Source organism: Tachypleus tridentatus, chromosome 7 (genome assembly GCF_004210375.1).
Source record: "Tachypleus tridentatus isolate NWPU-2018 chromosome 7, ASM421037v1, whole genome shotgun sequence".
NCBI lineage: Eukaryota > Metazoa > Arthropoda > Merostomata > Xiphosura > Limulidae > Tachypleus > Tachypleus tridentatus.
The window spans coordinates 163663877-163735965 of record NC_134831.1 but is presented as its reverse complement, the minus strand read 5'-3'; the positions used below and the strand labels follow the sequence as shown (position 1 = coordinate 163735965).

At 35.5% G+C, this 72089-nt stretch overlaps 1 protein-coding gene across 5 annotated transcripts; it reads left to right on the top strand.

Moving 5' to 3' along the window:
• The first annotated feature begins 16016 nt into the window (after nucleotides 1–16016).
• On the top strand, nucleotides 16017–70590 carry LOC143257080 (fatty-acid amide hydrolase 2-like). Of its 5 annotated transcripts, XM_076515264.1 has the most exons (9): nucleotides 17219–17337; nucleotides 17599–18147; nucleotides 23909–24109; nucleotides 32223–32442; nucleotides 40702–40911; nucleotides 54552–54671; nucleotides 58630–58784; nucleotides 65322–65420; nucleotides 66487–70590. In XM_076515264.1, exons 2-9 carry the CDS (start codon nucleotides 18064–18066, stop codon nucleotides 67078–67080), a joined length of 1683 nt encoding a protein of 560 aa, XP_076371379.1. In that variant the 5' UTR covers nucleotides 17219–17337; nucleotides 17599–18063; the 3' UTR covers nucleotides 67081–70590. The 5 variants fall into 5 exon arrangements, with proteins under 5 accessions (XP_076371382.1, XP_076371380.1, XP_076371379.1 ...); XM_076515267.1 differs by lacking the exons at nucleotides 17219–17337; nucleotides 17599–18147 and adding an exon at nucleotides 16017–16201; XM_076515265.1 differs by lacking the exon at nucleotides 17599–18147 and having other exon boundaries at nucleotides 17183–17337.
• The last annotated feature ends 1499 nt before the right edge of the window (nucleotides 70591–72089 follow it).

Genomic DNA, 72089 nt, shown 5'->3' with positions numbered 1-72089 from the left:
GCATGATAACCAAGAGCTATTCTTAAAGAATACTTCCTGTTAAGTGTACGAATAAATTAAACTCTGTTGTTAAAACAAAAGAACAACCGATTTCAATGCTTTGAGCATTTGGGTAGGAAAACACCCACTAATGTTCGTCGAGTTCATCATTTGCTTACATCAGCTATGTAAGCCCATAAACTTAGATCTTTCTCAGCGATAGACTCTTGTTTTATCGTTTCTGTCTTTAATTTATTCTTTAAAATGCAGTAATACATGGAATACCTGTTAACATTGTTTAGGAAGATAAACTTGTCGAAAACGAAGTTATCCATTTATAAAGTCGGTACTTAAAAATGATAATGTTAGTTTCAGTTTTGTTTTCTCATATTAGAGAAATATAAATGTTTCCTATGGAAGTTACACGAATTGATTTTGAAGAGTAAATGTCATTAGACTGATATTTTGGTAAATGTCCAATAAGAATCGAGAATTATATCTAGTGACCTTTACTGACCTGAAAGCGAAGAAGTACGAGTCTTTCCAGAAGGAAGATTTGATGTCTTAGCCCTACGTGAATATTCTGGATAAATAAGTCACCTTTTACTCTGTTTTATAGCAACTCCCTGTTGACTCCTTTAACAAAATGTCACTGTGCATATTTAGTCTATAAAGATGTAACGACCATTCATGATAGAAGCGGTAAAGACAAAGACTGGCGATTGGAGAACTGTTGTTGAACGTGGGAACAAACGCAAGTCAGCTGAAAACCGACTGTAGGAGCATGTGCAAAATGTTCATTCGCAATCCACATCGCATAATTGTATTCTAGTTACCGGTCTTTGGAGGCTACAGCCTGGTATGTTTTATGTTGAAGAATAAGTTGGACAGTGCGGTCACATGTTTAAACTGCCCAATAAACTTCTTCGACGTATTGTCTCACTGTGATAAATATTTCCACTGCTACATCAGTTATTTTGGTTTTAGTAAACTAGTTTATTCTTTCACTGCTAACGACAGTACTTTTTACCTTGTCTTCAGTAACCTTTTTTAAGTACAGTAAATGTATATAGGTGATTACAAGAGATCTTATAATGTTTCCTTTTGGTTGCTGGGATCAAAGGTCCAGTTGATGACTCACAGTGACCTCTAGGTGTCAGTCAAACTCCTCCCATCTCCTTGTCGCCTAACACTTACATATTAAGTTGTTTCAGAAGATCATTCACTGAAGATATGAACTGATTTCTCGTTCTGAGTGAAATAATAACTTTATATATGCCAGCTGAGATTTTCTGATTTAATCAAAAATTACATTCGATAGTAATTTTCTGGTATTGCTAAAGAAAACAAAGTCGTGTGTTCATGAAGTAATATCTCATATAAAAGCACAGTCGTGTGCTCAAGAAATAATATCACATATAAAAGCACAGTTGTGTGCTCATGAAGTAATATCACATATAAAAGCACAGTTGTGTGCTCATGAAGTAATATCACATAAAATAGCAAAATCATACGATCCTGAAATATCATTTCTCATACAAGTCCAGTTTAATCAGAGCGAAGTTTATTTCAGCTTAGAGTATATTTTTATAACTGTTTTTGAGTGTAAAGTCATGAAATATTTTTGTTTAATTTAGACTAAATAATATGTTTAAGACGTATAGGAGAAGTCTTTGAATTACATCTATTTCTCTTAGCTGTGGAAAACAACCTTTATAATATTTTGTCAAAATGTTGTCCTGCTACGAAAAAGACAAACTTAATGTCGTCTAAATTGTTTATGGTACTTTTGAACAAAATATAAAGGATTATATAATCTAATTCTCTGTTGGCTACTTCAAGCTTTAATGTGAAGAACGTATATACCATTAAGGACGGCAGTTCAGAAATTTAGGTAGTAATCTTGTTATATTGAGTGCTTTTTCAACAACATAAAAATACATTAAAAGATCTTGTTTTTATCTTGTTACACGTTATTACTTTACCCCAGCTATCACCTCTCCTACTGATGTGAAGGGCAGAGACAGACGTCAAACCGTTTCAACAAGGAACCTGGAAACTGAACGACTTTTTCTGAAAATTTTGATCAAAAACGTCAACTGTTAATGGCTGCTCTTGTCGAACCTTTCACAAACAGGGCTACCTGTGCTAGTCGTCTTTAATTCTCCTTTCAAGTTCTTCTTCACCTACCAACCCACCCGAAATCAGAGCATAATAATCTGAAATCGTTTTGAGTATATTTAATTATTGCAAACTACCTGAAAGACGCGTAATTTTCACGTTTTGTCTCTATATATATTTGTGGAAACATTTAAATATTTGTTGCTTAAGCAATAAGCTACATTACGAGTTGTCTGTACTGGGTCCACCGAGTATGAAAACCCAGTTTCTAATATCTAGAGACTTACCGCTGGGGAAACATTCAGACTGCAGTACGTGGTATAGTACCGGGCATGGTCTGATGGGTTAGCATGTCAGACTGTGAGTTCCGGAGGCTTATGATTCGTATCCCGAATCCGAAAAATTGCGCTCTGCAACATGGGACGTCGAGTGCTTTATAAGAGTGACGGTCAATTCTCACTATTTCATTTGAGAAAACTCAAAAGGTAGCAGTGAATACTGTTAACTAGCAGCCTTCCTTTTATTCTTTCAGGTAAATACTAGGTACGGTTAACACAGATAGCTCTCGTGTATTTCTGCGCGAATATTAAAACCAAATATAAATTTAAGTGACGTGATATATTTATAGTCTGAGTTTCAATAAACCAGTTGGCTTAAATAATATTTCAAACACAGACTGCTAATTCAAGGAGTTTTTGCTGGTGATGACACCTGGTGGCAACTGAAAGAATAATATAAAACAGAGTTCAGTTAGTGAATGCATTCGGTTCCCATGGCCTTTCGCAGCAACGAACTACTCGACTCTAAAAGCACGTATTTATTGGTTTGAAAATAATTTATGTGTCAAACTTCTCGTAAATTTTGACGAAGTATAAAGATATAACATATGTTTGTTCAACTTACTGAAGGTTGTTTATAGTATCTGTGTCCTTGATAATGTATTTAAGACGTAATTATATTCGAGTTTTTTTTATGCGAGTTTTTAGATAAAATCAACAAATAATGTACGGATAACAAGCGAACCTCAACAGAAATTAACAATTATTATCTTCGATATTGCTTTTAACGCTATCTTTTGGTGATTATACCTTTGAAGTATTCTAATAAGTTTAAAAACTAAAAAGTTCAGATTCAACGGTTTAGAAAATATGTAACTTTGGAAACAAGTAGTACTTTTACTGTCAAGCCATTAAAAAAAAATATATATAAACCTTTTGCCGATGTATAATAGTTTAATTTAAACTTGTAAGGAAGTTCGTTATAATGAGAAACAACTCGTCAAATGCTTTGATATTTTCGTAAGCTTTTGGTAAACAGTTTATGAGTTTAAAAAAATTATTTAGCAGGAACCAATTAGTTCTTGAGTCTCAAAAATCGCCTTAAAATATGACTATGCATCTTGGGATTTTTGGTTCGCGATCTTTTATCACAAGCACGCAAACTGTAGTAAAAATATTGACAAACACCTCTATTCGATAATAAAAGAACAGCTAAAGAGATGGCGGGGACTACTAAAAATTATTTGCCTTTCATATACTATATCAGCTCAAAATTAATATGACTAAATGACAATAACCTTTGTGTTGCTTTGAACGAAATTCTGAAACAAAATGAAATAATGATTTTATTTAACACCGTCTATTGAGTATTAATGATTTTATTTTTGTTTATTTCATTCTCTTTACGCAATGCCTATCATGGTCTCGTGGTTAGAGCGATCGACTTGCAACATGCGGATTACAGGCTCTAATCCCTTCACCGAACATACTCATTTTTTCAGCCCTGGAGGCGTGATGAACCTACAGTCAATCCCAATTTTTTTAAATTATAAAACAGTAGCCCAAGAGTTGGCGATGGGTAATATTAACTAGCTGCCTTCTCTCTAGTTTATCTCTTCCAAATTAGTACACATGTCCTACGAGCAGTTTTGTGCGAAATTCAACAAACATAATAAAAACTTTAAGAATTTGTCCGCCGTCTTCGTATTCGTCAGTACTGAACACATCGGGATCTAATGCTCTCGCAATAGTTATACTTGCATAGCGCTATGTATGAAATGTTGAGGATACCAGGGCATCGCTATTGGTGTCTGTAAATATGACACCTCTAAATATTTCTCTGCAACAAATGCCCCTTTTGTAGTGACTTTCCATCCATTTCCATCAGAGAATTGTGAAATAAGCGATCTTCGTCTTCTGTAGCCTTAATTTCTTTTAACTATTATGTTAACTTTTGATTGTTGGGTTTGAGTTCTCCTGAGGTAAATTTCCGGTTTCCACATTTTTGGTTTTGAAAAGTTTCCATCTTAACCTATTCACATTGTTAAAAAGTATGAAATAGAGTATACTGAACAAAGAAAAAACAAAAACTTTCGATTGGTTCCAAGTTGCCACCAGGATCAAATTCGTCTTTCTCAAACAGTTGAAAGATCCTGATAATTCTGGCGTTATCGGTTTCTTCTTTATTACTGCAAACAACTTTCCTTCTCCGTTAGCTCCATAAAACAAAACAACAACAACAAAAAACAAACAAACATAGAAGCCAATAAATCTACTGCATTTCTTCTTGCCACTCATAAAACAGAAATATTGGATTTTCCTCGTTCTTTGAAGGTTGCCCTCACCAGTAGCAATGCTAAGTTGTCGTTGAAGATGACTGATTGAAAATATGCCCATCACACAGATCAAAACACCAGTATCCGTAGAATGTACTTCAATGTCACAAACTTATCCATGAGAGTTCTAATTACCAATATTGAAGCTAAGTTGATCTTGAAATTAATTTATTGAAAAGATACACATCAGATGGTTGAAACTACAAATGTCCACAAAATGCACTTCAATCTCATGACCTTCTCCATGAGGGTTCCAATTACTAGTAACAAAGCTAAGTTGTCTTTGAAGACGGTTGTTTGGAAAGAAGCCCTTCAGGCAGATAAAAATACCAGTGTTCATAGAATGTAATTCAAACTCACAAATTTCTCCATGATGGTTCTAGTTACCAATATCAAAAGGACAATAAGTTGTCCTTGAAGATAAACGATTGAAAATTACACATCAAAAGCATGTAACCACCAATGTCCACAGAATGCACTTTAATCTCACGATTTTTTAAATTTTGCTGAAAGAGAAATTACAGAAAAGCCTTAATAGATTAATGTTAATTTTTGAAATAATACTGAAGCTTCTTGTCAATCATGTCGTAAATATTTTATTAAAAGAATATTTGATCTTCGATTTCCCATTTCCTTTTTTTTCCGAGAACGGTATATTCAATATTCAGTGTCTGCGACTCTAAGAGTTTGGTACATAGTGTGCCTCATGAAAATAACACTATGTAACACAAATTTTGTTCCTGGATAGTATGTGTTATTTCTTAATTGCTTATGTTGTAAAAGTACAGAAAATGGTCATTATTCCTTCAAACTTTGCTTTTGTGTCCTGAATAATGAAATTTAGAAATTAACCTATTTTCTATGTTTTTTTGTTTGTTTGTTTGTTTAGAATTAAGCACAAAGCTACTCAATGGGCTATCTGTGCTCTGCCCACCACGATTATCGAAACCCGGTTTTTAGTGTGTAAGTCCGCAGACATACCACTGTGCCACTGGGGGGCTATTTTCTATGTAAAAACGGACAAATTTACACATTTACATTTACATAAGGTCTGAATAAAACAACATATGAATCAAGAGTTACATGTATTTATACTAAAGTTATACAAAAATGTTTAGAAGTGAGTAGTTTTTGAGATTTGCGACTGTAATGTAAATCACTTTCACGTATCAGCCCCCAAATATAGTCTTCCATCATATTTTCGGTATACGCTCCCAGATCACAAAAGCAAAGTTTAAAGAGAAAAATAGGTCTTTTCCATTAACTTTAAACATAAGCAATTGGGATATAACACTTTCTGTCCAGGAACAAGAAAAAGTAAAAATTTTGTTACCTTGTGTAATTGTTACAGTTCAAGAGAATGGTCACCATTTTGAAAATAGGACTATAATCAGATTAAAAGCTTCACAATTTAAACTCTTTGACTAAGGACTGCTCCCCGCTGGTACAGCGATAAGTCTACGGATTTACGACGTTAAAATCAGGGGGTTCGATTCTCCTTGGTGGACTCAGCAGATAGTCTGATGTGGCTTTGCTATAAGAAAAACACACACACTACGGACGCTTACACGGAACAGCCCCAACTTGTGCAGCGGTAAGTTTATGGATTTACAACCCTAAAATCAGGGGTTCGATTCCCTTCGGTGGGCTCAGCAGATAGCTCGATGTGACTTTGCTATAAGAAAAACACATACACACTGTACACAGAACAGTTTTAATTTTGTTTGTATTTCCAGATATGAGATTAGAAATCATCTTATAGGTTAATATCTGAGAAAATACACATAATTAGTTTCTAATATATTAGCCAAATAGTTTTTTGCATTGGTCGCAATGAGTAAAAAAACGATATCACAAAATCAATTTCGATCCGAAAATTTTGTAGAATATGTATGTTACATAGCTAGCTATATGTATATCGTTCAGCATAATCTTACCGCACATTAAATTAAATTTTAAGTGTCATGTGACCAGAGTTACTCAATAACAACAACAGAAGGTCCTTGAAATATTAGAAGTTTACAAGACGTTCACTTCTAAAATAATTAATGAAATCTAAACATTTCTGTCGCTTAAAAATGCAACTGAACATCAAAATCTGTGATTAAAACTTGTATTATAATAGCATACATGCTGAATTCGTCTAACGTGTGGTACCAAAAGTATGTTAAAATATAAACAAGTTTATGAAAAGAAAAGTAAGGTAAGGTGTTACCAATATTTCGGTAACGCTACCAGTTAATTTGTAATCATTTATTTGGGTATTACCTTTACGTTGAAAAGAAATTACAAATACACAAAAGTTAAAAAAATTCGTGCAGGTAATATGTGTCAATAATGTTTACTCTTAACTGGTCATTTGTATATTTCGCTCAGTGACTTCTGGCTACTTAGATGGAGAGGTTTTCCAAAATAAAAAGAACTGAGAATGACAAAAGAGAAAGAGTTCTGTAGATAGTACTGGATACCCAAGTTGTAAAATCAGACAGAGGTCCAAGTGCAGTATCCCATAATCATTAGAATACCTATATCAAGAAACATTCCAAAACAAACGTATTCCAGGAAGATGAACCTTCATCTCTTACCAACTTCTACAGGTCACTGTATCACCTCTTACGATAGGTGACACGTCATTCTAGCGAAGCTTGATACAGTAATAGACCAACCTTTACCTAAGTATATGGATTGGTTAATCTTTACAAAATATTTACATCCAATTTAGTCAGATGACTTGCACCATGTGCAGAACACTTAAACAGAAAGTTAAGGGGAAAAAATCGTGATTTTTACATATATTTAGAACATGCATGTTTTATTTACAAATTTTATTTGTAGTACAAGTCATCGCAAAATATAAACAATACAATAAAATCCGAACAAGCATTAAAATATCTATAGCTTTGAATTTGCTTAAGAAAGCCTCCTAGTGGCACAACAGTACGTATGCGGACATATAACATTGTGGGCAGAGCATAGATAATTCATTGTGTAGCTTAGTTGTTTAACTTCAAGCAAACAAATGGTCAAGAGACCACCAATAAGATATTTAAATGTACTGCTTACTAAATGTTCGTCTAGTAGAAAATAATTTCTAACACCAGGCAATGGATAAACCATGTCAATAATTATTGTACGATTGGCAATATTTTATTTTTAGAAATAACAGATCTAAAAGTAGAAACAAAAGAGAGAAAGAAAGAAATTACAGTCATCTTGAAAAGGAACAATCCAGCGTAAGTGTATACCAACGATACATAAGCAGAGCCTCCTGGTGGGTCAGCGTTAAGCTTCGCTGCTTAATCTCTAACAATTAGGTTTCGATACCCGCTGTTGGAGAAGCTCAAATAGCCCATTGCGTAGTTTTATGTTTAACAATAAACAAACAAGTATGAGTAAAAACTACGCAATGGGCTGTTTTAGCTCTCCAACAGCGGGTATCGAAACCTAATTGTTAAAGATGTAAGCCGCTAAGCTTAACGCTGAGCCACCAAGAGGTTCTGTTTATGTATCGTTGGCATACATCGATGCTGGATTGTATAAAAACAAGTAACAGCTTTACGCGGATGTATAAGAGGACGTAATTTAATACAAATACTGTCCTGTTTGGCCCTGCATGGCCAGGTGATTAAGGCGTGCGACTCGTAATCTGAGGGTCGCGGGTTCGCATCCCCGTTGCGCCAAACATGCTCGCCCTTTCAGCCGTGGGGGGCGTTATAATGTGACGGTCAATCCCACTATTCGTTGGTAAAAGAGTAGCCCAAGAGTTGGCGATGGGTGGTGATGACTAGCTGCCTTCCCTCTAGTCTTACACTGCTAAATTAGGGACGGCGAGCACAGGTAGCTCTCGTGTAGCTTTGCGCGAAATTCAAAACAACAACACAACAACTATTCCGTTTTACTGATGATTTTACGAAGGACGAAACAGTTAGCAGTTTCAACCCACTCAGAGTATCGAGTGTGATATGAAGGCACATGTTGGACTCCTTACATTCATTTGTGACATGCAGTGAGTTGAAATTTTATTCATCGTGTATTTTCTGCACTGTCATGACGGTCACATGTGATCTATAAAAATAGGTGAACTGTTTCTAAACGTCTCATTTCACTGGTCTCGTCAAGAGAGATGTACAATGTTCCAACATAGAATCACACAACCAGAATAACTTGAACTGGGATCTCTTTCATTAGGCGACTATGATGTTGAATCTGGAGGGGAGGGGGAACAATTGACCAATTGTCCGAGAGGAGGATCACGAGGAAATACTGTTCCTTGAACAAAAAGTAATATTTATTCAAAAGCAAGCTTGCTTTGCAGCTTCCCCCCCATCCTACATACAAACACACACACACACACACACATTGACTCAACGATACATCTGTAAACTTATAGCGCGAAAAACTGGGTTTCGGTACACGTGGCAGGCACACAGCGCATTCTCTCTCTCTCTCTCGTTGTTTGGGTATATATGTGTGCATACCCAGGAGGGTCAGGTGCATTTTACCTCTTCCTCCTTCCTTTTCCTTGTTGGTGTGAACTGTTTAGTATATTAATAATTACTACACGAGGGCCAGAGTAACCCACATTTACTCGGGCACCTTTCAAGGACAATGTCCATGTATTTTACACCATCAGTTCCTTCACTAATGTCTAGCTCATAGGAAGCCTGTTTTTATTTTAGTACTTAATTATTATTATAATATATATATATAATTTTTATTTATTTTCCTTATTTTTTGAATTATTTAATAATTTTATCTTAATGATCTAATATATATGCAATACCTGTCTGGTTCGCATAATAGTTCATTTTTTCTCCAATTTTTATTAAAATATTTTATTGTACTATGTAGAAGTCTATCTGGTATTGTTTGTGTGTTTGAATATTTATATATAAACTTTGAAAAGGTGGTTTTTGGTACTCTATGTGCTGTCGTAAGTAGTGTGTTTTGTAATGACTGTAGTTAGGTTTTCAATTATTCTTTGCTTACATTAATCCATGCTGGAGTTGCATAGTCTATTACAGGTCTTATATACGTTTTGTGTATTTTGAGGATGTTTTCAGGTGTTGCTCCACTGTTTTTACCACTTAGACTCCTAGCATATATTTTATTCGTCAAATTTTAGTTTTTATGTTATTTACATGGTTTATCCATGTAAGTTTGGAATCATACGTTAATCCTAGAACCTTTGCAGATGTAGCAGTCTGGAGAAATGCTCCATTCATCTAAATCTGTGATTGTGCTTTTTGATGTTTCGTTGACTTTGTAAACATCATTAGGTGAGTTTTTGCTATGTTTATTTTGATTCTATGTTTTGGCAGTATTCACATATTGTTTAATTGGTGTTAGGACACTTTTCCAGATTGCCATATCATCATCGAACTGTGACGAATATTCATGATTTGGATCTTTAAGTGGCATATTGTTTACATACATTATGAAGAGAATAGTGCTAACCACCCTTCCTTGAGGGATACCGGTGTAACGAGTTCAAGTTACCCCCCGGTAATATGAAATCGATTTCAAATTACCCCCTCTTCTAACGCCAAAATGACAAACATAATGATTGCTTTTAATATTTGTAGTGCTTTTCGAGTACGTATCTAAGTACATGATAATAGGCAAAAGGGTTATGATTTCTTTTATTAAAATTGATGATTTATATAAGATAAAAGGTATTTTAAGGGCTCGTCCTCGCCAGACCACAAGGTCTACATACAGTCTTCATTCAATATATTGTAATTTATACATATTATTTTTTTTATATTTCTTTATGCGCACTGAAATAAAAATGAGTGATTGATAGCATAAGATATAGAACATGATAAATATTTGAATTTTTACATTGTTGTTAATATGTTAATTTCACTTACACGCACTGAGTGCGATATAAACGTCTAGCATCTTAAGAAACCGTTAAAACTAGTCTATCGGAAAGGGTGTAGTTTGAAATCAAGGGGGGGTAAGATGAAAACGAATTCAAATTACCGGGGGGTTACATTTACAAGGGGTAATTTGAAATCGTTACACCGGCTTCTGGAGTGAAAAACTCCGACAAAGTTCCCTCTACGTTGTCTGTTTAACAAAAAGTTAGAGAGCCAGCGAATAGCTCAGCGTGATAGCGCCATTTCATTCACAAGGAACCGGAGATCATTATGTCATACAATGTTGAATACCTTCTCGATACAGCGCATTGTGTAGTTTTGCGTTTGTTTTTGAATTTCGCGCAAAACTACACGAAGGCTATCTGCGCTAGTCGTCCCTAATTTAGCAGCGTAAGGCTAAAGGGAAGGCAGATAGTCATCACTACCTATCGCCAACTCTTGGGCTACTCTTTTATCAACAAATAGTGAGATTGACCGTCACGTTATAACGCCCCCACGGCTGAAAGAGCGAGCATGTTTGGTGCGACAGGGAGTTGAACCCCTGACTCTCGGCTTACAAGTCGAGTAGTTTTGTGCTTAATTACAAACAAACAACTATTTTAGGTTGAGTTTGTGTGTGTGTGTGTGTGTGAGAGAGAGAGAGAAAGTTTTTTTTTATTTCCCCTATGTATTCGAGAAAGAAGACATCTTTTCGAGATGCATACTGTATAGTCCATCAAAGATCTGTTTTGTGAAACCCCAAACTGCGGGATTAAACACTTACCACCAGAAGAAACAGTTCATGTGCTGTGGTAGACAAGCGCTATGCTTTCAGCGTTTTTGTATTTATATTACGTAAAGAATTTGTTCGTTTTATTGGAAGGGTCGGTAGCCTCCTTATCTAAACCTATATCACTGGGCCTAACTTGCTCTCATTCTCATGTGTTTGTCTCGGAAAATTTCTCAGAAAATGGGTTTGAACTGAAAATACCAGTCAGTTTCTCATAAAATATAATTAACTGAAGAAAATCTCGAGTAATCGTTATTCATAGACTGTCAGCTAAATAAAGAATGCACATAACATACATCTATCTAAAAATCTAGAAAGGTAACTATTCCACAAGCTTAACATAGATATTAAATATGTAAGTGTGGTATGATACATGTAAATTCCACCAATTATTTTCCAAAGAAGAATGTTAAACCGCGTGAAACATAACACACACCCGTAAGCAGAAAAACAAACAATTTATGAACACATAAACTATAAATTACAATAATGGTAATCTTTTTTTTTTTTTGTATTTTCATTGGCTCAAGATCGTCCCTTTTTTTTTTGCAAATTAAGAAAATTTACTACAAACCAAGACGAGATGAAGAGTTAAACTCGTTAAGGATTTAAAAAAAAAACAACCGAATTTCCTTTTCAACAACACAGTCAAGAAAGTAGTGTACGTTTCTCAGAAACTTCCACTAGTAAAGAAATCACAGAAATAAGTAGTACGTTGATACGTGTATAAACATTTGTATAAGAACAAAGTTAAAAACAGTAACTATTTACTGGTTTTAAGAGTTATCGCTGTGCTATTGGAAGAGAGGGCGGGACAGAGACAAGTAACTTAGGCGGCATGTATAAGAGGTTAGAAGAGATTAAGCCTACCAAAATAGTTATTCGAATTGTCATAAAAATAAACAAATTTTAAAATGGAGAGCTTGAACAATCTAATGACAGAATTCTTTACCGCAGTCTCTAAGCACACCTACACTTCTGATAGTGGTGACCTATTTCCCTTCGGTAAATTTCAGCAATCCAATTCTCCTACGCATGTACCGTCAGTGGAATAGCAGCCACACTGCATATGTACTGTGTTTGATAACTCTCACGATTCATGTTCCGTGTTTATTTGCTGTAAAGAGTAAGTTAATAATATGGATATTCGAAGTTTTTTAGCGGGAGATTTCTACACTCTAGTTCGAAAACTGCTGCTGGTGACAATAATGTTTGGTTCGGGAATAAATGTAGAAAGTGTGGGGAAGATATTCCAGTTAAGGAAATGGTGAGGAAAATTTCATGATCTTACATTAATAGCCTGCTGCAACGAAAGGTGTAGGCCTTTCATGGACAGGAAAAATGCTTCTCTAATTCACTCAATCAATTATGCCGTAAGTGACACATGCTTTTTTCTTTCTTTAATGTTGTAAAAATCACATAAACTACAGTGTTTAGTATATTTTTAGTCAAACTTCTCTTAATCTGCCCTTGGAAATGGACAAATTAAGAGAAATTAAAAAAAAAAAACAACTAAATATGCAGTGTACCTGATTTGTATCATACATTTTAGGCCTAGTGGTTTCTAATGCTTGGAAAGTATTGGTTAAAATTTTTATATATTTATTTTATTTTGTGTTATCATACTCTTGTTTTGTAAACTAGATTAATTGCTTCATGTTTTGTAAACTAGATTGATTGCTTCATATTTTTAGCTGAATACATGAATTTAGGAATTTACTAAATCTCCTCAGCTGTTCTAACTTCTGAGATGTTATTGGATTTATGGCCGAAATACCGTTAACTCTGAGGGTATCTAACTGAAGAAACGATGTATTGTACCTTTGACGAGAAAGAAGGTAACATAATTATATTTAATAACTATATACTATTTGCTGGATTGATTTCCAATTTTTATCTGAACAGGTTGCTTGTTCTGATAGGAAATTCACATTACTGTTAGGACTTAAAACCTGGACTTTAACCTTGCAGTCTGCGGACTAGATATACTAACAACTCTATACAACAAAATAAAGATTTTTTTAACATATTACAGAATAAATTCCGGAACTAGACAAAAACTGCAGTGTTAAAATTCTAGTAGGCCTAACCCCAATATCGTATGAAACGTATAATTTATTATTATGCTTCGCCAATTTGTCAAAAACAAAAGAGGCGGTTACACCATAACAGTTGTTTTAACTGTGTTTCTTAGTCTGTTGAATAAGTCTTACTAGAATGTTTGTTTCACATTATGAGTAATTTTAATACAATTAGTTTGTTGAAGATAGTTTTGGATCACGAAAAAACGATAGGAGGCTTTGGTTGTTTTTTTTTACCCCATTCGACTTCGCATCGCCTTGGGTTATTATGTTTGTGTACCTATACTGAGAGGCATTTAAAAACGTAACGACGTACAGACAGTTAAACAATTTTAATACGCTAGTTTTAAATGTACATGTCATGAAACCATCACATCGTTGCACCACACAATATTGAAATTTGATTAGAAACTGCACATAAACAATTTAATCAGGATTTCAACGTCCAGAATACTAATAACGGGTATGTCCTCTATTCGCTCCAGAAGAGCGTGGATCCTGCGTGGATAGATGTCACCAGATTGTCATATGCCTCTGGGGAATGATGTCCCACTCACCCAGAAGTGCTGCACGTAGTTCAGCGAGAGCGCGGGGGGGGGGTGGGGGGGGGCAGGATCCCGATGACTGATGCGCTGATCCAGAATGTTCCAGAGACGCTCAAGGGGATTCATGTCGGGCGAACATGAAGGCCAGTCCAGCACATTCTCATTCAAACAATTTGTACACACCCATGCCGTGTGCGGACGTGCATGAAGGTGCGCTACAAAGTGTGCCGCGACCCTGGCTGGTGTCTTCCCTGCATTAACCGCCTGATCTCTACTTTCTTGCGTCAGCCGTGACATCTTTCTTTGTGGTGAAATTAAACTTTAAAAACCAGGCATTTTATAGGCTGAAGGAACAGTATGTACTGCGCAACAAAAGTTTTTTTCCATGCCCTCACATTGTGTACAACAGCAAGGGACGGGTCAGTTTTGACCGGTTTAAATACTGACACATGATCACGCTGTCTAAAATGATCTGAACTATTGAATTGTTTTCATAAAACACTCATGATTGAAACCCAGGCGTGTTTGCACCGTTATTACTCAACCTGTATGAAACAACTCGTTGTATTACTTGTTGCGTTTTTAATGACGCTCAGTATATACAGGGTGGCCCGTAGGTCTTTACCCATCCATATATCTTATGCATCCAGTGTATCTGTGTGCTGTCCCTCATTCTCGCTGCATGATATCATGCACAATACACTCTTCAAGGGTAAATGGGCTTACATCGGCCATATTTCTCTGTAAAAAAGAAACAAATTTATAATACATGCGTAATTGAATATAACATAATAACATATGGATGGGTAGGGACTTACGGGCCACCCTGTATATAGCTAACTTTGTGATTTATTCTGCTCGTAATAAGGGATTATTGCGTGATGTAACATTTTCATTTTTTGTTTGTTTGTTACGACTCTTTTTCTGTGAATGTATTTCAAGTAATTATTCTTACGTTGTTTGTTTAACACTCCAGATAAGTACAGTCATTTTCAGTGATGTTATTAATGGCGAGTCGATTAGAACTTTTCAGATATTGTAATTGACTTGGATCAGGTACGATCGAAAGCGTGCTAGCATGCCCGAATTGTAACTGTTGCTGCAAAAACGTGTTCAACAATTTAAGTTGCGCTATAATAATGACAGTTGAATATTATTATTATTAAGTCAGATAAGTGTAGTTCGAGAACTGACGGTGGGTAGTGTTAAACAGCGCTCGCATCCGATGTGTGGGTCCAAAATTTAGGAATGGCCATTTGTGAATAGCCCTTTTTGTAGCTTGGTGCGAAGTTACGAGAATATGGCATAAATATGTCAGCCATTTTTGAGTTTTTACAATGAGAAATGGTTTCGTTGAATATGTGGCAAAAGAAACAGATACGAAAAATACCAGTCTATTGTGTACTATTGTCATTTAACGGCAAACAAAAACACTTTACTTGAGAAACTAAAATGTTTTGGTTCATATGAAAAAAAACAATATTTATTCCTGATTCTGTAATTCGTAATTTCCGAAAAAGCTTGTAAAATGTAGACGTTGAAGGAAGAAATTAATAAAGAGAACGTTAAAGGTGTTTATGTTAAACATTTTTTATAACCCGCCATCTATATTTAAAAGTGCATTCTCTCAACGTTTATTTTATATTTAAAATGGATATAAATATATTATCTTCAACCTTGTTGAAAATTATATACTGAGTAATTTGACAATTCATACATTGGTATAGAATTATGCAATTAAATAAACTTTTACAAGTTTAAGGAAATTTCTAAAATAAGATGTAATTTTGTAATCGATGTTATTTTCTATAATAAAGTTTATTATCGTTTCTTTGTTTTGTTAGATTTCGCTACAGCCGCTAATGCTATCTGTACTAGCTGTTTGTAATTCTGAAATGATAGACTAGGATCAATTCTCATGTTACACACTACCAGCGAAGTACTATTTGCTATCACTTTTTAATGTTTTCTCAGCACCTGAAGCTTTAGGCAACAGTGTTAGTTTATATAATACTATGTAGGTAATTAGGTGTAGTAGTAGTTGAACGAGATAAAACCAAAATGTTGAAGGTCAAACCACTTCAATTTGCACAACCATGCCCTTGACTGTTTCAAAATACTTGTTTTGAAGAACGCTACAAACAAATATAATAGCAAATTACAAGAACAGAAAATATTTTGACCTGTGAACCTTCCACCCCAATGAGGTAAATGAATTTTTTTCTTATAATATTTCTTGTTTTGTTTTACCAACACTTACCTAGTTTTATGCAGTGAATTACGTATCTATCTATGCGTGCGTGCATTAGATATATAATTTGTCATAAGCTTATGAAAGACAACCTGTCCTTCTAGAAATAAAGTAAGGGTGTGAAAAACGTGTGTGGATTACTCTTTACTCGGGTGTGTAAAAAGAAAAAAAAAGTGAATTATATTTTAACACCATGGTGTAATGAAGTTAGGCCGAACAACTGCGATGCACGAGCTCTGTCGTTTCATTACTTAAAATTTTCGACCGTACGAATAAAACAAAAAATATATTTTTCTCTACAAGTTGGTTTTCTCGCCATCACTGACAACTAAGATCCCCGCGCTCATGTTAATTGCGTTTAGGTCTAACCCCAACTGTATAAAGTTGTAGTTTCTCAAACTAGACAAGGTTTAGTACAATACGCACTACAAATTAGAGAGAAAATATATATATTTTAAGCTTAAAATGATATGTATTTACGCGGATATTCTTGATGATTGGCGGAGTCAAATTTTGAAGTTGATTACTCGTTTTTGTACTTAACGTAGTTGATCTTTCTTGTATGTTTGTTTGTTTGTTTGGGAATTTCGCACAAAGCTACTCGAGGGCTATCTGTGCTAGCCGTCCCTAATTTAGCAGTGTAAGACTAGAGGGAAGGCAGCTAGTCATCACCACCCACCGCCAACTCTTGGGCTACTCTTTTACCAACGACTAGTGGGATTGACCGTCACATTATACACCCCCACGGCTGGGAGGGCGAGCATGTTTAGCGCGACGCGGGCGCGAACCCGCGACCCTCGGATTGCGAGTTGCACGCCTTACGCGCTAGGCCATGCCGGGCCCTTTCTTGTATGACCCTAATGCTCTCATAAATATCACAAAAGGGGGGAAGGGGAGTAAAATCTTGATGAACTCGTCTGTTATCTAATCTTCACATTCAAGTGTTTTAAATCAAGTGGAAAGAACTTTGTGCTTGAGGGAGGTGGTGTGTGTTATACGGCTGATTCTTCGTGTAAAATTCTTTTAGGCTCTGTGTAGCTCATAACTACGTAGGACAACGTCTGGCGAACAATCGATAATTTTGTTTAAACGGTGAGAAAAGTATATATTATAATTCTGTAGATAAGTATTTGACTATATATACATATGTTAGAAATTTTGGATAAAAGGTATTTTTATTTAATATTTTTACGAAATAAAAATCTGATTTTTGTTTTCTTATATACGTAGCACTGAATTGTTCAATATTTATCTAACCTTGACTTGTATAGGATCATAACTTCCGTGTTTGTTTTTTCCTAAAATTTAGATAAAAGTATTTATGTACGAAATTATTTTTTAAAATATTTAAAGAATGAAGAAACAGTTTACTACCAGAAGCGTCAAGAGCCAGCATTTGATATGAAGAGGAACATTAACAAAGCCACCCTCAATACCCCGAGTAATAAGAGTCACCAGTGGCAGAACTCGAATTTAAAGGCGACATACCCTTTAACAATAATGATTGAACCGTCACAGAATCACGTAAAATACGTATGGGTATGGGATTAGCAATGTCATTTATCAAAGACGCAGAATCAACAGTCATAAAATGTCTGAATTCCTCTCTTACTGCATCAGCATTTTTATCAATGGCCAAACCAACAACATCGAGTGATCTGGTGAAACCACGTGGACACAAACGCACTAGGTGCTGCCTCTTTTCCTTTTTCAAACCCAAACAGCCGAACATAAAACAACTAGATTTTTAGAACAATCTTGAATTTTAGTGAATTCAATAAATACAGGTTTTTGTCGAAATGGTCAGAATTTCTTTTTATGAAAAGAAGTTTTATGTGTCAAAATGTAATCATCAGAAAGGGCAGCTGCTTCCTGTACTGTTTCAGCTTTTTTTTCATTCAAGTAAGTTTTGAAGTCATCACTTGTAAAGCGTTTAGATTCCTGAATTAAACATAATTGCCTTAGTCTGTCAAAACTGTTACCAACATGCATAGAATTACACCATCGATCAAAATAAACTTCGTTTTCGTAAACGAATTTCATATAAGTTTGGTTTTCTTGCTTGCGATAACCTCGAAACTTTTGGCGACAAGACTACAGGATTAACGTGTACGCTCTTAGGATAGCTGCTTTAACCTTATCATAATTGGTGCAGTCTTTTAGAGAGAGAGAGAGAGAGAGCAGCATCAGCGCCTTACCAGTCAAAACACTGTAATAATAATTACCATTTTTCGGTAGGCTATTTTCCATGGTTTGAGCAACTTTTTCAAAATGTTGGAAATATTTATCAACTTCCATTTTGTTAAATGGTGGAACCTTAATATATGTATTGAGTTCAAAGTTGTCTTTTTACCATGGTCGATCGAAGTTAGGTCTAATTTCCATTTCTTTCTCGGTTTCGATATAGTCTTGTTCTTTCTATTTTACAACTTTGATATGGGCTTTCTCTTTCTGGGTTTCAATGCAGGCTTGTTCGAGTTTTAATTGGATTTCTAACTTATCTTTATCACTCAACTCTAGTTGGTTAGTGAAGACACTAGTGTTCCCCTAATGCTTCCTCACACAACTCACCATTGACTAATATTTCAACAATACTTTTTAGTTCATTTTTTCTCGCTGATTTTTTAGCCTCTAATTCTAAGATTTTGGCAATTTCAAGAAATTCCCTATTGTTATATATTTTTAGTTGTTCGAGGGAAGGTGATTCTAAAAAAACCTTGATAATTAGACAAGATCAAATCTTGTTGGCAATGATAAATCTAAATTGAACTACAATTTTAATTTTGTCTCTGATTGAGATCTCGGACATGAACCCCAGTTTATAATGTTACGTATTATAATTTATATCGAACGAGTCCCTGATTTAATGTTACCTATATTAAGTATTAAGATTTCAAATAGCGGGGAATTTGAATTTAGAAGTTAATTGATTGTTAATACGTATCAACTTTGTGGTATTTGCCAGCAAGATTGATACACACAATTTTCTCTCACACAAATATATATTTAGTATAGAAGAAAAATATATTATGGTAACGGCTTTTACTAATGGTTATTGCATATGCTGGTCTATATACAAGAGTTTTACAACTAATGCTGAGTTTGTTATCTGGTGTATAACTGAATATGTTATCGACGATCCCAGATTCACGACGAGCAAATCAATTCTGAGTTTATTGCCACACTTCTCTTACGCCAGCTAGCTTGGTTTTTGTTTGACCTCGCACCCTTACGAGATGACTTTTTGCAATGGAGATATTTAACGTCCGAGGTAATTCACCGAAGTTGAATGGTTTGTAATGCTCGAAATCTATAAACGTTTCTCGTCCATTTTTGTAGTTTTTCTATTAATAGGCGTGAATCACAAGTACAGCTTCCGTGGCCTATAGCACACTAACTGTAGCTGTTTAATAATAATATGCTTCTCGACTAGCCAGTTTTTACACGAATCACGCAGTTTTGTAGAAATTTCAACAATGTTTTAGCGCAGGGGTGTGCAACATTTTTCGTCGGTGGGCCATATAACCAACTTCATCAATCAAGCGGGGCCACTTAAAAAACAAGCTTATTCGTGTACATGCACAATAAATTAAAAAAAATTCTCAAAATGCAAGCAATAATATTTTATATTTTTGCATGAGTGATCATTTTAGTGCGACACTTGAAATTTAGAGTCCTTGCAGAGCTTGTCAATATCAGCTTTGACAGAAGTTGTTGCCACTCTTAACTGACTGGTCAAATGTTCATCAGTCAGCTGACTTCTACATTTGGTTTTGATGAGCTTCATTTTGGAGAAAAATTGCTCACAGCAGTAAGTGCTACCAAAAAAGGGAGGCAATTCTTTGTGCATGACGGGACAAATTGGGAAACTTTTCACGTACACAGAGTTTGTAAAAGTCTAGCAAACTGTTTTCAGAGAATTTCCTTTTAGTGTCCATGTCAGCCTGCAGTTCAATGAGTTCCATTTGGCAATCATCAGGACTGTCTTCCACTGCCACATCAAAAGGTTGAGCGAACAATTTCAATCTAATTTCAGTTTGTCTGAAATCTGGAAATCTGTTTGCAAACTCATCACGCAGCTTTTGTACACTGGTTCCATATTTGGTGCAATCCAGATTAGGAAATTCCAGTTTCCTGGTTGCAAGACATGTAAAATGGGTCAATATGGCTCTTCTCAACTGAACCTGGAAAGGTTCCAATTTCTTCTCAAAAGCACAAATATGCTCAAACAACTTATTCACAAGTTGACTTTTCCCTTGTAGTTTTAAGTTTAAATCAGACAGATGCTGTGTAATGTCTGTGAGGAATGCTAAGTCATTCAGCCAGTTCTCATTGCTCAAGAAGTCCACATTCTGACGTTTGCTCTCCATGAAGAACTTAATCTCCTCTCGCAGATTCCAGAATCTCTTCAAAGTAGCAGCTCTACCAAGCCAACGTACAGCAGAGAAGTACAAAACATCTGAATACTCACTGTCCAGCTCATATAAAAAAGTTTTAAATTGTCGATGATTTAATCCTCGTGTTCGAATATAATTTACGCATTGGACGACATTTTTCATGACTTCTGCAAAATCCAGAACTTTGGTGCACAAGCTCTCTTGGTGAATAATGCAATGGCTTACAACTACGTCTTGTGCTCCAATTGCAGTTAGAAATTTCTTGGTGAATCCATTTGTCCTACCTGTCATGGAAGGAGCACCATCTGTTGTAACACCACATAATTTATAAGGATTCAGTTCAAACTTTTCTACAACCTTAAGCACAAATATCCTGTCCTGTGGTTGTGGAGGAAAGGCTTGCCATATCTAAAAAACTCTTCGAAAACATCAAAGCCTGCAGTAACAGCTCTGATGAAAATGACAAGTTGGGATGTGTCATTGATATCAGTGCTTTCATCCAAAGCCAGACTGAAAGCTTCACACGAATTCAATCTCTCTTTCAAAGTTTCTTTGATGTCCTCTGAAAGATCTTTTGTCCTGCGTGAGACAGTAAAGCGGGAAAGGCTAGTTTGCTCCACCAAATATTTTTTCTCTGGACATGCATATTCTGTGAATATTGTTAAACAATTTTTAATAAATTCTCCATCACTGAAAGGCTTTCCCTTTTCTGCCATACATTCACAAAGCTTAAAACTCAGTTTTGTCACCAGTTCTGAATTTTTCTTGAAAGTGGTAAAAACACCTTGTTGCTTTTCAATGGATGTTTTTTAAATGTTCAATTTTGTCCTTTCGTGCCTGACCAACAATTTCATCAAACTGGGAGGAGTGCTTAGTTGCGTAATGTCGCTTAATATTGTACTCTTTCATGACTGCAATTGTAGTTTGACAGACGAGGCAGACAACACCTTGATTATGTGGGACAACAAGATATTTTGTGCACCATTCACTGTTCAATAACCTTCCCTCATCATCAATTTTCGTTTCTTAACTGCTGACATTTTACTAGCCCTGAAATCAAAACAAAATTATTCTCACGAAAATAGCAAAGTAGAAAAAACATAGAATTTATTTACACATGGAACCTCCTATGGACAGAAACACATGTTTCTAAATTGGCATCCGATCATAGCCTTCCGGTACTTAAATTAATTGAGAATAGCAAAATACAGTGTGACCTCGCCTATTCGCGGTTCGCCATTCGCGGGTTATGCGCGAACTGCGTTTTGTAGGTCACAGAGACTGAAAGGGCTTTTCGAGGAGATTTCTGTTGTATTTACTCAATCAAGCCGTTTTATCAATTGTCGTCTTCACCAAACAAGATTGGACTGCTATTGGCTGACTGCCTCAGCTTCCCCAACAACGCAACCGGCAAAGCACAGCCCGGTAACGCACGGTACAATTTAGTGAAATACATAACAGTATGCAATATTGCTACATTATTACTGCATCAATGAGTATAAGTATCATTAGTGTTTGGGAAGCATTTCATATAGTATATAATCGCATACATATACGTTTTAAAACTGCATCAATATTCGCGGTTTTCGCTATTCGCGGGAGGGTAAAGAACGTAACCCCGCGAATAACGAGGTCACGCTATTACATAGAATCAGATGCATTTGAAAGCAAAAATTTTAATAAATTCAGTAAAGTCACAACAATATGCTAAATAATAATCAATTTACCTTCAATCTCTTGTTGTAACTGTAAAAGGTAATAAAATTTTCACCAATAATGAATGACGGACAGCAGAGGTTAGGGAAAATTGTCGCCAGCGGGCGAAGGCGAGGTTCAGGACATGACGTTGAGTCGTAGACAATAGTGCTAGTGCACGTCACCTATTCATGCCCAAAGGAGGCCGACCAATCGAATTCGGCCTGCTCCTCTCTAGCAAAGATAATTTTAGAAGTTTGTCGAGTCGAAGCCTGGGAATCCCGTAGGATCGATGCTTTTAAAAATATTTCATTTGCGTTGGATTACAGATCAGGCCACATGGTTAGATTACAACAACTAGGGCCACACTAAATGGCTTGGCGGGCCAGGTTGTGGCCCGCGGGCCGCCTGTTGCACACCCCTGTTTTAGCGCGTTTTTGTAAAACAAATATTGTTGATTCTTACTCTCAAGAATCTTGTATAAATTTTGAGAATAAGCGAGAATAGGTATTAAAATAAATGTATAACGGTAAATTGGTTACACTACATAGACATTAGCTTTATCTGTTTGTGCATAGTTACTTTAACCCGATACAGGTCAGCGATTTAATCATCTATAAAGCCTGTGTGTGTGTGTGTACGAGGGGGGGGCTATGCGCAAAAAAACAATTTTATATCAAATGGGATGCGCAAATAGTATTCCATGTATGACAACTATCTATTATATGGTATTATATCGCATATATCTAAACCTTATGCAAACCTATTTGTAAAGCGTAAGCCCAGTGTCTCTAACACTTACAAAACAGAGATAAGTAGCTATTCATCCTTAGTTTGGCTAGTGATATCCAATCAGGGAGGGCCTGAGGAGGCGCGGATCTCTGAACAGCCTAGGTATGTTGGTCACATTATTTTTCAGCTTTTATGTATGGCAAACTCGTTTTGTATCATTTGAGAAAAACAAAGCTTCTATGAGCACTATTACATATAATTTGTTTAACTGGCATGTTATTAAAAATGTAAACTTTTTTTAATTCTATAATTTATTGGTCCCCTTATTCGTATTTTAATATTTTTAACCGAAGAACCCAGGCAGAGTCGTACATACGAGTTAATAAATCACGTGCAAATTCTGAACGGTGTACATCCAGTTAGCAGGTAATAAATACACTGATAATCAAAGTTCCTTTTTGGGTTGTTTACTAATAATTAAAACACAAAGAACTGAATTTACCATAAAAACCATGTAGAAATGCATTGAAACTCGTTTATTTTTAGGTTGAATTCTGGGAATATAAAATACCTTTAAAATATAAGTTATTGGATTGTGTTATGAAAATTATAAGTGTTAATAAGCATAAGCCTAGCTTTACATAACGGTCTTAAAAAATAAGTTAGACTAAAGCATTAAGATAAGTTTTACGTTTTATTAATGCTTCATTTATCTAAACGACACAATGTGATTTTCTTTTTCATTGAACAAAGCGTAATAAGTAATGATGTGATGTTCAAAAGACTAACAAATTATTTTTTATTTTTTATTATGTTAATTAATCTTCCATGATCTTCAGGCCATAATGGTGGAATTTGGTATCTTATCAACGCATTTGAAGGACTGTTTCTTCAGGTTTCTGCGACAGTTGATAGACTTAGCTGTATGGATCTTATTTGGTGTCTTACTACGAGAGAAAAAGCACCCTATTCCTCCTATAAGAAATAAGTTACTTCTAGAAACAGCAACATCCTTAGCACTGAAAATAAGAACAAGGCAGGTAATGTTTCAGAGACCACAAATTGAGTTTCTGCTTGAAATTTAACGTGAATTTATGAACAAGATTTTTTTATACATGTATACTTAATAGGGTTAGCCTCATGACACCAGTCAAGACCCCACAAGTTTTCCTCAGTTTCTCACAAGTTTTAATAGTTGACAGTAGTGCCGTAGCAACATGGTTTTGTTACCAAAACCGAATGGTCATTGTTTGTTTTGAATTTTGCACAAAGCTCTGCAAGGAATATCTGAGTTAGCCATTCTTAATTTAGCAGTGTAAGATTAGAAGGAAGGCAACTAGTTGTCACTACCCACTACCAATTCTTTGGCTACTTTTCTACTAATGAATAGTGGGATTGAACATCATGTTATAATGCTCCCATGGATGAAAGAGTGAGCATGTTTGGTGTGTCACAGGGATTCGAACCCACAACCAGCAGATTAAAAGTTGAGTGCCTTAACCACCTGGCCATGCTGGGCTGAATAATTATTGTACAATGCTTTTATTTTCTCATTGTGTGCTTTAAGTTTCTTCTTTTTTGTTCTTTTCACACATTTTTCCATAACTTTCTGGTATTCCTGTATCTTTGCAACACTTTTTCTGAAAGATTATTTACTTTTAATAAATCCAAAATAAGTTAGTTGCAAAAAAAAGAAAAATCATTACAGTAATTTGCTGAATTTCAGAAGCAGGACTGAAAATGGCTTCATTCAAGTTCTGTTGTTTAAAACTTATAGGGTCTTGAATCTGTGTGAGGTATATTTGACTACTGCAATTAAGAAGTGTGAAAGGTCAAATCCATTAATAGTTGAAGTCACAAATTTGTAGTTTAGTTTATCTGATATGTTGGATGCTGTTACTGGTTTTTGACATCTGTTAGAAAAACATTGATTCAGTATATGAAAAGTATAGGTTTAGTTTTGATGCTCTGATTGGTTGGCTTGGGTATCATCTTGATCATACTTGTTCTTTTCTGTATGCACTCACTAATATGAAAGTGCTTTTAATACAGCTTTTGACTGCTTTAAATTGAGCTTATATTTACCTTTATGTTATGTAAGTTATGAAATTTATTGAAATACAAAGCATTTGATGCTAGAAGGCTGTTCCTATACATACACCTTTAATAAAAGCAATCATTTAAATCCAGCCTTTGTTGTTAGAAAAATGTCAGTTCCCCTCTTTAACTATTGTAAAATGCAGACTTCAAATATTATGCATGGCATCTCATTCCAAATTCTAGTCATCCTAATGGAAGAATAAAACTTTCATGTCTTCAGAATATAGCAAAAGTGAGTTGAGGGCTTTTGTAAGTTACCACATACTCTTACAAACTTCAGAAATAATTACCTCTTGCCTTTCTTTTGTCTCAAGGTAAAATACATTTCAAGCTTGTAAACTATTCCCGTAATGATCTTTTCATCCCTGGAATTAGTGTAGTGTATTGGTTCTAAGTTTATATTCAGTAGGCTTTCTTCAGGTGGCACGTGGGAGGGATACATAATTATGGAATATAAGTGTCAGCATAAAGTGTAGGTTCTGTTGTTGTCTTACAAGATTAGAAAAAAAACATTGCTGTATCTACAAGCAAAAGCAGTTGAGAGTCATTGTTGAAGTAGCTTTCCTCTAAATCCTTTTACACTACATTTTTCTTAACACAGCATTCCTTGTGTATACAGCTAAATAGATATAAACACCTAACATTAGACAATACAATGTGTACATTACTATTAAAGGGTCTGCCTGACCTGAATCATTCAATGTTTTGTCTAACCATGGTTTTTCCCCATAAGAAAGGGCAAATTTATGCATAGAATAAAATGCTATAAAGGTTGCATGAATTAAATTGGCTTGCCTTAACTGAGAATTATTTATCTGCCCCAGAGTATCAGCAGTTAGGATTTCGAGTAGTGTGAAATAGTGGTAACCTTAAATATTGGAGAGTGATAAAATGATTAGTAACAGAAGATCCAAACTTCAAAGACTTCAGAACAAAATTAAATATTCAACCTAACCATTTTTAAACACATTTTATTTGGGAGTAAGTAAGTTGAAAACGTACCTCCTTGAAGTCAGCATTCCAGCCCCTAATATGGTGGAAAAGCACTAACTGATAGCACAGAAGACAAATTATAGTAGTGTAAATCATCCTATCCAGTAAACTAAACAAACTAGTATAGCTCCCAACCACCACCCATTATTTTCACTTGAAATTTTTTTTTTGTTACTTTCGAAAGTAGTCACCTTAATTGTTTCCAGACAGCAAATGGTAATATAGATGTGGGAAGTTATGAGTTTGAGCATCTACATCTAACTCTCCTAATTTCAATTTCTACTGCTACTCTTCTATTTCTTTATGTGAGACTGGTGAATAGATGTTAAGACTGTTAGGTGGTGCATCCCCACCACAATGTGGGTCCTACTTTAGTCACCTCCAAAACTTAGGGCACATTTTTATAATTCCAAATTATAGTTTGTACCCTCAGATTTTTTCAATTAGTGCAGCATTTTTTGTTTTGGCTTGTTTTTAAGTTATAACAAACTAATATAACTAGTCAGAGGTTTGAATTTGCAGTTTTTAATGCAGTCCTTCCTTGTGATCTTGTTCACTCAACTTTATCAAAATGTATTAATTTTTGCTAAAATGTATATAATATAGTGCACTTTTTTTTTTTTTCACCTTAATCATAGCTAAATGGCTTTTATGCCTGTTTGTATCAATGTTTTCCACTTTTGGATTTTTAACATGCCATAATATTCATTGTTCATGAAACTGAGGATATATTTCATTCCTGCAGCATGATAAGACCTGGTATTGGTGATAGCTCACGTCAACATTATATATAACGGATGTAGCATGGTCGATATGTTATAGCATATGCTCCTTTGCTTTCACTTGTGGGTTCTGAGAATTACACTTTTCTCTCAATTACCATTGCTTTGATTATCTGCAGTTATTTTTTTTTCTGTTTTCTGAAATTTTCTTCAAATAATTGTCATTACATTTTTAGAAAATAATTTGCATGTTTTTCAGAAACTGTTACTTGGATATTAATTTTGGTTGCAAAGGTTCAGGTTTTACATGATATCCAGGGTTTCTGTGTGCAGGATCTGGTGTGTGTTTAAATCCTTAGTCAGCTGGTTCGAGCCTAGTCTCACTTCTCTTAATTTTAACTGTTAAAACAGGAATACAACATATTTGTAGTTTGTTAAACTTTGCATGATCATTAAATAAAACATAGTATACCAAAACACAAAATACACATTGAGATTTCATAAAGATTTCATTCAACTTGTCTTCCATTGTTTCTGTGCTGCATGAAGTGTCATTAACTACAGATACGTTTTCATGTTGTGTTGTGGTGTTGCTCATTTATGCTTTATTTTTTTTATTCCCTTCATATAAGTGTTAACTTCATTATTTTATCAATTAATTTTTCATAATAATTTCCAAGCATAGGTTTGTGCTAACCATTGACATATTTTCCACAAGTGTTGGTAGACTATGAATGCACTTCTGTGTCTATAGCAGGAAAAGTGCCAAAATTTAGGAGATGTTTATGCCTATGTTAGTGATTAAATTAAACTACATCAAGAACAGGCAATAAAAAGAGTGTATTAAGAGAAAAAGTAGAGTTGAATTTGTATAGAGCATGACAAACTGATGCTTAGCACTTGTGATTAGGTTTATGTTTCTCATGATAATGTGATTAAACAATAAAAAGAATATAATTTAAAATGAGGAATTTAATATATTAAAATTTTATTTAGATTAAACAATAACCAAGTAGTGAGATACACAAGTGTCTTGATTATCTGCTATTTCTGTTTGTGATTCTGCTTTTGTTTTTTCCAGACCAGTGCATATAATTTTGATACCAGTGTATATTTATTTTTACATGAATGAGTGCATGCTAACAATTGCATGATATCAACAACTTGATATTATTGCCTGAACTAACTGTCTTTGGTCCTGTATTAGTTTAATCATGCACACTAATTTGTTGAATTGAGAGAAAAAAGAAAAACACAATGGTGTGAAATTAGTAACATGTTGAGCAACCACAGCACATCATTCGAGAAGAAAAACATGAGTTGTTGAATCCACCATTAAAATCCTAGAAACAGAGTTCAATTTAGAATTCAATGTCAAAACAGTTTTAGACCTCCAAGAGTCCAGAACTGTTCTAGATTTCAGTTCTATTTAGCACAGCTCTATGCATGAATAAAATGGGATAAAATATTAGGCATTACAAAGAAATTTTTAGCTGTTCATTAACTGGTGCCCAGGATTAGTTGTGGCCTGCTTTACTCATCTTGGGCCATTCATTGCCAGGTTATAATTTAAGGAATTATAGATAACAACAACAACAAAAAAAAAAAAGAAATTATATTGTGGAATTTATGTAATGCAATTTTTATAATTCAGCAGAACAGGTTTCTTATTTCAATATTGTCGGCCTTTTTGCCAGAACTAGTTTAACTTCACTACCCAGTATACTTCTGGCATCAGGCTTCTTTACCACCCAACTGTTGTATGATATATGAACATTAAAACTTAAATGTTGAATACTATAAATGGGAATAAACCAGTAACTAAGATTCTTCCTCTTTCTGTATGTTTCATCCTTATTCATTAAGACTTAATTCAGGAATGAGTAGTTCAACAGTAATTACATTTGTTATTATGTAGCAGTTTCTTTCTGATAAGTTTGCACTAAATTACATAATTTTTTTTGACTGTCTTAAATGAATTAATTGTGAAACTATAGTAAAACCGATGCCAACAGTCCTTTAGGGAGACAGGTAACTGCCAGGGATATGTATTAATATTTTAACTTACAGAAATTTTTTTTTTATGATTCTGTATGTGTATGTTACAAGTTTCATTTCACCCAAGGTAATATTGGAAAACAATGAATCTGTGACTTAGAGGTCAAACACATTTCTTGATTGGCCTTACCCTGTTGTCGACTGCAGTTTTGCTTGTTTGAAACTTATCAGCTCATCTGGAGTCGGCAAATTAAAGAAACATAGTTAGGCCTCTTATAATGGTGGTACATGATGTGTGAATGGTACTGCACTTAATTTATTTGATGTTTCATAGCGACCAACTGTTAGAATTTGGTGTATTACATATTTCATTTTCACTAAAAGTAAAATTGAAAGAAACATTTGCGACATGTAACGTCAGGAAATATCAGATCATCCATTCAGCAATGTCTGATTATAGGTTCAGAAAAAGAGAAAGGATATCAAATGCTTTTAATGTTCTTTAATCAATAATGTATGTTCCATTGTTATTAATTACTCCCTCTCAAAGATTCACAAGCTTCTGAATGCCACTTGTATAAAATTATTGGGGTTTGGAGGAAAAGAATGTAGAGAGGGTAGTTTTGACATCTTCATGTGTTCCAAGCTCTTTTTCATCAAGATAGTTTTGCAAACTTTGGAAAAGATGATAATCAGGTGGGGCAAGATCTGGAGAATAAGGAGGATGTGGAAGTTTTCCCAGTCTGGCTCTTCAATCTTTGCAGATGTGATCATTGCTGTAAGGGGCCGTGCATTATCCTGGTGTAACACAACACCTTTGTGATTGATCAAAGTAGGCCTCCTTTCTTTCAGTGCAACATTCAAGTGCTCTAAATGTTAACAGTAGAAGTCTAAAGTAATTATTACATTGAGTGGCAGCAACTCAAAGTGGATCATGCCAACAGAATCACACCAAACGCTTAAGACTTTCCTCGGGTGGTGGGCTATTTTGGGCTGTGCTTTAGCCAGTTCACTTGCACTGAACCATTTTCTGTGGTGCTTGACATTTTTATAAAATATCCATTTTTTGTCTTCATTCACTAACCTGTCCAAAAAAGATGAGTTATGTTCACGAGGGTGCAGGGAAGTGGAAATGTCCATTCTTGCTCTAAGGTTGGTCAGTGTCAAATCATGGGGGGGACCCATTTTCCAAGTTTTGACACCTTTCCAAGCTGTTGCAGATGACTGAACTGTTGAATGGGTTGAATTAATCTTCTGTGCTAGTTCAAATATCACAGCACAATCTTCATCAAGTGCAGCCAGTAACAAGTCATCATTAAACTCAACAGGATGATCTTAATGTGGCATTTCACTTAAGGTGTAGTCACCTTATCTGAACCTCTGAAACTACTTTTGACATTTTCTTTCATTGAGAGACTCTGCACCATAAACACCTTGAATATTTCGTGTAGTTTTGCTGCACTATTGATTTTTTTTTTCTAACTAATAAAGCGTTATATGCCTAATGTGATCCTCGGACACTTCCATTTTCATAAAGATTTACTTGACTAACGATTTGAAAAAGTGGAGTTGGATTAGTTTCTTTTATTTGTCTGAACATTTTCATACACATCATATTACATATTTTAGTCATTAAAGCCTTCTACAAAGACAGAAATGATGATGCATTTTCTCTATTAAATTTTCAGACATTACTTATGGGATGACCTGATAAATTATGTGGAATTAATCAATATTATTTAAACACTTAATTAAATTACTATATGGTGAACTAATAAGGACTAGGAAATACCCATATAAAAATATATTTTGGTTTTATAAGAAGAAACAGTTTATTAAAGAGGAAACTCCATGATAAGTGTCAGAATTAGAAGAAAATACACTGTTAGGAGTAAACAGCTGAATAGGAAATTTATTACATATTTATTTACACATCCGCATAATCTATAGTATTAAAATACTACCAAAATGGTTGGATACAAGATCAGTAGATTATCTCTCTGTTCCTTTTCTCCTTTTATAAATTTGTATCAAATGTTACTTTGCTAGAGATGCAGACAGAATGTTTTATGTTAATAATAAGCTAAATATCATTAAACTTTATGTTCAATAGTTCAAAGGATTCACATTTTGCAACAAAACGAGCACTTGGAGTGATAACGTACCCTTGCTCTGCCTTCTCATTTCCAGATTGCCTGCTTTTTTTTATTGGATAACGTGAAATTTCACCTATTAAAAACTCAGAAAATCCTTATCAGATCCAAATATTTTTTTTGTACTGTGATGGAGAGTTGTAACCTTACCCTTTAAAAAATTGGTAGAAATCTGGATTTGAATATAGTTGAAATTTTGGGAGGACTGTCCCACACTAACTTCTCATTGTGTAAAATTTTCTTGTACACTGGTCTATTTGCTTTTTGAGATATACATGCAGAAACACACAGACTGACCTGCACACATATGGACCCAATTGCAATATCCCCATTACCACCACCACCACCTGAAAGAGAAATAAGACTAATAAATATAACTTAAATTTGTTTTTCATGATCTTTACACTTTAAGCAGTGTGAGTGATACATCCTTGTGTCATTAACTAACTTTAGTGTTTTTCAGAACATATGAGCATTTTCTAATACAGGCCTGCCATGGCTTAGAGGTTTCAAAGCTTAACTCTCAATCTGCAGACTACTGGTTTGATTTCCCCATCGTCAAACATTCTTACTTTTTCAACTCCTGGGAAAATTATTCATTTGTAAAAGAGTAGCCAAAGAGTTGAAAGTGGATAGCATCAACTGATTGCCTTCTCTCTAGTCTTGCTACTAAATTAGGGACAGCTAATACAGATGGTCCCAATTTAATAATGATAGACTAGAGGGAAAGAGGCAACTAGTCTATTAGTTCTAAGTTAGGGGCAGCTAGTACAAATGGCTCTCAAGTAGCTTCCAACACATCTGAAAGTAGGACACTAATTGGCTCTTATGTAAGAAGTGATGTCTTAAATGTATTTCTTTTTCTATGTCTTAGTTCACTCTTATATGCATGTTTACATTTTTTCATGTAATTCATTTAAATAAACAAATGTAGTTAGGATACACACATCTTTTGAACATTCAAGACATATGTTCTTTTTTGCTTTTTATTGTAAGTGGAAAATATCTTTTAATAGTGCTTTTAGCAGTTCCATGTAAAATAATTGGAAATGACAAGCAAAACATATAGCAAATTAAAATGAAAGAGATATGGTTATATCATAGACAAACAGTTTTTGTTTTAGTTGTATGTTTAAAATTTTTTCTTGTTAAACTACAGCTGTTGATTATAATGAATACTCTTCTAGGTACAGTGTGTTGATGTTGTCAGTGCCTTCATAAGCAGAATCAAGGATATTCAGCCTATCTTGAATCCTGTTGTCAGTGAAAGATTTGGCGAAGCTATTGAAGATGCAAGGCAAGTGGATAATTTCATCCAGTCTGGTGTTAAAACAACAGAAGAAATTGCTAAAGAAACTCCTTTTCTCGGAATTCCTTTCACTACAAAAGATTCAGTGTCAGTGAAGGGTATGTATTCTGAAAGATGAAAATGTTAATGCGATATATGGGTGTTTATGTGTGCGAGTGACTTGCAAATGTTTGTGCGTGTTTGTTCATAAGTATGTATGTATGTATGAAAGAAAAATATAGCCTTTGCAGTATATTTCCTAGAATGTGTTTCAGAGTAGTGGTAACAACATTTGGTAAAACAAACCCTACAAAAAAGTTGTAAATCAAATGTAAAAAAAAATGTCTGTGTTCATTACCATATTTATTTATTAGTTAAGTCAGAGTGACTTTACCTATACAAGTACATATACATCTAACATACAATATAGGTAAGATCATCTAACCCCTAAAGACAAAAGGGGAAAAACGTTAAAGCCATCATTTTATTTTTAAGAAATTGTTGATGCCACCTCAAAATATTATATGTCACCCTTTACTAGTGCTAATAGCAAATTATTCTAAAAGCTAAAGAACATAAATTGAAGATAATACAGATAGATAGTCTCCAGTTATTAAAAGATTGATTTATTTTGTTAATTGTCCTGATAGCAAAAATATCTTTTTTTCAACAACTGGAGACTGTCTAGCTGTATTATCTTAAATTTAGATTCTCTCACCCTATACTTTTCAGAATTCAACACAGAAATCAATGTGCCTTTATCCTATCAGTCCTGTTGATTATTTTGTAAAGCTCAATAACATAATCATCTGATCTGTTCTCTAAAGAAAACAAGTTAATATTTTGTAACTAATCTCCCATAAGATAACTCTTCCATTCCTCAATATTATACTAGTAGTCATTTCCAGTTAGTCAACATCCACCAGAATCAACATTGTAGTAGTAGTACTTTGTTAATCTTTCCTTATTGTTGTTATTAATCAGTAGCCTTTCTTAAATAATGAACTCACAACTATGTAGAATATTCTAAGTGAGATCAAGTTGATGATGTGTATTAAGAAATAAATTTTATTTTAATAATTAGGTTTATAAATGCATGCTAAAATTATATGATCTGTGCTACTAGAAATGAAGCATTACCTCATTATCCTGAGGTATTTCACTATTCCAGGATCCTTCTTCAGTCACATTGCAGTGAGACTGAAGAAAAGGTAAATTTTCCTTAAAAGGAATTACTAGTTAAGGTTCACTTGAATTATTGTGTATAGTTTTGGTCTTCTTATTTACGAAAGGGTATTGACATATTGGAAGGGATTCAGAAGAAGGTTGCTGTAATACAGGGGTGAAAGGGTTATCTTGTGGGGATAGGATAGGACTTTATTTTCTAACCTTTGGGGTATATTCCCAGTGAGGGATGAAGGCACAAACAGCCTTTAAGTAAACTAGTCACAAAGACAACTAAAATATTTAGGTAGCTTATTACAAGGTTAAGAAAATGGGTAAGTTATTGGCTTGTATTCTCTGGCTAGAGGAGATGTGGTGAAGAAAAATGGTTATATGTAAGGGGTTTTTAGTATAGAGGAGGGAACCAATAGAATAAGTAGTTACTATATTTATTCATGAGAAAATAGAGACAAGAAGTTATCCTGTTGGAGTTTATAACATCATACAGGAGATAACAGAGGACAAGGTGGAAGTTAGATGGTTTCACTTTTCTAATGGGATGATTTATTCATGGAATAAGCTTTCAAGTGAAATAACAGAAGCTGTTAGCCTTCTATGAGTTTAAATTGTGGGAATAACAATTTCAAGAAGCATAAAGGAGTGGTCGTATAATTAACATTTTACTCAGGAACAAAATGTTTCCCTGTTGTCCATAATGCTGTTTCCCTAGTTGTTTGACCATTGTCAAGGAAATATAATTATTTTAACTTATATTTCCATAATATGTCTCAGTGTAAAAGAGTCATGGGTCAGTTTGTATAAATGCTACAAAACACCTTGAGGCATTGCATTATCTGAGCTTTGTAATTTTCCTATTTACTGATTCTCTGCCACCAATAGTGACTTTGTAATGAAGAAACAGGTTGGCCAGAAATAATTTTTTGTTTATTTTTGAATTTTGTGCAAACCTGTACAAGGGCTATCTGTGGTATCCATCCTTCATTTAGCAGTGTAAGACTAGAGGGAAGGCAGCTAGTCATCACCACCCACTGCCAACTCTTGGGCTGCTCTTTTACCAACAAATAGTGGGATTGATCATAACTTTATAACACCCCATGGCTGAAAGGGCAAGCATGTTTGTTGTGGCGGGGTTAGAACCCTCGACCCTCGGATTACGAGTCGAGTGCCTTAATCACCTGGCCACGCTGGACCAGAAATATTATTTATCAAGATAAAATTATGCAAGTATTACCTGTATTAATTTGTTTTAAAAACTTCATTTACCAAATATTCATATTTTAATGTATAAAGCAGTCCAAAAGTGTGTATAGTAATACTGTGCAAACATTCAATAAATTGGGCCTTGATATTTGACTTCCAGAAAAGCCAGATAAATCCTTGGAAAGTGTACTGTGTGTTAAGGAGAAGTATTTGGAAAAATACAATTATGTTTTATGTAGTCTAACAAATCATGTTCTTTAAATTTCCCTAATGGCAAAATCTGTGTGTGCTTGAACTGACTTAGGTTCACTGTGTCACTTCATATTTACATACAGTACATGTATTGGGTTAGAACTTAAAAGTAATGTGATAACTGAGGTTTATTTATTCTATGCAAAGAAATAAATTTAATGAGAATTTATAAACTAGCCACTAACTATAATTTTGTCATTGGTCTGCCTTTAAATGTGTCATACATCTTTACTGTTTCACATTGCACATAGTTCCCTTGAACTCCTGGAAGAAACTTTTGTTTTTTTTCTCTACTTCAATAAACCATGTGTCTTGATGTTTCACTGTTGCATTTTTTACATATTTCCAACATTAATGTATTTATTGTATTCATGGAAACAGTCTAGATGTTGGTATTAATATTTTCTTATATTTACAGTTCACTCTTTCAAAAAATACTGCAAAAAACATGCGTGTGTAAGTTCACAACAATGTTGTTTCTTGAAAAAACACTTCGATGGGCTTTTTTAAAGTCTTTTCTGAAAATTCCTGAAAAATTTCTCAAAAGTCCAACATTTTGTTAACTAAAAACATTGGAATAACTTGTATACCAACAAGAACTACTTCTGAAATGTAGTGGTAGTAACTGTAAGTGATTGTCTGCTATCAGGACTGGTGTGATGAGCATTTACATTTCTAAATCAGACTTGTCAGATTAATAGAAGATAGATTTCCATGGAAGGTGAATGTTTTATATTGTTCTACCCCTTGGTGTGGATTCCTGTACGTGGTGAGGGGACCTCCCAGGGGAAAATTCTGTTCTTTCAGTTTACCTCCTCTGGGATCTAAACATCCACCCACGTGTTTGCCGTGCATGGCGACCTGTGAAGGGGAGGAGAGGATCCTGGTGGTTGAGGGGTCCAACTCTAACACACAACTTTGGCCTTGAATTCCTGTAGATGGGCAGCCTTTGGGTGGCCCCCTTTGAGTCAGTTGGATGATCCACTTGGGCTAGATTCGACCTAGTACCAGTGTTGGAAGTTCTCAACGGGTGTTGTGGGCATTGTGTCTGATGCTGGTGTTTGGCTATAGTGCTTATGAAACCCTGGCATTGCTGCAGTGTCCTTGCATGACATTGTAGTACGTCCCTTCGTAGGGCTCCATGGTGGGTGGGGTCAGTGGGTACCGAAATTTTCCTTTTTTCCTATTGGATCCTCCTAATAAAAATTTAAATAAAATAGTGAAAAAACAGTCAATAGGTAAACGACCACGTCTTGAAGACTGAGCAGCAATCTTCAACATCTGTAACACACGTACCTCATTTTCTTATATTACATTCTCTTTCAGAAAAACCTTTAGGGCAAATGTCCCCCTTTTTTATTCAGAATGGACTAGAGGGTCTTGTTGGTTCTCCAAAGTCAGTAAAGCTTTGATCTGAAGACATTGGTTGAAACATCCACATCTCAACACAGTGAACTTCTCTTGAATTCAAAGGCAATTGGGGATATACCTATTCAGGTTACCCCACATGCTACCTTGAATTCATTATAAGGAGTTATTGTTGAGAGGGATTTGAAGAACGTCCCCGAGTCAGAGATTCTCGCTGCTCTCTCCACTCAAGGAGTTTCTGCAGTGAGGCACATCTCCACTTGCAAAGATGGAGTTACCTTGCCGACAGATATCCTCGCTTTGACATTTACATCACCACGTGCACCTGCCACCACCAAAGCAGGGTATCTAATTTGCAGGGTATGGCCATACATTCCCAATGTCAGAGGTTCAGCCACTCAAAGACGTCATGTCGTGGTTCCCTGACATGTGCTCGTTGTGGTGGCAAGGACCATGATCCCTATGAGTGTGACACGGAACCACATTGTGTCAATTACAATGGTTTCCACCCTTCCTACTTTTGTTCTTGCCCAAAATGGTTGGAGGAAAAAAAGGTGCAGCGTTTGAAAACTACTCATAACATTAGTTATCCTGAGGCTTGGAAATTGCTGTCCGCTACTCCATCTCGGACATATGCTGCTGCACTTTGTTCCACAACTACAGTAGGAGTGCAGACAGATCTCTGTGCCTCCAAGAGAATTGTTTTCAAAACAAATGAAAAGCCTTTTGACCTCCATGGTTAAAAAGGTTGATGAATCGACTTCTACATCCATCTCTGTTCCTCCCATACATTCCAAAAAATCTCAAGATCCACATCCTTCGGTTTCACATACAGGCATTTCTTCTGACACATCTTTTTTTCCCACCCCAAGATGCAAAACAATTATTCGTTCGCTCCCTCAGTCACTGAAATCCCCTTCCAACAACAAAGATCTACCCAATCGACCCAGGGCAGGATTTATGGAGGTCGATAGACCTCCTCCGAATAGAGACAGTAAGGAATAAAGACGTGGTCGTAAACAGAAGGGTTCTCCAGCCACTTTGCCTACCTGTGATTAAAAATGGCCACCTTGATACAATGGAACTGTCGAGGTTTACGTTATAATCTGGATGATATCAAAACACTGATTGCTTCCTACCATCCTGTATGTCTTTCTTTACATTTCTAAAACCTGCTGATACTGTCACCATTCAACTGTTTTCTCTGTTCAGAAATGACAGGCTGTGTGATGGACGAGTACATGGAGGGGTGGCACTATTGGCTTTGATGAGCTGTCTCTGTAAGACCTTGGAGAGGATGGTTAATGCTCCACTTGTTTAGTTCCTCGAATCAAACAACCTCCTCTCGCCCACCCAGTGTGGGTTCCGACGACAGCACTCCACCATGGACCACCCATTTTAATTTGAAACATCAATCAGAGAAGCCTTTCTCAAATACCAACATCTTGTATCAATATTCTTTGACATTGTGAAGGCTTATGCCACAACATGGAGGTATGGCATTTTGCAAGACCTCCAAATATATGGGTTACGTGGCTATTTACACATGTTTATTAAAAAAATTTTTAATGGACAGGAGATTCCAAGTTCGTGTGGGTTTGACACTTTCCTGTTCTTTTGTACAGGAACTTGGGGTCCCTGAGGGCTGTGTTTTGAGTGTCACACTTTTAAGTATAAAGATAAATGCCATCAGTGAACAACTTTCTCTCACTGTTGCGAATGGGCTCTATGTCAACGACTTTCACATCTCGTGTCAGTCGTTGAACATGAGATATATTGAGCAGCAACTACAAACTGTCCTCAATTATTTACTGAAGTGGACTACAGCAAATGGTTTTAATTTTTCTCTCTCTACAACCATTTGCATGCACTTTTGCTGCCAACAGTGTAATCACCCTGATCCTGAACACCGTATCGATGAAGTTTTGCTGCCAGTGGTCCCTGAGACCAAGTTCTTGGGGCTTATCTTTGACCATAAGCTGACCTTTATACCACACTTAAAGCAGCTACGGGTCAAATGCACAAAAGCACTGAACATCCTCCATGTCCTCTCTACCGCCAGTTTGGGAGTGGATCGATGTTCTATGTTAAAGATATATCATGCTCATATTCGATCAAAACATGACTATGGATCAATGCTGGACCCCATTCATCATCAAGGATTTCGACTCTGCACTGGAGCTTTCTGCACCTCCCCTGTTCAGGGCTTATATCTAGAATCTTATGAACCTTCTTTGCACCTTCGCCGTTTGCAGCTGTCTTTACTATATTCTTTGGAACTTCGTTCCTTACCAATGCATCCCACCTGGGGTTGTGTTTTCCTTCCTCGGTGGGCCATACTTTTTCAGAACAGACAATCTGCCATTGCTCCTTTTGGCCTTCGCATCCAGGTGCAATTGGATGACATTGCAGAATCCACCGGTCAGCTCATTCCCCCCATAGCTTATTACAGCCCCCAAATGTGACTTTTCTTTAAGTTATCTGAAAAAGGCAGATACTCCCGATTGGATGTACCGTCGTTTATTTGCTGAACATCTTTCCATTTTATACGGATGGTTCCAAATCAGGTAATTCTGTGGGCTCTGCCATGGTTTGTTGCAGTTCGGTGGTTGTGTGCAGAATCCCCTCTACAGCTTCTGTGTTCACTGCTGAACTGTACGCCATATCTCTTGCCCTGGATCATATTGAAGCTGAGCAGGATTCCGACTGCACTATTTATACTGACTCCCTTAGTTCTCTACTGGCCTTGGAATCACTTCACGTTGACTCACACCCTGTTCTCGCTGATATTCAAAACCGACTGGCCCATTTCTCATTAACATCTACTTCTATCCAGTTTTTCTGGATACAAGGCCACGTTGGTATTCGCGGGAATGAGCTTGCAGACACGGCAGCTAAATCTATCTGCTCCGACGCTATCACCACTGTGCCTATTCCGTACATGGACTATGGTCCTGTATTTAAGGCTCGGCTCCATGCCAGCTGGTAATCCACTTGGAGTGAGCAACGAGACAACAAGCTTTTCCAAATAAAACCCTATATTGGGCTTTGGCCGTCTAGCTTCCATAAAGCTCGGAAGGAGAAAGTTGTACTAACTAGACTACGCATTAGTCACAGTTTTTTAACTCATCATTTTCTTTTATCTGGAACTGATGCACCAGTGTATAGTTTGTGTGACACTTAAATCACCGTAAGCCACATTTTACTTTCTTGCCATTGTTACGACTCTCAATAACGGCACTATTTTAAACATGTTCTGTCCCAGGGTTTGCCTGTAACATTGGACAGTGTTATTGGTGATGGTGACGCTGTCCACCTTGATAAAGTTTTTAGTTTTTTAAGGGCCATTAATCTTTTTAACCTCATTTAAGTGTTTGATATTTATTCATTACACCTTTTTAATTGTGGTTCCCTTTTCGGAGTCTCAATCTCTCTACTTTGACATTGTAAAATGGCCAGAACATTAAATAACTCGACACCAGGACTGGAAAGGCCAACTTCAGGTGACTGACGCTGCTGTTTAAACTACCCGTTAGTCGTCCTGGCAAGTTGTTATTACAATTTTGCTGCCTGTCTTTTAACACTTATTACTTTACTTTTTGGTACTGGCCATAATGACACATAACCCGGAACCAGGACTGGAAAGACTAACTTTAGGTGACTGGCGGTAGTTCTTGTACTTACCTGTTAGTCTTCCTGGCGGGTTATGATCATTACAATTCTGCTAGAGGAAGCCCTTTACAACTTTGTAGACTGGATGTCAGCATTGGCTTTATGCCATTTTCTGTTTTTAATTGCTGTTTTGTTTTCACCTTTGTTTCCTTTTACGAATTTTACTACATTTACTTTACTTTTGCCTTTTTACAGGACATTTGGCTAATTTTTATTACGATTTTGCTTTTTGTCTTTTAACACTTTTCTTATTTAACTTTTGATAATGGCTGTTAGGACAACATAACCCTGGAAAGACCAACTTCAGATGACTGACGGTGGTTCTTGTACTTACCTGTTAGTCTTCCTGGCGGGTTGTGATCATTACCATTTTGCTAGAGAAAATCCTTTACAACTTTTCTTACTCTGCTTTCTCTCTTAACATTGTAGACTAGGTGTCAACATTGGTTTTATACTTTTGTTTTGTTTTACCTTTATTTCCTTTCATGTATTTTACTACATTTAATGTATTTTTTACCTTTTTACCGGACATTTGGTGCAGATAGCCCAGCTGCTTTGTGCCATAAAACTCTAAATCAGTCAATCAATATTGTTCTAAGCCATTTTTCATCTTGAGGAATTTTTTTTTTCTCTTTGATATGTGAAAGCTCTAGGTACTTAATATTATTTATAACACCTCATTGTTTTTCTTTGTACTTTAGGGTTAGTATTGAGTGCTGGATTAGTGTCTAGGAAAGGGGTCAAAGCCGAGGAGGATGCAGAAGTGGTTGCATTATTACGGAAAGCTGGAGCCATTCCAATTGCCATTAGTAACGTGAGCGAGTTGTGCATGTGGTGGGAGTCGAACAATAATCTGTATGGACGAACCAGGAACCCTTATGATACATCTCGGACAGTAGGAGGAAGCAGTGGTAAAAACAGTTTTTTAGCATCTCATGAGTAGTTTATGGAACCTGGGCAAATGCAGTGTGTAAATTGTTTGGTGGACAAAAGTATTTATTCTTCACATGAACATCACTATATTACAATTTGTAAGAGGCCAAATCAGGCTGATGTTTCCAGTTAATCCATACCTTTGAGTATAAATACTTTTGTAACACATCTGATTTCTTACGTACAATAGACTTGTACATTTTACTAAAAGCTTACCTTATTTTGAATAGATATACATAGAAAATTCAGAATTATAGTAAATTTCATCTTCATTACAGGTTTTGTTCTGTTTGAGGACTGTAAGTTCAAATGCAACTTAAATCAAATTCCAAGATTAATGCATATCAGTATTCTTTATATTATGTATTATATGCATTAGAAGTTGTTTAATACCATAACACTGAGATCTGTGGGAAGATTTTCAGGTGCACAATAGTTGTGCACATTAATACAACAACAGTAAGTTTATTTTCTATAGCATTGAGTATTTCAAGCAATTGTGTGTGTGATGCATTTCTCTCAGCACAGAAGAGATAAATGGTTTTTAATTAATTAGACAGTCAATGATTAACTTTACAGTTCCTTCAGGAGTATTCACTAAAACACAAACTGACACTACCAAGATTCAATTGCTGTCTCTGCTAGCCAGCAGATGCAAAGTGTCAGGTACCAAATAGTTGGTGCCTGACACTTTGCCACTTGGTGTAGATTCCTGTATGTGGTGAGGGGATCTTTCAGAGAAGGTTCTGTTTTTTCATTTTACCTCTTCTGGTATATAAATATCCATCCACGTGTTTGCTATGCATGGTGCCCGTGAAGGGGAGGAGAGGATCCTGGTGGTTGAGGGGTCCAATCCTAACACACCACTTCAGTTTTAAATTCCTGAAGACATTTAGCCTTGGAGTGTCCCCCACTAGGTTCAAATGGCTGGTCCACTTAGGCTAGGGTCAACTAAGTACCAGTGTTGGATGTTCTCAACAGGTGTTGTGGACATTGATCTGATACTGGTGTTTGGGTATAGTATTCTTGAAACCCTGGCATTGCTGCAGTGTCCTTGTTTGGCATTGTAGTACATCCTCTCGTAGGGGTTCGTTCTATGGTGTGTGGGGTCAGTGGGCATTGAAAATTTGTTGTTGTTATGGATCCTCCAAATGAAAATCAAAATAAAATAGTGAAAAAATAGACCATAGATAAACAACCATGTCTTGAAGACTGTACTTCATTTTTTTGATACAAAATTCTCTTTCAGAAAAACCTTTAGGGCAAAAGTTTCCTTTTTTTTATTCAGAAGGGACTAGAGGGGTTTACTGGCTCTCCTATGTCAGTCAAAAAGCGTCGTTCTGGTGACACTGGTGGAAACATCTACTCCTAAACATAGTGAACTCCTCTTACTTTTAAAAATGCCATTGGGGATATACCCATAAAGGTTACTCTCCATGCTAATTTGAATTTGTCACAAGTTATTGTTGAGATAGACCTGAAGAACATTCCTGAGTCAGGGATTTTTACTAGTTCCTCCACCCAAGGAGTTTCTGCAGTGAGGTGTATTTCCACTCGCAAAGAAGAAATTAGGATGCAGACAAATGTCCTATTTTTGATGTTTGCATCAACACGTCCACCTCTCACCATTAAGGCAAATTATCTGAATTACAAGGTACAGCCATATATTTCAAACCCTCTTAGTTTCCAGCTTTAGCAGTTCAGTCACTCAAAGATATCATGTGGTGGTTCCTTGATGTGTGCTTGTTGCAGTGGCAAAGACCGCGATGCTTATGAGTGTGAGATAGATCCTCACTGTGTTAATTGTAGTGGCTCTCGCCCATCTTACTTTTGTTATGCTGTAGGTGGGTGGAAGAGAGAGAAGTACAGTGTTTGAAAACGGTTCACAACATTTCTTACCCATAGGCACAGATGTTCTTTTCACTACTCCATCTCAGATGTATGCTGCTGCACTTTGTTCCACTGCTACAGTGGAAGTTCAGATCTCTCTGTGCCTCTGAAAGAATTATTTTCGAACCATGTGAAAAGTCTTTTGCCCTTCATGTGTAAGAAAGTTGATGAATCCACATTAACACCCATCTCTGTCCCTACCATTCCTTTTAGCAGATCCCAAGATCCACTTCCTTTGGTTCTGGGTTTGGGCATTTCCTTGAATTGATCTTTTTCTCTAGTCCTGAGATGCAGAGTGATCATTTGTTCACAACCTTAGTTGCTGTAATCTGCTGATACTGTCACCTTTTGGAAGTTTTCTTTGTAGAAAAATGACAGGTTATGTGATTGAGTGCATGGAGTGGAGGCACTGTTAATTGATTAGCATGTGCTCACCCTTTTTTTGCCACTCAACACATTCTTGGAGGTCTTAGTCATCCATGTTTCCTTGGGTTGTACTATTATTGTTTGTTCTTTCTGCCTGTTTCTTGGAGTGGCCTATGATCAATCACACCTTGATGCTATCATTGAACAGTTGCTGTTTCCCTTTTTAATGCTGGTGGACTTTAATGGACATAATCTCCTCTGGGGAGGCACTGATATTGATGGGAAGAGTTGCTCCATAGAGTGTATGCTCTCAAATCACAATATTTCTCTCTTCAATACAGGTTCTTATACTTATTTTCATGCACCTAGTCATTCTTTTACTGCTTTCATCTCTTGGCCTGCTCCCTTTCACTGTTCTCTCACTTTTCATGGAGGGTTGACAGTAACCCATGGGGCAGTGATCATTTTCCTTTCATTTTGATAGAGACTGGCAATGGTCAATTCCACCAGATTCACGTGCCCTCTTTCACTCCTCTCTCCCAGAACTTGATCCTGCTGTGGTCTGTAAGCCATTGATAGATGACTGTATGGCATACCTTTCATGGGTATCCCACACTTTGAAACTGCATTGCTTTTCAGTGGGTCAGTGCACATGCTCAGTGGGAAAAATGTCAAAGCCAAAAGGAATCTTGTGATTAAATTTACAACCATCATGTCTTCTACCATCAATTCCAAAGTCATATGGGACAAGATTTGGAAGGTCAGTGGGTAGTATAATTCTGTCACCTTTTCAATCTTGCTCTCTGTCCAGGAAGTTGCTGCTGCCCAGAGCATCATCAGTATTCTCAGCAAATGTTTCAGCCAGGTTTCTAGAACTTTTGCTTCATTCTACACCTTCTTAGCCATTAAGACTCGAGCAGAGTGATTGCTTCTTTGCTTGCAAGCTGGTCGTCTCTGTGAGTATAATCATTCTTTTACATTGGTGGAACTCAAACCATTTCTTCGTCAATTTGGCAGTACATTGGCTGTACCTGATGATATACCCTGTGAGATGCTGTGCCATCTTTCTCCTGCTTCTTTTGCTCTTCTCTAGTTGTTTTTAACTGGATTTGGTAAGATAATTTGTTTTTCCTGATGCCTGGCACCAGGCTATTGTCCTACAAAATTAGAAAATGGCCATGATGTCAAATAACTCAACCAGGACTAGAAAGGCCAACTTCAGGTGACTGATGATGTTTGAATGTACCTGTTAGCCATCCTGATGAGTTATAATAATAAAGAATTATGCTACAGAAAGTCTTTTAAAACTTATTACTTTACACTCTCTCTTACTGCTGTAAACTAGATTTAAAAATTGGACTTAATGCTATTTAAGTTTTTAATTCAAAAATTAAACTTTGTTTTATCTTGATTCATTTTTACAAATTTAATAATTTTACTTTTTTTTTTTTTTTAACTGATTGTTTGGTGCAGATAGCCTTCTTGCTTTGCACCGTAAAACACCAACCAACCAATCCTTCCATTTACCATGCTTTATCCACTGTTATACTTGATGGTTGGATTCATCAGATTATTGGATTGGTGTATTCAGACTTATCCTTGGAAGGTCACCATATCTACAATGTTTCTTCTCATCAGATTTGTCATCTCACCATTGAAGATCCCCTCGGTGAGGATTCCTGTACGTGGTGAGGGGACCTCCCAGGGAAGGTTCTGTTCTATCTGGTTACCTTCTCTGGGATCTAAACATCCACCCACATGTTTGCCGTGCGTGGCGACCTGTGAAGGGGAGGAGAGGATTCTGGTGGTTGAGGGGTCCAACCCTAACACACCACTTTGGCCTCGAATTCCTGTAGACGGGCGGCCTTTGGGTGGCCCCCCTTGGGTCAATCGGCTGGTCCACTTGGGCTAGAGTCAACCAAGTACCAGTGTTGGAAGTTCTCAATGGGTGTTGTGGACATTGTGCTTGATGCTGGTGTTTGGGTATAGTGCTCACGAAACCCTGGCGTTGCTGCATTGTCCTTGCGTGACTTTGTAGTGCGTCCCCTTGTAGGGCTCCATGGTGGGTGGGGTCAGTGGGTACTGAAATTTTTTCTTTTTCCTATGGATCCTCTAAAAAATGTAAATAAAATTGTAAAAAAACAGTCAATGGGTAAGCGACCACGTCTTGAATACTCAGAACAGCAATCTTCAACATCAGTAACACACGTACCTCATTTTCTTATATTACATTCTCTTTTGGAAAAACCTTTAGGGCAAATGTCCCTTTTTTTAATTCAAAAGGGACTAGAGGGACTTGCTGGCTCTCCAAAATCAGTAAATAAACTTCGATCTGGTGACATATTGGTTGAAACATCCACATCCCAACACAGTGAACTCCTCTTGAATTCAAAGGCAATTGGGGATGTACATATTGAGTTTACCCCTCATGCTACCATGAATTCATCACGAGGAGTTATTGTTGAGAGGGATTTAAAGAACGTCCCCGAGTCAGAGATTCTTGCTGGTCTCTCCACTCAAGGAGTTTCTGCAGTAAGGCACATCTCCACTCGCAAAGATGGAGTTACACTGCTAACAAATACCCTTGTTTTAACATTTACTTCATCACGCGCACCTGCCACCATCAGGGCAGGTTATCTCATTTGCAGGGTTCGGCCATACATACCAAACCTTCTTTGATGTTTCCAATGTCAGAGATTTGGCCACTCAAAGACATCTTGTCGTGGTTCCCTGACATGTGCTCGTCGTGGAGGCAAGGACCATGATGCCTATGACTGTGAAATGAACCCACGTTGCGTAAACTGCAATGGTTCTCACCCCTCTTACTTTCATTCTTGCCCAAAATGGTTGGAGGAAAAAGAGGTGCAGCGTTTGAAAACGACACATAACATTAGCTATCCTGAGGCTCGGAAATTGCTGTCCACAACTCCATCTCGGACATATGCTGCTGCACTTCATTCCACAACTACAGTGGGATTGCAGACAGATCTCTCTGTGCCTCCAAGAGAATGGTTTTCAAAACAAATGAAAAGATCTTTTGACCTCCGTGGTTAAAAAGGTTGATGAATCGACTTCCACACCCATCTCTGTTCCTCCCATTCCTTTCAACAAATTTCAAGATCCACGTCCTTCAGTTTCAAATACAGGCATTTCTTCTGATACATCTTTTTCTCCCACCACAAGAGACAAAACAATTATTCGTTCGCGTCCTCAGTCACTGAATTCCCCTTCCAATAACAAAAACCGGCCCACCCAACCCGGATCCATGGAGGTTGATAGACCTCCTCCGACTAAAGACAGTAAAGAAAAAAGACGTGGTCGTAAACCGAATGGCTCTCCAGCCACTTCACCTACCCCTTCTTAAAAATGGCCACCTTGATACAGTGGAACTGTCGAGGTTTACGTTCTAATCTGGATGATATCAAAACGCTGATTGCTTCCTACCATCCTGTTTGTCTTTCTTTACAAGAAACATTTCTCAAAACTGCTGATACCGTCTGCATTCGGCAGTTTTCTCTGTACAAAAATGACAGGTTGTGTGATGGTCGAGTACATGGAGGGGTGGCACTGTTGGTTGATCAACACGTGCCCACCCTGTCTTTGTCACTCAACACACCCTTAGTGGCTGTAGCCATCCGTGTTTCCTTGGGTCATACCATCACTGTTTGTTCTCTGTACGTGTCCCCTGGAGAGACATATGATCAATCAGATCTTGATGCTCTTGTTGAACAATTTCCATCTCCATTTCTAATCCTAGATTTTAATGGACATCATCCCTCTGGGAAGTGCTATTATTGATGGGAGGGGCCGATCTGTAGAGCGGATGCTCTCTGATTACAATCTTTCTCTTTTCAATACTGTTTGTCCCACTTACTTTCATGCACCTAGTCAGTCCTTTACCACTATTGATCTCTCAGTTTTCTCCCCTTCATTATTCTCCCATTTTTCATGGAGGGTTGACAGTAATCCACTAGGCAGTGATCATTTTCCGATCCTTTTGAGAGAGACTGGCCGTGGTCGATGCCACCCTACCCGCGTGCCCCAGTGGAAGCTGGATCAGGCAGACTGGTCCACTTTCACTGATCTCGCAGAACTTGATCCTGCCATCGTAAATCAGCCATGAATAGACGACTGTGTAGCAGAGGTAACTGACTGTATTCCACATGCAGCTGCTCAGTGTATTTCTAAAACCTCGACACGTTTTCCACGATATCCTCGTCCGTGGTGGAATCCTGCTTGCCACTTAGCATGGAAGGCTCAAAAGCGGGCCTAAGATACTTTTCGTAGATATCCCACACTCTCAAACCAGGTTGCTTTCCAACGGGCCCGTGCACATGCTAGGTGGGTAAGATGTCAAAGCCAGAAGGAATCTTGGATTAAGTTCACAACCAGCATATCTTCTACCACCAGTTCCAAGATCATATGGGACAGGATTCGAAAGGTTAATGGACACTACAATTCTATCCCCCTCTCGATCTTACTCTCTGATGGTCAGGAGGTGACTGATGTTCGAACATCGCTAACACTCTAGGTGAAAGCTTTTGCCGGGTATCTAGCACTTCTGCTTGTTCCTCCACCTTCCTGGCCATCAAGACTCGGGCAGAGCAATCACCTCTTTCGTTTCGAACTGACTGTTTCTTTGACTATAATTTTCCCTTTACCCTGGTGGAACTAAAAAATGGCCCTTCATCGGTCTGCCAGTACGTCTGTTGGACCTGATGATATTCATTATGACATGCTGCACCATCTATCTCCTGCTTCTCTTGATGTCCTTCTGATTGTTTTCAACCGGATCTGGCAGGAGAATGTTTTTCCTGATGCCTGGCGCGAGGCTATTATTTTACCCTTCTCTAAGCCAGGGAAAGATCCCCAAGATTCCTTCAAACTACCGTCCAATTGCTTTGACGAGCTGTCTCTGTAAGACATTAGAAAGGATGGTTAATGCTCGTCTTGTTTGGTTCCTTGAATCAAACAACCTCCTCTCACCTACCCAGTGTGGGTTCCGTCGACAGCACTCCACCACAGACCACCTAATTCGTCTTGAAACATCTATCAGAGAAGCCTTTCTCAACTGCCAACATCTTGTATCAATATTCTTTGACCTTTAGAAGGCTTATGACACAACATGGAGGTATGGCGTTTTGCGAGACTTCCATACATATGGGTTACGTGGCCATCTACCCATGTTTATTAAAAAATTTTTAATGGACAGGAGATTCCAAGTTCGTGTGGGTTCGACACTTTCACATTCTTTTGTACAGGAACTTGGAGTCCCTCAAGGCTGTGTATTGAGTGTTACACTCTTCAGTGTAAAGATAAATGCCATCACTGAACAACTCCCTCTCACTGTTGCGAATGGGCTGTATGTCGACGACTTTCACATCTCATGTCAGTCGTCAAACATGAGATATATTGAGCGGCAACTACAAACCGCCCTCAATTGTGTACGGAAGTGGACTCTGGCAAACGGCTTTAATTTCTCTCTCTCCAAACTGTATGCATGCACTTTTGCCGTCGACGGGGTATACACCCTGATCCTGAACTTCATATCGGTGAAGTTTTGCTGCCAGTGGTCCTAGAGACCAAGTTCTTGGGGCTTATCTTTGACCATAAGCTGACCTTTATACCACACTTAAAGCAGATTCGAGTCAAATGCACAAGAGCACTGAACATCCTCCATGTTCTTTCTTCTACCAGTTGGGGGGCAGATCTCTGTTCAATGTTAAAGGTATATCGTGCTCTTATTAGATCGAAACTCAATTATGGATCAATGGTCTATGGCTCTGCCAGACCCTTGGCCTTAAAGATGCTGGACCCCATTCATCACCAAGGACTTCGACTCTGCACTGGGGCTTTCCGTACCTCTCCAGTTCAAAGTATATACATTGAATCTCATGAACCTTCTCTACACCTTCGCCGTTTGCAACTATCTTTACAATATACTTCAAAACTTCATTCCATACCAAAGCATCTTACCTGGAAATGTGTTTTCCTTCCTTGGTGGGCAGTACTTTTTCAGAAGAGACGATCTGTCATTGCTCCGTTTGGCCTTCGCATCCGGGTGCAGTTGCATGAATTGGGTCTGTCCTTGGATAACATTGCAGATTCCACAGGTTGGCCCATTTCACCATGGCTTATTACAGCCCCCAAATGTGACCTTTCTTTCAGTCACCTAAAAAAGGCAGATACTCCAGATTGGAAGTACCGTCTTTTATTCAATGAATATCTTTCAAACAATCATTCACTTCCCATTTATACAGATGGTTCCAAATCAGGTAATTCAGTGGGCTCTGCTGTGGTTTGCTATGGGTCAGTAGTTGTGTGCAGAATCCCTTCTACAGCTTCTGTGTTCACTGCTGAACTGTATGCCATATCTCTTGCCCTGGATCATATTGCAGCTGAGCAGTACTCCAACTGCACTATTTATACTGATTTGCTTAGTTCTATACTTGCCTTGGAATCGCTACATGTTAGCTCACATCCTATTTTCGCTGATATTCAAAACCGACTGGCCCATTTCTCATTAGCAGCTACTTCAATCCAGTTTTTCTGGATACCAGGCCATGTTGGTATTCATGGAACGAGCTTGCAGACATGGCAGCTAAATATGTCTGCTTCAGCACCATCACTCCTATGTCTATTCCGTTACATGGACTATGGTGTTGTCTTCAAGGCTCGGCTCCATGCCAGCTGGCAGTCCACTTGGAGTGAGCAACGTGACAACAAACTTTTTCAAATCAAACCCAAAATTGGACTTTGGCCATCTAGCTTCCATAAAGTTCATAAGGAGGAAGTTGTTCTCACTAGGCTACGCATTGGTCACAGTTTTTTAACTCATCATTTTCTTTTATCTGGAACTGATGCACCAATGTGTAGTTTGTGTAACACTCAAATCACTATCAGCCACGTTTTACTCTCTTGCCATCGTTACAATTCTCAACGACGGTAATATTTTGAACATATTTTTTCCCAGGGTCAGTCTGTAACATTGGACAGAGTTATTGGTGATGGTGACTCTGTCCACCTTGATAATGTTTTTAATTTTTTAATGGCCATTAATCTTTTTGATCTCATTTAAATGTTGCATATTTATTCATTACACTTTTTTAATTGTGGTTCCTTTTTTACAGTTTTAATCTCTCTTCTTCAATTTGACATTGGACAATGGCCAGAACATTAAATAACTCGACACCAGGACTGGAAAGGCCAACTTCAGGTGACTAACGCTACTGTTTGAACTATGTGTTTGAACTACTCGTTAGTCGTCGTGGCGAGTTGTTATTATACTTTTGCTGCATATCATTTCACACTTTTACTACTTAACTTTTTAGTACTGGCCATATTGACTCATAACCCGGAACCTGGACTGGAAAGACCAACTTCAGGTGACTGACAGTGGTTTTTATACTTACCTGTTAGTCTTCCTGGCGGGTTATGATCATTACCATTCTGCTACAGGTAGTTCTTTACAACTTTGTTGACTGGATGTCAACATTGGTTTTTACGCCATTTTCTGTTTTAATTGCCGTTTTGCTTTTATCTTCAATTACTTTTACAAATTTTACTCCATTTACTTGACTTTATCATTTTACTGGACATTTGGCTACTCATTATTACGATTTTGCGTAGTGTCTTTTAAAACTTTTATTCTTTACATTTTGATAATAGCTGCTATGACACATAACCCTGAACCAGGACTGGAAAGGCCAACTTCAGGTGATTGACGGTGGTTCTTGAACTTACCTGTTAGTCTTCCTGGCAGGTTATGATCATTACCATTTTGCTAGAGTAAATATTTTACAACTTTGAAGACTGGATGTCACCATTGGTTTTTACACCATTTTCTGTTTTAATTGCTGTTTGTTTTTACCTTCATTTACTTTTACAAATTTTACTCCATTTACTTGACTTTATCATTTTACTGGACATTTGGCTACTCATTATTACGATTTTACGGAGTGTCTTTTAAAACTTTTATTCTTTTACATTTTGATAATAGCTGCTATGACACATAACCCTGAACCAGGACTGGAAAGGCCAACTTCAGGTGATTGACGGTGGTTCTTGAACTTACCTGTTAGTCTTCCTGGCAGGTTATGATCATTACCATTTTGCTAGAGTAAATATTTTACAACTTTGAAGACTGGATGTCACCATTGGTTTTTACACCATTTTCTGTTTTAATTGCTGTTTTGTTTTTACCTTCATTTACTTTTACAAATTTTACTCCATTTACTTGACTTTATCTTTTTACTGGACATTTGGCTACTCATTGTTACAATTTTCTATGTATCTTTTAAAACTTCTATTCTTTTACATTTTGATACTGGTTGCTATGACACATAACCCAGAACCAGGACTGGAAAGACCAACTTCAGGTGACTGACGGTGGTTCTTGAACTTACCTGTTAGTCTTCCTGGCAGGTTATGATCATTACCTTTTTGCTAGAGTAAATACCTTACAACTTCTTATACTCTGCCTTCTATCTTAACATTTGTAGACTAGGTATCAACATTGGTTTTATACTTTTTTGTTTTACCTTCATTTCCATTTATGTCTATTACTACATTTATTTATTTATTTATTTTTTATTTTTTACATTTTTACCGAATGTCTGGCGCAGATAGCCTCGCTGCTTTGTGCCATAAAACACTAAATCAATCAATCAATCAATCAGTCATTGAAGATATTTCAGGCCACAGTGTAGACTATTCCCAATGCCTTCATTGCTTACTATCTGCACGATCTTGCTGTGTCATTATCCTATGGTTATTATCTTCCTCTTGTGGAAGTTATACATACACCTGTTCACCTTTGATGAGGGTAAGTTTTATTAATTCATTTCATTTGTTTTGTTTTCAGACTCTTTTAACCATTTATAATGGATTTCTACTCCATAGTGGGTATTGTCTGGTCAGTTATGCTGTGAACCCAAACCTGCACTTTTACTGACTGCATTATAATGCTCACTGTAGAAAAGGAGTGTTCTGAAAGATCACTGGTGACATACCCAGTAATATAAACATGTTTTTTTAGATATCAGTATATTTCACTTAAGGGTAAACTGTCACTCATGGACTTCATTAGTGAAGCAAAAGTGGATTTCTGCCAGTTCCTGCTGACCTTTTGATTAAATAAATTGGAGTTGGTCTGCTCTTCAAAATGAGACTTGTGAATACCCATTGTTCTTCTTCTAGTTTGTTGAACTGGATTCCTCACCACATTCTCTCCCACCTCCACTCTTGTTTTTCATCCAGTGGAACAAGGGAGTTCTTAGATGGTGGCTTGTGGAGGCTTACTCCTGAGTGCATTGTAAAATTTTAATTTACCATACATGCTCATTATTTTCCTCTCAGTGAGAAAAGGAGAAAGCTGATTTCCCTCCTTCCACATCCCCTGGATTCTTTTCCCAGGTGGAAAACTGTCGGTTGAACCAGCTTATGCAGGATCCTCTTCATTATACTTAGTTTGAGATGACAACACCCTCTTCCTGCAGTTAGCCACCATCCACCTCTTCTTATTAATTTCAGTTGCAGGAGGTATTTTACCTGCTCCTGTGGTTGAATGTGGAAGACGTAGTCCATATCTTAAAACTGGCAATGAGATATATATACATTGTTCCTGCAATTGAGTATGTTCCATGTTCTTCTCATAACTCTGAATGCAGAATGTTTCTTCTTTGTATTTTTGAATGGATGAGTTTTGATATCTGCTCATAATACTGATTACTGATAGTTCCCTATTTATACTGTTGAGTTGGGGCAGTGCCAGTTTTGGTTTACTGTACTTTTTCTTATGGTGGTTTGGAAAGTTTGTCTGGTCTCAGCTGACTACCAACTTCCTCTTGGGAGTTCTAGTTATATTACATATAAAATTCTGTTTACTTATGGTTGTGGTTGATGAGTATATGTAACATGGTTCACATGCCTTAGCCACTCTGTGTATATTACACTATATTTATATTTATCTGTTTTGATTTCCAACCTCCTAATGCTGAGGATAAGTTATGGAACTTTGTCTGTACTGTTGAGGTTCTGAATGTATAATAATTCTGTTTATATTTTACTGTGAATAATGCATCTCCAAATGAATTACATTCATGTACGTCCTTTTTTCTATCTGTATCAGACTTGTTTCCAACTTCAAGGGTGAAGAGCATATCTGCTCCAAATGTAGTGTTTGCACCAAATTCAAAATTCAAAAATAAACTAACAAAGTTACACGAGGGTTACCTGCATTAGCTCTCCCCAATTTAGCAGTGTAAGACTAGAGGGAAAGCAGGTAGTTATCATCACCACCCACTGCCAGCTCTTGGGCTACTCTCTTACAAACAAATAGTAGGATTGACCATCACTTTATAATGCCCCACAGCTGAGAGGGCGAGCATATATGGTGCAACGAGGATTCAACCTTGCAGCTCTCAGATTACAAGTCAAGCTCCTTAACCACTTGGCCATGCTGGGCCCAGATCTAGTGTGTTTCCTGATGTGTGCTTTGGTCTCATTTTGAAACACATTTGTTCATTCTTGGCAGTTACTTTTGGTTTGGTTTCAACATTGAGGGCCTATACTGGCCTCTCCATCTTTGAAATGTGGGATTCTAGCTTTGTGTGAGAGAAGGCAAGATTTATTTATTTGAAGTTACATTTTTAGTGTAAGAAAAAGTTATTTCCGATAGATACTTATCAGTCTCTCCCAACTACTGGTGTTCTTATTTTCAAGTCTGCCTTTTCAGAAAAGTTAGGATAGAGTAGGAATAACAGAGGGAGCTAGCTGCACCACTGTAGATAGCACATTATTATTGGTGGACAACAGTCACATGCTAAGCGGCCCGGCATATGTGCAGATGAAATTTTGAGATTTTCTTCTCACTAACAAAGCTTTCTCGAGATATTAATTTTTGAACAATTATTTAGAATGGTTTTGAGTAAGGGTGTTTTCAAATTACTGACAAAGTTTGTGGTATTGTATGCATAACATATGCTATTTCTTATAATGGGTATTTTGTCTAATGACAGAAAATACAACATTTTAATAATTACTTACTGGATGAATGATTTCAAATGCTGACAGACGTATTTACTTAGTGAAAGCTGCGTTTAATATGTGGCTTTATTGGTCAGCACATTATAGAAATTCAAACTGTTTAGTTTTATTTTATATAGAGAAATAGAGCTGAACACATGAAGATGAGGGAATGATATTGAAAGAACTGATTTGAACTAAACCTATAAAATATGTATTTGATACTCAAGACAATTTATTTTATGTTGATGATTATAATTATTTCAGTGTTGTTACTATATAACATTAACATTTTCATTCACTAATATTTCTGTTTTGTTTTCCCTTGACTGACTAGGAGGGGAGGGATGTCTGTTAGGTGTTGCTGGATCAGTTATTAGTATTGGATCTGACATTGGAGGAAGCATCCGTATTCCAGCTTTTTTTAATGGTGTTTATGGACTTAAACCATCTTCAGGTTTGTATTTTTAATTGTGGACTTCAGTATAACATCTTACTCATTTGATTTTTGTTTTACCTTAACTTACTTTAAATTGGATAACATAATTATTCTTATGAAAAGGCACATTTTAAGCAAATAGTTATGGCACTTACATTTCAATAATGTGATATAAATAGAGGTGGAATTAGTGTGGGGCAGATGGGGCAATGCGTCAAGGCCTGTGATGCCTGGGGGCTTGGTTTGTCTTGCTTGGCTCAAGGTCAGGCCTTAAGTTGAAGAGGCAAACTGGACTTCCTCTACTGTCAAGCATTGCAGATATTATTGATGGCACATTGTAACAATTAGAGTATTAGTAAAGACGATGTTTTGACAATAATTTATACCTTCCTCTTTAAAATGAAGAGTATTTGGGACAGTTATTTTGTTACTGAAGCAATGATGCCATATTTTGACAAGGTTATTAGTAAATTTTGGATACATAAAATCATGGGAACATGTTTGATAACCCTTGTTAAAGTTGTCAGATGTAAACACTGACACTGTTCTAAGGTTGTAAATAATGTTGAAAGCTCATTCCCCATCCCCCTTGTAACAATATTTGAGTATTACAAAAGACAGGGACATGTCATATAGTATTAAATATTTCTGCTAAGAACGATGTTTGTTTGTTTTAAAAAATTTTTTACCAGTTTATAATGGCTCAGGTGTAACTTTCTCACAATACATGTGGTGTTCCAGGTTGGTTTGTTGATCAGGTATAAAGTGACTTTCTGAAGTGAAGTTGAAATTACATTGTTTTCTATCCCTAAGTTTAAACGTTAAAACTTCTGAAAATGTACCCCCAGTTTATAAGTATAAATGGGGTTTAAAAGAAAGAAAAGAGAAGAAGGAAAAAAAAAAAAAATCATACTTGACCTCTTAAATTTCCTAGACTTCTTTTTATGCTAAACAAAGTGATGGTAAGCCTGGTAAGGAACAAAATGTTGAGTTGGTTGAAAAGAATGTCAAGAACCAGGTTATAGAAGAGTTGACATGATATAAATTCACTTTCTAATGAACTGGCTTGTTTGCATTATATTGTGATTTTAAAGAAATTCATTTGTTACTACGTAAAGACTGAGGGGTATGTTTTCAGTTAAAGTTAACAAATAAGTGTAACTAACAGAACCATGCAGACCCAGTAGACCATTTCCTAAAAATCAAGATGGATGGAGATTTTTTAGAGTATCGTTATAACAAGTCCAAAGCTGGTTTTAATTTTACCACAAATATGGCTGTGGTATATAACAATCTCAGCTGTTAGATTGTGCATGCTATGAGTCATGTTGGCTCTTTACTGATCAAAAATGTTTTTATAACAAAACTTGGATTAAAGATATAAATGGTTGTTAGAAACATCCGAGTTAAAGAATTTCTTGTCATTTAGTTACATGGATTACATTTCAGACATAACTTAAAAATGGAACTATAGATGAAAGTTGTAATAATAAATAGCTAAAAGAGAAAACCTTTTGGAAAAATGCCTTGGTAAGAGTAATGGGTATAATATTAACATCGTAATGTTGCATCACGGCTGCAGAGAAAGTTCACCTGAATCAAACAGCGCTAATTTTTAGTTGTTCAGTTGCTTGCCAAGTACGATCCTGTTAAGTCTTGTTAAGTAATAAAAAAGGCTCAATCATATATCTTATTCATCAGATTGAGGATGAAATTATCCACCTAATTGCAGAAAAAATAGAGAATGAACTGATAAATGAATTATTTAAAAAATGTACCATTTTTTTTCATTTATCATTGATACAACCGACATATTTCTAAAGTTGATTTAAATTAGTCAAATTTTTTGCTACATGAACTTTCAAACTGATGCCAAAGGCCTTCCAAGTGATTTTGAAATTAGGAATCATTCTTGAGATTTCACAGAGTTGATAATCAAAGTGTATTTGATTTACAGAAAAACAAAATTTGGATTCCCTTGAAGAAAAGGCTTAAGTTTAGAAAAGTGTTGGGAGCAAGCATGCAGCAAAAATGAGTACCATTTATTTTAGTGTAGAAACACATTTTACAAAAAGAGCCATGTCTTTCACATGATTTAAATGTTGCATTAGACAACTATATAGAAATTTCACTAGGAATTAACAGTTTCTATGATACAATTGAGAGTTTGTATACATTTTTTGGCCACAGCATAAAATTGTGTTTGCTTAAAGAACTGTCTTCTCTTTCTAATGTAATAGAAAAGATTACACTCAAAATACTTTCCCACACTTAGTTGTCAAGGCATGATTCTTTAGTAGCAATTCATTTTTAATACTTAAATATGGTGAAAGGTTTGAATAAAGTTATACATCTGAACAAATAATGGGATGATTGTACAGAAACTGCAGGACTTGAAGCAACTGAAAAGCGTCCGGTTTATGGTTTTTGTCATTTTCCAAATCAGATTGATAGAAATTGTTAATGCAGTTTCTAAGTTTTGGCAAATCAAAAAAAATTGTGTTCAACAGAACAGTTAAGCACTTGCATGATGCTATAGAATCTTATGAATAGTTAAACAACTGTGATGATACTGAAAATTCAGCAACAGATATTGTTAATAAATAGGAAGTTAAAACCAAATTTCATCAGAAGCATGCAAGAAAAGTAAAATAATGATTTGAGTTGCCTGAAGAAAGACTTTCTGATAATGAAAAGTACTTCAAAGTTTATGTATCTTACATTTAAATGTGATAATCACTCAGTTGACACAGATTTGAAGGCCTTCATGGTATAGCCAACTATTTCAGTATCTTGTTTCCCATAAACTTAGTTTCTATAAGTGACGAGAATTTGTATGGTCAGGCTGTGATGCTAGTTGATAAGTATAAGGTATTTCCTCTAGCTTCCCAAGCCAGCTACCTTTTTTCCATACACATTTAAAACTAGATATCAAAAATGTCACAACAATCCATGAATTAACATCATTGTTAATAAAGAAAACAGCTTTTGTGTTCAGGATTTCCTGAAGTATTTACTGCAGTTTATTTTTTACACTTCTTGTCACTGTTTTAATACAGAAAGACCTTTGTCAGAACTTCAAGTAGTAAAAATGTATTTAAAAAATACTATGACTGAATAACAATTAGGTAGACTTTTAGTTATGTTGATTGAAAATAAGTAAGCTTGAAGCAGTAACTTTGAGGAAATTATAAACATTTTTGCTGATAAAAAGACAAAGCTAATTTCATTTAAATATGTTATCAAAAAACCATCTGGTTATTGGTGTTTTGTATTTTTTTGAAGTCTAATAATGATGTGACCCATGAGTTTTACAGAAATGACTCTAGGCCAGCTTATCACATCCACTTCCAAAATGATTTTTCTTATCTGAACTGCTTGTTCTTCCACTTGATATGAGTGACTTTAGGCTGTTGTGTAATTATAGTTAATTATTTGTAACGTATTGCTTATGTACATACAATAGATTTCTTAACACTAGTGTTCATTAACTTTAGTCAGATAAGTTTTATCAGCCTAATTATGTAAACAGATATCTGATTTATGGTACATATGCAAACCATTTATATTTAATTCCTTTATAGAGCTTAGATACTTGTGTTTATTTATGAAATACTTATTTAGCTCAAACTTCTTCAGTAATGTGCAATAAAATTAGACCTCAACAAAAGGCAACTCTACTGTGTTCAGGTGGGCAGAGAGCAAGTAGCCAATTGTTTGGTTTTGTGCTTTAAAATATTATTCTCATTCACAGGCACACTAAGTTCCATCCTTTCAGCTATAAAATATTCATGCAAAATGTCTTTTTATTTCTTAAAGACACCTTATTTTAAACAGAAGTAATAGGAAGCAGAAAATAAGTGATGTTAAGCAACAGGTTTACTAACAAAATGAAACTAAGAACTGTACTAATGACATTTAAGATTCATGTTTTTAGATAAACCTAGATTTTGTCTACTTTATCATTTTGAAACAGGTATCTTATCCAGCATGGGGAAGTATCCTCCAGCCCATGAGTCAATATGTTCATATCTTACAACAGGACCAATGTGTCGCTATGCTTCAGACTTAAAGCCATTGTTAAAGGTTCTAGCTGGAAATAATGCATCTAAACTACATCTTGATAAGAAGGTATTTTTTTTAACACAAAGGAATTTGTATTTATACAATTAATATGAAAATTCCACAATAATGACCTGTTGTACTCTACTCTGTAACAAAATAGTTAAATTTCTAATTTAGGCCTGAATTAGAACTTTATAAACCGAGCAGTAGCAGACATTGTATATTCATGTTTAAAAACTAAAATTAACTAACTATGCTTGTTCATGGATATATGAACATGAAGTTAATCTTATGGTTACTTTGGTGGTTGTGCTTCAAGCTCTTTGGGTGCATCTTATAACCTTAGGGGTTAACCTAGGTATTGCTGTAAATCCAATTGAGAAATCAACGAAAGGAATTTATAACAAACTTTTATGTGAAAAAGTTGATAAGTGAAAAGAGATCCTAGTAGACTCTTGTGTATGATAATCTTTGTTTAACTGTATCTTGGGGTTTTTAATTAACTGAGACTTGTATTTCTCTGTACTGCAGATAACTTTGAGGGTACCTGGAACTAGGGATAGATGTACTTGTGTTAATTTATCATTCTGTTTGTATATGTTTCATTATTATCCAGAACACATTATCCAAGATTCATTCTTTTAATATATTAAAAACAAAATGTTGCAGTTGAAATAAGTGTTAATTTCACACATCCACAACTAATTCTGAATGTATCTCTACTTAGGTGTAAGTCAGGTAATAATGGACATTTACAAAAATTACCTATTTTACAGCATCATTTGTAAACTGAACATCAAAAGATCGTAAATGTTTTAATTATTTTGATTAAATGAATGTTGTATACACAAATGGCTCTTTCATAGAAACTTGTATCAGTTTGGCCTTGTCTGTTATTGTAAGACAAGACCATCTTAGAGGGTGACATAAATATTTGTATTGGTATAAATTGGAGGTTCTCTTCAAGGTCTTTCCCAGTTTTAACAGAAGAGATCCAAATGACAGGGTGTTGAAGGAAGCTATCTGGGCCCTTTTGCAAATCCAAAGCAGCAAAAATAATGAAGAAAGCTTCTCTTTTGCATCTTTTATTCTATTTTGAAACATTTGTTATGGGAGAATATTAATCAGACTATAAAAAAGTAATGAATATGGTTATAATCTAGTTTAAATGTATAGAAAAAAGTTAAGTTAAAAAATTGAGAAATTTTTTACTTTCTCAAGATTTTACTGTCAAACGTTCTAAAACAAAATGATAGCTACATTGTCATGAATTCAAAACTAAAGTTATAGGTTCTGCAAATTAAGTTATTTTATACCCAAAACACTAACATTGTAGTATAATACACTGTCACAAGTTTCTTCTTCAGTTCATTGATGTAATGAATAAGTGCTGCAAGTTTGAAAGTCTTCTTTGTCCTCTGACCAGTATTTATCTGCCACACACCTGAATCAGTATTGTCTAGTTCCAGGCACATTCTCATTGACAACTACACTTGCTTACTTAGAAAGACTCACTGACATTGACTTTTTTTTTATTATTTGTTTAGGCTTATAATCCTGTGCTACTCTGTTGTGTTTTAACTTTAAATATATAATTTTTAAAATTTTTGTAAGTTTTGTTTCCTGCAGTCATGATTGTACAGCAGCTTTGACTGTTGTCTGATCCTCAACAGAGTTGGTGCTGGACCATTTATACACACGTGCAGAACAGCTTCCAGAAGTGTACCAGCGAGTCAGTTTCTCTGTTTGATTTACACATTTTTTTGTAGTACCTGAACTTTTCTTTAGTCTAAACTTCTGAATACTGCATTCACTTTTAGTTTTAGTTGACACACTGCCAAATCACAACAGAGATTGGAACTTTCTTCAAGTGGGTGGTGTTTCTGAGCACCTTCATCTGTAATAAAAAGAATCAAGTTTTGAAAATTCAGAAAATGGCTAAGATGGGTTAGAAAAAGTACAATAATTATGTTATCAGTGTGAAAATAGTTTAAATTTTAGCTATTTTCTAATTTAAAATTTTGTTGAGTGTGTGGTATGTCTTAATATGTGGGAGTATTTTACTTAAAAATAATCCGTGATCCCCATGTCCTTAATAAATATCGTAAAAACTTGCATTTGTAGTGGCAAATGTGCATGGAGCCTTAGATTCCATTTTCTTTCTTTGTGTGTGTGTGAAACTTGGATAAAATATAGTTTTGACATTGTTATAATGGAGTTTTGTTATTGTCTGGTTAAAAAGTCTTTCCAATTTCATTCAGTCTATCATCTGCTGCATAATTTGGTTATTGCAACCTTTTCACATATTAGTGAGTTTTGATGCCAAGCTTATGAGAGGTTTTGGTAGTGTTAGTCAGTCTGTTTCCTGACATTTTTTTGAATGATAAATATAATCTCTTACATCTCAGACTAGCTACCTTAAGTCCTCCTTCATTCATTCTGTTGTGAATGTAAGGAACCATACATAACGTTTTATCTGAGGAATACTTCCGTATCTGATTTAAATTAAAAACGTTCATTTGTTGAAAGTTTTCTCCTGACCAGTTTTACACTAACTTTTACTATAACCTGTAATTTACACCCACTCTTATATATAATATATATTATATTATATATAATATTTAATTTATTGTAAAAACAAATTGTTGTAGTTTTTTCCTTTTATTTTATATTATCTTTAGTAAATTTTCATTCACTTACATTTATTTTATTAATTTGTGTTGTTTATCAGTGTTTTGTTATATTGTTTGTTTTGCCTAAATATAAGTATTTTTCAAGAATTAATGTGCATGTGATACAAAGTACATTTTCCCTTACTTCTGTCTCTTGTGTAGTTTTCTAGACCCTGCCTTACAAAGGGCTTTGTCCCAACATTTGTCAAAAATTGCTGTTTTTTTCCTTGATAATATTTTTTGGAATAATCAGTAATGTAGGTAACTCATGGATTATGGGATACCACATTTGGACCCTATGTCTGACTTTAAAGTGTGGTATGATACAGGCCTTAACAAATCTCAGGTTCCAGGTTGATATTGTGACTAAAAAATTTTATCATGGTACCTAGTATTTTCTCACATGTTATTCATAAATAGGGCTGTTCTAAAAAGTACTAGAATTTAAAACATTTCTGGACTCTCAAGAAATCCAACACTATTTTAGCATTCTTTGAGTCCTAAATCAAACTTTTTCTAGGAGTTTAATGGTGGATTCAGGATTTATTGGTTTTTTTAAGAATGAAGCACTATGGTTGCACAACACCTCACTAATTTTACACCATTTTGTTTTTCTACTTTTTTCTCAATTTAACCAGTCAGTGTGCATATTTAAACTTGTACTGGACCAAGAGTAGTTAGTTCAGGCAGTGTTATCAAGTAGTTGTTGATATCATGTAATTGTTACTATAACTTGTTAATGTGAAAGAAAATATAGTCTATTTCCTGGTACAAGCAGTAGTGAAGTTAAGTTTGGCACACCAAAGGCTTTTGCTTATCATTCTACATTGTTGTTGTGATGAGTAGATTAGACCTAATCTGAAACAACCTGTTTGTTCTGTTGATATCCCATTCATTTATTAATGCATTTTTCATTCAGGGCAAGAATCTACTGAAGTTAGTTACTTAGTCTATTACGTTAACTTCACATAGTGAAGTTTAATATATGTTACATAATGAAGTTTAGTAATGAGCCCTCTGTTAGTGAGAAACTGTATACATCATACAATAACTTCACAACCAACTCAATATGTGTTCCATAACTTTTCTATGTTGGACCTGGCTTATAGATCTGAAAATCATTGAAGTCTGGTATAATATAGTTCTTATGTCCTTGTTCTTTATGGACATATTTAAAAGTTCTCCTGGCAGTCAGCATCACTACAACAAAATGTAGGAGGGCAAGTAATATGATACAAATACACATATTATAGTGAATAAATATCTTGTATATTTGTTTGCCAGTGTAATTAATTTGTTTTACCTTGCTGGTTATACTCAGTTTATTCTCTACATAACATTTTCCAAATCTTGTCATATAGCAAAAACCTGTGGCTACCCTTTAGATTTCTGTCCACCCTAATGTCACACATTTACCTTTTGATAAAATTCTGGATTTTGTACATTGTTACCAAGAGGTATTATTTATAATTATATTATCTCCATAAGGCCTGTTTGTCATTTTATATTTATTTTTCAATTCTTGATGGTACTTTCAAATATTTTACTGAAAAGGTCTGAAAAAGAAAACCTTGGAATTCTGTGACATTACAAATCATGTGCTTTACATTAAAATAAATTTTACCTTTACCTTATTTGTAAGCATATTTTCATACATTTTATCTTTCTTTGAAGTTGACTAGGATATGGAAGGTGAATTTTAGTAAATGATTTTTAGAGGTAGTTCCAAATTTATACCAAGTTATGAACATTAACCATTTTCATTTTTGACTCTTTTTGCATTTCAAAACTTAATTTAATTAAAAAACTTTACCAATGTATATGAATACACATCACATGACAAAACTGTTTTTATAATTCATATTTTCTGGGTTTTTATGAAGTTCTTAATGTTTATATTCTATGCCCCTGACATGCTTATACACTAAATGCTTTAAAACTGAAGAGAGAGACATGAAAATATTAACGAAACAAAAATTAGACTATATTGCAATTATTTCGGTCTCTTTATCAATACTGCATTTAACAGTGAAGAAAAAGTAGCATTGTTCATTGAAATAGTAGACTTGCATAGTCTCAAACCAGTTCATTACATTTCATATTTTTCAGCTTGTCATTTCACTTTTTATTAATGATTTTGCTACAATTAGCATTAGGTTACAGAACAGAAAAAAAATGTTATTTTTTGTATGGAGACAAAATCTGTTTCTTTAAAATGTTTTAAAGGTTATATGTATAAAAATATATATGAAAAGTTCTTTTAGCATAAATCACCTTTTATTCAAACTGGTATAAATTTATAGACCAATTTCTGTTAAAAGGAATTAATTAAAGACTTTTGATATTTACTTGGTTTGCCAATTTTTTTTGAAGAGATAGAAAATAAATTTGGAATTATAGTAAACATTATGTAGAATTTGTAGATATGAGATTGGTTACTTTAGCTGAGCTCTTAAGCAGGGGTTTAGGTACAATACTACAAAGACGTGTATGTTATATTAAAAAAAAAAAAAATGCAAATAAGCACTTTACGTGACAACCACAGATGATATTAAGTCATGGTGAAATGGCATATACCAGATTTATATATTTAATTTGCTTGGTGTTTTGTAGGTAGTGTAATGCTACCAAAAATTGATTGCTTTTGGGAAAGATGTGAATCGTCTTGGTTGTGCATAGCTATCCAGAAATAGCTTTACAAATCAAAGCCCAGCAGTCATTAGTAAAAGCACCTTGTACTAAGTGAAAGTTTTGCAAACAAAATTCAGCATCAAAACCAGCCCACATGTCCCTGGAAATTGCACACAATATCTTAAAGTGAGATGCTCATCTGAAAAAAAGAGACTAACTATGTGTACACACGTTTTTCACACAACATATTCAAAAAATGAAGACCAGCTATTGAAAACTACATAAGCATTATATGTATACATAGCTAGAGAAAAATGGCATTTTGTTGTTGATGAAGCATGTGTGTACAATGGTATCTCTAAAAGAAACTGTCCATTTGTACTTTTTATTAAGTAAACAAATTTCCAAAGTGATGCACAGCTCATTATAAAACTTTTCTGGAAGGAATGGATGAGAGTGAACAGAGAGGTCAAAGTAAATTGCTTATTATCAGACCAGTGAATTAGATACTTTGTACCACACAGAAATACTGAACTTGTATGGAAATGAGGCTAATGGGGTATGAGTTTACTAAAATAAGACCACGAGTTTTACCTCCCATTCAATCACTTCACACCTCGATGAGTTTAAGAATGAGTCTGGTATTCATGATATTTCACATAAAAACATACAAGTAAAAGTCACCAACCATAGTTCCTATTGATTTCTGTTGAAATTTGTGCTAAAAAACTGTTTTCCATATATACTAGTTGAATTATGGAAAGTATTTAGGGAGGAATGGCATACTTTGGTTCTGACAGCCCTGTGATCAATATGTGGTGATGACTTAAAAATGAATGTACTGAACTTTCTTTGTTATGATGGAGTTTTAAATATCAAGGAGTTTGAGTTTGTTTTTCTTCACATACTCATCCATTAGATAAAGTAAATTTGTATTTCGTTGTTTTCTCTTAACCTATCTGTTAAACCAACATGTGCTCCACTGTTGGGGCAAATTTAACGATATATTTCATAAACCTACACATGCAACACCTTAATATTTAAGACTTTATTTTAATGTTCATGTCTAGGATATTAGAGGCACTAACTTTTAACGTGTTCTGCTGCAACTTCTAAAGATACACAGAATTATAACTAGCATGTTTGTCCATGTGTTAACGAGGTTTTGTACAAAATGGAACATGATTTTTTTAAAATTTAATTATATGTTTATATTCAATTTTAAAGACAATTAATATTGTGATAGCAATACTTAAGGTTTTATTAATGAAAGATGTATATAAAATTTGGCGTCTTACAGGTAAACCTGTCACAACTGAAAATTTATTACATGGATAATGATGGAGGAAATCCACATATAACTAAAGTACATCCAGAAGTACTTGGAGCTCAGAAAAAGGTACACACAACTCATGCTTTGTATGTTTCAACTTCTAATTAGTGGTTGAAATAATACAATGAAGATTGAATTTCTGGTTTCTTTTAAACATTTTAGTTTATTCTAGCATGACTTTCTGTTAATAAATGTTAATAAATTTTAGCTATGTGTGTTACTTGTAACAGTTATATGTATAACATAGATGTACATTCCTCATCTAGTGCTGTTCTGTGCAAGTTTGAAATATTGAAGAAATAGTTTTTCATCTCAATTTCACTAGTTTCAAATAAGTAATGAAATATTAACATATCCTTTTGTTGGGTTTTTTCATTGTGTATTTAAATTCAAAGTGAATGCTGAAAGAATTGTTCACTTTTACATATGTGATTAAATGATTCAATTAATTACTGGAAAGGAGTTAATCTTTCATGCAAATAATTGTAGATGAAGGAAAATGTTTCTTTTTTAGTCTTAAGTGATCCTTTATCTTATTTTTGTTGAGAAAGAATATGTTTTTATTTTGTATTTTTTAGATCTTAAATTGTTTTTGAAATGTCTACATTTTTCACAACTTGTAATGTATCATACAAATATGTTTACGAGAGTGAAATTAGGGAGTTAAATTGATGTAAAAAGGTGCAGGTGAAGTATTTAATTGAAGAAAATACACACACACACTTACATATAACTGGTTTTGTAAATGTTACTGGTAACAGTTACTGACAAAAGTACATCATCAATTTCTATCTGATTAATAAAGGTCCACTTTTGAAAAGTACTCATGTTATAGGATTTTGCATGTCATAAAGTGTTTGAACTTTAGTTTTCATAATGTCATGGTTATGGGTATTTTTGATGAAGGAATCATTTCTTATCATTTCATTAGTACCAAAGACTGTCTCTGTTCTGTTTTGATATTTCCATCAAAAGTTAGTAATTGTGTGCACACTTCACTCTGTTGTAAAGTTATATAGGTGTATAGCTATACTTGATGTAAGCTTGTAGAGCTCCATGCATGTGATTATTGTGGATTCCATCAGACATTTTCAGTTTATTTATAAAATTTCACCTTTTATTTATTTTATAGGTTCTTGTTCATTTTGAAAAGAACTTTGGCATCAAGCCTTTAAAGGTTTCCTTGACCAACATGAAGTTTGCATTTAAGATGTGGAACAGTAAGATGATGATGACAAAACAACCAAGTTTTTCATCAGAGATGGTGGAAAGAAATGGAGAACTCAATACCTACATGGAACTTTTGAAATGGTGCTTCAAGTTGTCAGATCATACATTTCCTGCCATTGGATTGTCACTCTTTGAGAAACTGCGGAGCTGTCAGAGTCCAGAAGAGACGCAGTATTTTGTGGAGATGTGTGATCAGCTTCAACTAGAATTTCAAGAGCTGTTAGCAGATGATGGTGTTTTCCTTTATCCTCCACACCCAGAACCAGCACCTTGTCACAATGAGCCAATACTTAAGTTTGCTAACTGTGTTTATACAGCAGTGTTTAACAGTCTTGGGCTCCCAGCTCTTCAGTGTCCTGTAGGACTTAGCCAGTCAGGCATTCCACTAGGAGTTCAGATAGTGACTGCAAAGTACAATGACCATTTAACTTTGGCAGTTGCTACAGAAATTGAAAAGGCTTTTGGTGGATGGATCAATCCAAGCATGTGGCAGTAAACTGATAATGATTTTTAGTTTAAACGTGATGAGAGAACAACACATTGATCTACAAATGGCTAAATGTTTGAAAAATTTATAACAGATAGGTAAAACATAATAGTGTTACAGCACAGAATATTGGGTTGTTTCTGATTACAATCAGGTAAATACCAATAACTAGCAGTATTGAGTTCCAAAGTGAGATTCTAAAATAGTATTTAATAACAACAATCTTTAAAACATTCACGACTGAAAGTAACACAATGGCATGCAACAGTGAATTCTTCCAGATTTCGTGTTGTCCCTTATAACTTAGGAATGCTTAACCAACATAGGGCCTGCTAACTGTTCTGCTATAAAGATCTACACCCATCATTAAAAGAAATTAACATTCTTATTGTAGGCTGCACTTTTGGACAGATGGTACAACAAGTAACTTAATTCATCAATAGGAAATTATTGAAATATTACGGGAAAGAAGCTATTATTTTGACAAATTCATTATGAGCAATTGGCTCATAAATTATGGAAGTTATGATTTGCAATAAAAGATGTATAAGTACAAAAGTAACACAATCATCAGTTTAACAGTCAGAGTAAATCCTACCTTTGAATGTATAGAACATTACTCCTAAAATCAGTGATGTTGAGAAACCCACTTGTTGAGAAATTTATATGCAAAAACGGCTCGTTTGAGTTGGGTTCGCTCTTCTATGTAAAATATTTTTTCAAAAGTTAGCTGTTTTTGCATATAAATTACTCCTAAAACTAAAAATCTAGTTAGATTCTTAAAATGTGTGAAAAGAATATGGGACCTTTCAGAAATAAGTGGTGTGTTACAGAAACTGCAGTATAGCTTTTAAGTTTTGGGTGTTTCTTTTGTACAAAAAAAAGTTATTTACTATGGCTTCAGGATTAGTGTGATGGACATCATCTATGGCCTATATCCTTTTTTCTGTACAAGTACACTTGGGAATATATGTACATCGTGATAGTCCCATCCAACATTTTTATTTTTTATTACAATATCCTAAGAGTTAGTGGTAGATGATCTTCACTAGTTGCCTTCCCTCTAGTCTTTTATTTGAAACTTAGGGATAGCTAATGCACATAGTCCTTGTGTAGTTTTGTTAGTGGTAGATGATCTTCACTAGTTGCCTTCCCTCTAGTCTTTTATTTGAAACTTAGGGATAGCTAATGCACATAGTCCTTGTGTAGTTTTGTTAGTGGTAGATGATCTTCACTAGTTGCCTTCCCTCTAGTCTTTTATTTGAAACTTAGGGATAGCTAATGCACATAGTCCTTGTGTAGTTTTGTTAGTGGTAGATGATCTTCACTAGTTGCCTTCCCTCTAGTCTTTTATTTGAAACTTAGGGATAGCTAATGCACATAGTCCTTGTGTAGTTTTGTTAGTGGTAGATAATCTTACTAGCTGTCTTGTTCTAGTATTGTATTTGAAACTTAGGGATGGCTAGTGCACATAGTCCATGTGTAGTTTTGCATAAATATCTGTAGCACACTTGTTTACTTTGAAATGTAAGTTTTAAAATGAAAACAACATTTTTCTCATATTTTATTGCTCATTCATTTTAAAACTAGATCCGTACATTTAGTGTTCAGATCTTGTTCATTTTTACAGTTCTGTGAAAGAGTAGAAAAGTGAACATGTAAAAGGGTATACACAAACTTTCATATGTAAAATAGGGAGTCAATTTTTATGATAGCTTGAAACCTCGTTTATGCAAAATGTACACAATTTTCAATTTTATCAGGAGGAGTGTATGTAAGAATTGTAATGTATAGAAGTTTTTCTATTATGTGCTAGCATTATCCTAGTGAATATTGTGTTGTAATAAATTTCTCTTTGATTGTTTTACATACACTACAAACATAGCCAATAGTAATTACATGAAACTTGAACTTTCCTGTGATTAGAAACCCTTTGTTATTATAACAAAACTCTTAATTAAAGATAAGTAAATGACAAATCTTCCTTTCAAGGAAATGAAAAATCTATCCCATATTGCTTTAAAATGTAACTCTAAAAAACAAGAAGTTCTTTGGCCCATCTAGGCCATCCTGAAATACTAAACACTAAAAAACTCCCAAACATGGTCACCATTTCAGCTGTGGGGGCATTATAATGTGATAGTTAATTCCACTGTTCATTGGTAAAAGAGTAGCTCAAGAGCTGGAGGCAGATGGTGATGACTAACTGCTTTCCCTCTAGCCTTACACTGCAAAATTAGGGACGGCTAGTGCAGGTAATCTTTGTGTAGCTTTGTGCAAAATTCAAAAAACAAACACTAAAAATCAAAGTAATCCCTTATCAATGATATGTTTATCAAAATTTCATTTAACCCCTTTAAATTTACTGCAACTACCACATCTGAAGGCAATTTGTCCAAAAGGCCAACTGCCCCATTAGAAAAATAAAGTTTATTACCTGAACATGACTCCTGCTCTACCAACATTTTTATTTCTTTCACATAGTTTTACCATCCTTACCATTAAGTATGAAAAATATGATGCATCAACATTTTCAGTTCCCTTTACAATCTTAAATGCCTTAATCAGATTCCCTCTTATTCTTTCTTCTCTTTTCAAATGAACATTTTTATAATCTTCACATATCATTGCGTGACAACTCCTACATTCTAGTAACCCTCCTCTGAACTCCTCCCAACAATGCAGTGTTCTCAGATACAGAGCCTAAGACTGAACATAATACTCCACATGTGGGAAAACCAATTACCTGTACAATAACATTATAACCTATTTAGATTTGTATTCAATTTTTCTGTAGGGGCAAATTAAATCCTATTTGCCCTACCATTAATAATAGCACATTGGTTGGATGGCTGAAGAGATTGATCAACTAGAACACCCTAGCACTAGATTATTCCTGTCAGAAATTAAATTAATTCGGACATTGATCTCGCATCCAATACCTTGCGTTTATTATAATTAAAAGCCGTCTTCCATTTATTTGTCCAGTTCTCCAAACAATCTAAATTATTTTATATGCAGAAATATTTAACATTTTCACTGGGACTGTTTGGAAATTCAAGGGTCCAAAATTATTTTTCCACTATGATTAGTCCAAGCTTTGGGACCATAGATGCCATATAATAATGATAGTCAAATCCCGTTATTTGATAAAACAAGCTCAAAGTTTGCAGATAGCGCTTTGACTACCTTTTTTATTTCTGATCTGTGAGTTCAAAATTAAGAACTATGCATAAGTATTTCTTTAGCATTATGCAAAATTTCTGAAATAAATCTTGCAGATAGTATTCCTTAAAAATTGATTGTTGTCCCTACAATAAGATATCAAATCAGATATTGAATGGAACTCGAACCAAAATGAATTCATCATTATGTGTATCGCAGATAAAGTGTTAATACCAAATAAAAATTGCTGAAGTTAAATTACACGTGTCTGTGCACTCAGTTTTATGAAATGTTTGATTTTATAGTGATTATATGAAATTTGTTGCGACAGTTAAATAAATACATTGAAATGTGTGATTGTTTTCGTGTCAGTTTATAACATTCGTATAGAAAATGGTACACAATTCCCTTTATACTTTTAATAAAATGTAATGAAAATTATTTTTCTTTTGTGTACCCTACCAAAACTGTAAATACCCGTTTGTCATATTTCTACGTGTTTCACGCGATATTTGTCCTAGTTCAAAAGTCCTGATTTATTTCACAGTTTAGAGTGTTTGTTTTTATCAAAGCTGTGTATAGAATGTTTAAAATTGGGGTTCCAATTTGTGAGATCAAAAGTCAACGCATATTGAGCGAAAAATAAATGCGCAAGGAAACGCTGCGGGTGGTGCTGGGGACGTGTAATTATTCCCAGCTAAAAAATGCTAGTGTATCATCAGATGAATGTATACATTGTAGAAAACGTTAATGAAATTTCACAAACAACTGCGTAATAACTATATAAGTATTATTCCTTTCCATTACAAAATTAGGGGGTTCGTGCCTGCTGGTATATGCCAATAACCTAGCATCTGATTTATGAATCTGTATAGGTAGATCTTATTGACCGACCACCCAGATGAAAACGTAAGCCTACCCATTAATGCGATAAAGCTGAAATTAGTTTTACATCACAAAAAAGACGATTCTACAGAATATTTTGGTTGTCATCATGGGAGTTTTAAAGAATTGTAATATATGTTTCGTAAGTTCATGAATTTTGGAATTTCTTGATGATGAAAAACCCACTTGAAATAAAATTTTATCTCAGAACGGCTGGTATGGGAATTAACACTTCTATTGATGAGCAGAGAATAACGTTTCGACCTTCCTACGTCATCTTCAGGTTAACAAAGAGAGCTAAGAAGTAACCGTTGCCGGACACATGTCTCAGGGACGAGAATATGAAGAGGTACGGAATTGTAGGGGGCGTTGCAGTTGAATGTTAGGTTATTAATTAGTATAGGTGTTCCTCTATATTTAAGTTGCTGTATAAGTATGGCTTCTTTGATCTTGCGTTTGTTTATATTTGTTTCCCTAATTAGTATCTGGGTGTTTTTTATGGTTATGTTCTGTTTATGTGGTTTGTAGTGCTCAAAAACTTGTGAAGGTGTTTTTTTGTGTTCCCAAATCAGATATATTGTTCCTGTTTATATAACATATGAACCCAGATGGTTGGCATCTCTGCAATTGCTGGATTCACATCTACAGAACACACAGTTTGTTCAATCACGTTAACTCGATACACCCCAACATTATGCTGATCAGTGAACAGGAAAAAACTAACCAAATAGCATTTCTTAACCTCAATATCACTGAACTGATACACAATTCAAAACAGAAGTCCACAGAAAATTCACCCACAGTGGACTATACATTCCCTGGGATTCAGCACATGAAACAAAACATATTAAGAAACCAAATAAACACAGCCACAAAACTATGCTCACTCGATGAAATTAACAAAATAAAACAATTCATCAACAAATTTCCTCCAAAAATCGTTGAAAACATTACGCACACACCTAGAT

Bases quoted from the DNA above. Each gene is read 5' to 3' on its own strand.
- LOC143257080 (XM_076515264.1), top strand. From the start codon at position 18,064: ATGAAAAGAAGTTTTATGTGTCAAAATGTAATCATCAGAAAGGGCAGC. The intron at 18,148-23,908 runs GTAAGTTTTGAA...CATGATCTTCAG, and splicing joins TCAGCTTTTTTTTCATTCAA to GCCATAATGGTGGAATTTGG. The intron at 65,421-66,486 runs GTACACACAACT...TTTATTTTATAG, and splicing joins TACTTGGAGCTCAGAAAAAG to GTTCTTGTTCATTTTGAAAA.